The 51018-nt window shown below is 46.5% G+C and overlaps 1 protein-coding gene across 4 annotated transcripts; it reads left to right on the top strand.

The window, feature by feature from the left end:
- On the top strand, positions 9688–45996 carry IL15RA (interleukin 15 receptor subunit alpha). 4 transcript variants are annotated; one of them, XM_018056949.1, is made up of 7 exons: positions 9688–9941; positions 29577–29771; positions 31550–31642; positions 34443–34634; positions 35204–35236; positions 42898–42973; positions 45079–45996. In XM_018056949.1, exons 1-7 carry the CDS (start codon positions 9845–9847, stop codon positions 45257–45259), a joined length of 867 nt encoding a protein of 288 aa, XP_017912438.1. In that variant the 5' UTR covers positions 9688–9844; the 3' UTR covers positions 45260–45996. The 4 variants fall into 4 exon arrangements, with proteins under 4 accessions (XP_017912438.1, XP_017912435.1, XP_017912437.1 ...); XM_018056946.1 differs by having other exon boundaries at positions 9702–9941; positions 42901–42973; XM_018056948.1 differs by lacking the exon at positions 34443–34634 and having other exon boundaries at positions 9702–9941; positions 42901–42973.

Raw genomic sequence — 51018 nt, 5'->3', positions numbered from 1 at the left:
TGACCCAGGTACCGTTAAACTGATACACGGGAGACCAGGGGCCACTGCTGAGGGACAGGGGACGGCAAAGATCCTGGTGGTCTTTCCATGAGGCACACGTGTATCAAACACCTTCAGGGTATGTACTTTTTATATGTCAAAGAACACCAACAAAACTGTTTTAAAAAAACAGCCTAGGGGACTCTGACTGTTTTGGGAGGGGCAGCCGGGACACTAATCCTGTGCCCCTAGAAGTGGGGAAAGCCGGGGAGCTGTCAGAGATGGCCCAAGTGCTGAGCTCCCCTCGGGGCAAACGAGGCCCCAACAGAATCCAAACGTCCCCAGGTGCCTGGTGCACCACAGGCAGGGGCCGCACACTCTCCAGGCCTCAGCGAGGAGGGAGCCTGGGTGCAGGGAGGGAGTTAAGGCTCAGGATGTCAGCAGATCTCCTGCAGGGCACCCCCCCTCCCCATCCCAGAACTGCTGGGACTGGAACAGGAAACCCCTACTCAGCACCTGGAGACACCGGGGCAGAAATCGAAGAGAGACATCCCCCCATCCAAGGAAGAAGGGGATGAAACTCGGACCCAGTTAATAATTGACCTGAGAGCTGACTGAAGTGGATGGAGGGACAGCGTGGAGTGGGTGAGGTGGAATGGAATGTACCTGGCAGGTCAGAGGTTTAGAGTCAGAAATTATTGTCACACATTTCAGAATGGATGGAGCCTCGGTGAAGAGAAATACAGTGTGTTTTTTCTTTCATAATGTCTGTGTTCCTAAAATAATATTTCATTTTGATACTTAAATAAATGATATATGCAAGATGCTAAAAAAGAAATTATTGTCACAACTCTAGAATGCTTCTGCCACCTAGGTCCTGTGAGGGCAGACGTCTGCTCACTTGGTAGGAAATCAGATGGCATCTCTGCTCCCCAAAACTACACCTGCGGGGTTGGCAGGCTTTTCCTTCCCTCTTCTCGCATGGTTCCTCTAGAGATGTCTCAGTCATATTACAGTGACAAACCATGTGCTGGGACCCTTCAGTTCAGTTCAGTCGCTCAGTCGCGTCCGACTCTCTGTGACCCCGTGAATCGCAGCACGCCAGGCCTCCCTGTCCATCACCAACTCCCAGATTTCACTCAGACTCACGTCCATCGAGTCAGTGATGCCATCCAGCCATCTCATTCTCTGTCGTCCCCTTCTCCTCCTGCCCCCAATCCCTCCCAGCATCAGAGTCTTTTCCAATGAGTCAACTCTTAGCATGAGGTGGCCAAAGTACTGGAGTTTCAGCTTCAGCATCATTCCTTCCAAAGAAATCCCAGGGCTGATCTCCTTTAGGATGGACTGGTTGGATCTCCTTGCAGTCCAAGGGACTCTCAAGAGTCTTCTCCAACACCACAGTTCAAAAGCATCAATTCTTCGGCGCTCAGCCTTCTTCACAGTCCAGCTCTGGGATCCTTAGAGACAAGGATATTGGAGAATAAATAAGCTGCAAGTACATTTTTTTTCCTGTTTTTTTTTTTTTTTTTCCTGCCACACTGAATGTCTTGTAGGACCTTAGTTCCCCAACCAGGGATTGAACCTGTGCCCCCTCCAATGGAAGCGTGGAGTTCTAACCACTGGACCACAAGCTAAGTCCTTTCTTTCTGCTCTTTAACCATGTCCCTCCATTCTCTTCTGGTTTGCATAGTACCCGGTGTGAAGTCTTCAGAATGCAGTATCTTCCTTATGGATCATTTCATTATTTCATTCTGGATGACTTTAAGGTTTTCCCTATATCACTGATTTTGAGCAGTTTGACAATGACATGCTATTTGTTTTTATTGGTATTTATCTTGATGGGGTGCTTTTAGCTTCCTATATCTGGAGTTGGTTGTTTTTCATGCACTTTGGAAAATGTCAGCTCTTATCTCTTCTTCCATCTTCCTCTCTTTCATCCTTCGAGGGCTCAGTAACACGCATGTAAGACCATCTTGTACTATCCTGTTGCTCCGGGATGCTGTTTTTCTTGTCCTCCCTTTTCACACCCTATGTTTCAGTGTAGATCATTTCTATTGACCTTTCCTCAAGCTCATTGCTTCTTTCCTCTGCTAATAAGCCTGTTGAGGAATTCTCATATCTCATATCATGGTTTCATTAGTCTGCTAGGGCAGGCCTTATTTCCAAATGCAGTCACCTTGGGGGGTTAGGGCTACAACAGATGAATCAAGGGGGAATTTAGCCCATAAAAATGATGTTCCTTTCCAGAATTTTGATTTAACCATTTTCTAGTGTTCACTTTTCCCACTATGCCCTTTTAATACATTAGTCACAGTTCTTTTTAAAGGGTTTGATAGTTTCCACATCTGCACCACCTCTGTGTCTGGTTCTGTTGACTGTTTTACCTCATGTCATCTTGTTTTTTGGGTGGGGGATAGCTTGCTATTTGGATTGAATGTTAAATTTTCTGTGTACAAGAATAGTAGAGACTGAAGCAAAGAGTATTTACACCCATCAATGGGCATGCGTGTTCGTCTATCAGGCAATTACAGCAGCCCACAATGTATTGCACTTTTCTGTACCTCTTTAAATAATTTTATTGAGGTATAATTTACATACCAAAAAATACGCTCAATCTTAAATTACAATTAAATGACTTTAGTAAATTTACTGAGTCGTTGCACTTCATTTTTATGGTGTTTTTCAGATAATGCATCTTCTTTCACTAACTGAAGGTTTGTGGCTACCCTGCAATCTGTGATTGGTCATAGACATAAGATTTTAAAATGTGTGAACTGAACTCATTTCAATAAAGTAATATTTCTGATTTTTAGCATGGTGGAGGAAGCTGAGTGGTTGAATAAAAAGATTACTATCTATTAGATGTTGCAAAGCCTATAAATGGGTTTTCTTGGGCTTGCATGGTTGTCTTGAGTTTTTTTCTAAAACAATAATCACTGTTTGTAAACCAGGAGTTATCACACAAGGACCTATATGTTGGACACACACAGCTTACAAAGCCTGCAAGAGCTTTCAGCTCGCTTCCTCTCATGCCCCAAACCCTGCTGTCTGGCCATTGTGGGCAGCATTTATTTGGGTTTGAGATTCTGGGGTAAGTCATGAATTTGCATTTTTAAAACCCTAAGGTTCTGTCACTTTCTTCCTTGGTTTTATCCTGAGTTATTCAGGAATGAACCAAAAACAACGGAGAGAGCAGGAGGCTCACAAAGCTGGTCCTCGTCTTCAAGCCTCCTCACTGGGAGATGAGACAAGGGAAGAAGGGACAGGATGAGGGGCAGAGAGGAGGGGCAGGTGTATTTCTGAAGATTAAGGAAGAAGCCTCAGGGCAACTGGCCACGTTGGGCCCTTGGGTGGATGAGGGACAGGAGGGGATTCTCATGGTGTAACTGAAAATGAAACACAAAGGCAGCTCAGCTCGGGGTGGTTTGCTTCACGAGTTCGGCATCTTAGTTGGCTGTAATCTTGCTGTAGGAAGTAATGGTAGAAGTGGAAAGATTGGTCCCAGCTGTTGGGAGTTTACCCAGGGTGGGGTTTCTATTCTCACCATCTGTTCATGGGGCCTCACTGTCCATCTTCTTGGGACTTTGGTGTGATGCGCGGGGAAAAAAAAAAAAAAAACCTTTTGAGAAAAACAACTTTGTCTTTCTGAGTTGCTGCTGAGACATTGTACGCTGTGATAATCCTTCTCACACCCAGAGTCTGGACATCCGGATAAAGACTCAAATGGAGGATATCACTCCAAGTTCCCACTTCAGTATCCTCGGGGCGCCTTTTAAAGTTACCGCTTACAGGGAAGCCTGTGAAAAATTAGTGACCTCCGCCCAAGGACTTCATGAGTAATAGATGCTTGCTCTCCTCCTCTCTACCTCATGCTCACTGCGGCCTGGGATGGGGAATTGTCTTTCCTGGAGTCAGCTGGAGTCAGTTGTGCCCCCTCCTCACTTTTGGGATCTGCAAGTGATGATAAGTCCTTGCCTCCTTTGTGTGGATGCACTGTGACTTTGCCTTCAATCAAGAGGCCCCCATGGGTTTTAATTCCCCAAAGCTGGAGCTGGGATGCTGAGAAGGCTCCTCCCAACCCCACGAGGGTGGCGGGTGCAGCCTCCTTCAGCAGACCACTGCCTGCGTGCTCTCCTTCTGTTACACCCGCTGGGCTCCTCCGGCTGTCTGGCCCCAGCCTCGGCAGATGGCTCGACTTAGTGTCATAAATAATATTTCTCCCAACCCCTTTCCCGCCCCTAACTTGTACTTAACATTTCTAGCTGATGACTTTCTTTACAATCATCTAGGGCGGTTTATAAAGGACAATGCATTACATATTACACATTATATGTCCCATATGTAACACTTACCAAGTGTTATATGTGGGGCACACAAAATGGTTTTATTAATTCATCTGATTTTCACAGCCATCCTAAACTGGAGAGAATGTGGTTCAAAGGCAGTTAAAAGGCAAAAGTTCCAAGACAAATCAAACGAAACTGAACACGCAGATACAGAGAACAGAATAGGGGTTACCAGAGGGGAAGGGGTAGTGGAGGGTAAAATGGATAAAGGGGATCAGCTGTATGGTGATGGAAGGAAAGTAAATTTTTGGTGGTGAGCACTCTGCAGGGTAGACAGAAGTAAAAATAAAACATTTTACAAGTGAAACTTGCTGTAAGTCTTGTCACCTCAATAAAAAGATCCAAAACAATGTTGAGAAAAAAAAAAAAGAAAAGAAACTGCAAAGAGTTGTTAAACACACTCTCCTCTGACATGTTTAAATCTTTAAAATTCAAAGTCCATCACTCCATTTTTCAACTACAAAAGTGATTCGAGTATGGCTATGAGACTACAAATGAATATAATCATGATATCAAGAAATGGACTAGGGGACTTCCCTAGCAATCCAGCGGTTAAGAATCTGACCTCCAGTGCAGGAGGCCTAGGTTCGATCCCTGGTCAAGGAACTAAAATCCCACACTCCAGGGGCAACTAAGCCTGAGCATCGTCGCTAGAGAGGAGCCTGTGGCCCGCAACGAGGATTGTGCAGCGGCCTGATGCAGCCAAAACGAAAATGAAACAAGCAAATAAAAGGGATGGATTGGCCGCTCGGAGATTTCTGCTACTGAAGACTCATCACAGGGAAGAAATTAAGGGGTGATTTTCCCTGAGGGTGAAAAGGCTTTTGTGTTCCAGAATCTGGGCTCTCCCAGGGATGCAGCTTATAGACTTAACATCTGTTTTGATGTTAACTTGTCTGATTAATGGCTGGGTACCAGGGAGGTGGACCCACACAGGACTCTTCTGGATGAGGACCTCAGCTAATGGAGAGCATCTGCTGAGACTGCCCGCGAGGCTGCGCAAAATGGTGTATTGAGGGGAACGGAGGTGGAATCCCCAGAAGGGGTCAGAGAGGCCTGCTGAAACCGGAGGCTGGAGCCGGGGTCTGGACAACAACTATTCAGAAATAACCAAGAAGTCAGAGGTGGCAGGGCCTCCCCTCTAGTTTTCCTGAAAAAACCCATGGGAAGGAAAGAGAGCCATTGCTTTTGGAGGGGTGCGGGGGTGGGGGAGGGGGGAGTCGTATCGGATTTTTGTTGATCTTGGCAAATGGAAGCTTGGGGCCAGATATGAAGACTTACAAAAATAGAAAATGTGGTATTTTTTTATATTCTGAAGCTTGAGAAGCAATTCCTTCCTCTTACAGCCAGCATTCGTCTTTCTGCTCTTAGGCAAGGCTCCCCTGTGCGTGGACTTGTTTGCTCTCAGTTCCTGTATCGCAGTTTGCTCCCTTGGTTTCCTTGGGCTGTCTACTGCTACATGCCTATACACTGATCCCTACAGATTTCCCTCGCCTTAGCTCCTAAGTCAGCATCTCCCAGAGTCAAGGATGCTATCCCTTGGTGGGCAGTGGAATAACCACCCCCAGTCTGGGGACCAGTTGTGCCTGGTCTTTAAATGGCTCCCACATCTGGTAGGAAGGACAGCCTGGTGCTGTCCTTCAAGAATCTGAGTGTGTCCGTGCGACCCAACAATTCTGCTCCTAGGCACACACCCAAGGGGACTGAAGACACAGACTCACCCAAAGGCTTGTACATGAATATTCGCAGCAGCACTGTTCCTAACAGCCAGAAGGTACAAACAGCTCAAATATCCATGTACTGGCTTATGAATAAACAAAATGTGGAATATCTATTTAATGGAATATTATATAGCCAAAAAAATGAATAAAGTACTGACACACCCTACAACACGGATGAACCTTGAAAAAGTTATGCTGAGTGAAAGATACCAGACACAGAAGGACATACCTTATGATTCCTTTTATGCGAAAGATTCAGAACAGGCATATCCATAGGAAAAGAAAGATGCGAGGTTAGCAGGGACTAAGAAGAGGGGGGAACTGGGAGTAACTCCGACAGGCAATGGGTTTCTTCCTGGGATGATGAAGTGTTCTGGAATTCACTATTGGTGATGGTTATACAATGTCATGGAGAAGGCAATGGCAGCCCACTCCAGTACTCTTCCCTGGAAAATCCCATGGATGGAGGAGCCTGGTAGGCTGCAGTCCAGGGGGTCCCTAGGAGTTGGACACAACTGAGCGACTTCACTTTCACTTTTCACTTTCACGCATTGGAGAAGGAAATGGCAACCCACTCCAGTGTTCTTGCCTGAAGAATCCCAGGGACAGGGGAGCTTGTGGGCCACTGTCTATGGGGTCGCACAGAGTCGGACACGACCGACGTGACTTAGCAGCAGCAGCAGCAGCATACAATGTCATGGGCTTCCCAGGTGGCGCTAGTGGTTAAAGAACCCGCCTGCCAGTGCAGGAGATGTAAGAGATGCAGGTTCGATCCCTGGGTGGGGAAGATCCCCTGGAGGAGGGCATGGCAACCCACTCCAGCAGTCTTGCCTGGAGAATCCCATAGATAGAGGAGCCTGGTGGGCTACGTCCACAGGGTCACACAGAGTCAGACACACCTGGAATGTCTTAGCACGCACGCATACAATGTCATGAATAGAAACAAGTGAATTATACACAATAAAGTGGTGAATTTACTGTTATATGAATTACAGTTTACTTTAAAAGTTTAACATTCTTGGGACTTTCCTGGTGGTCCAGTGGCTAAAACTCTGAGCTCCCAATGCAGGGGCCCCAGGTTCAGTCCCTGGTCAGGGAACTATTAATAGATCCCACATGTCACAATAAAGGTCGAAGATCCTGCATACTGCAACTAAGACCTGGTGCAGCCAAATAAATAATTTTTTAACATTAAGATTCTAAAGCAAGAAGGAGGCAGAGGAGGAGAAGGAGGGTGGGGAATAATCCATTAGCCTTGATCTACGGCCTCCTCTTCTGGGTGACCCAATGTGATCCATTACCCTTCTGTCCTGAGGGCCCACTGTCTAGTCCTCCAAAGGAAGGGCTATGGCTGAAGACCCTGCAACCAGAAATCACCTTTCCTATTCCCACAGCCGTGTCCTCAACCCTAGCTGCACTCTGAGTGGCGGCTGATGACCGAGTTCCCCAGCCCTGTAAGGGCCTCTGATTTGAAGGCCCTGGGACAAACTCCTGCATGAGTCACCCTTGAGGTGTGGATACCTCAGGGACCCTGCTGCTCACTCCCTTTGGCCTGAAAAACAGGTCTTGGACTTTGTTCTCAGAAGTAAGGATACCATAGGGCCTTCCCTGCTGATTCAGTGGGTAAGAATCCACCTGCCAACGCAGGGGACACCGGTTCAATCACACGTCCCATGTGAGCCACATGGGAACCACAACTACTGAGCCCTCGATCTGGAGCCTGGGGTCAGAAAATATGAAGCCCCCACAATGAGAAGCCTGCACACTGGAACTAAAGAGACGCCCCCCCTCGCCACCCCTAAAGAAAGCCCATTCAGCAATGAAGACTTGGTGCAGCCAAAAATTGAATAAATAATTAAAACAAATTAAAAAAGAAAACAAACACCCTCTTGTTTAGGTAGAAATGTGTCATCTTAGAAACATATGCTTAAGTCCTAACTCCCAGCGACTCAGCATGTCACCACTTTGGAAACAGGATCTCTAAGAGGTCATCAAGAGAAAACGAGGTCGTTAATGATTAGGGTGCTTCCTAATCCATTACAACTGGTGTCTATAGAAGAGGGAGAAGTTTGGACAGAGACAGGCACAGAGGGAAGGCAAGTTAGTAACTGGGAGTAACTGCAGCGGAACACTGACAAACCCAGGAACTCCAGAAGCTAGAAGAGGTGGGTAGGATGGTCCCCAGCATCTTCCCAGAGAGCTGGGCCCCCGGGGACACCTGGATCTGGGACTCCTGGCCTCCAGAACAGCAGAGAATCACTTTCTGCTGTAATCAAGCACCTAGTTCTTGAAACTTTGTTAAGGCAGCCCTAGCAAACTAACACAGACCCAAAAGCACAGGGTTGTCTGGGTGTGGATGGCGGAGTCTCACACGTTTTAAAAAAGAAACCATCTATTGCTCACTAAAAGTGACAAAGTACTGACACACAGCAACCTGAGTGGATCTCAGGGGAAAAGAGTGGACCTCTAGTGGTTACAAACTGTACGATTCCACTTATATACCACCCTTCAAATGACAAGATCACAGAGATGGAGAGAAACTCGGTGGTGGCCAGGGCTCCATGACAGGGTGCTGGTGACAAGCGCTCTCCGTCTTGACAGTGGGGGACATAGACATCTTCACACATGACAAGACTGCCTAGAACTGAGTACGCACCCTACGCTGAGTCATGGAAAACGGACCAAACCTGAGTAAGGGCTGCGGTTGGCATTCCTGACAGTTTACTGTGTGCCGAGTGAGTTGTTCAGGATGTTAGCTCTTGGAGAATGGAGGGAGGGCCAGGCCAGAGACGCCTGGTCGGCCTCATTTCACTTCTCAAACTGGGGGTTTTCGATTATGCATCGGGAGATTTCTCATAGCGCACGGGCTTCTCAGCACTGTCCAGCTTAACAGGAGATCCCAAGAAAGCAAACTGCCTGCCCAGCAGCAGGATGGTAGGCTAGGCCAATTCCTCTAGCGCGGGAATAAGGCACAGCGGGGAACCGCGGTCGGTCTTCTCTCCCGACGAGCCCCCTTCACATAGCTGAAATGTTCCTGGGGAAGAAAGATGCGGCAAGGCTAAGAAAGCGCCAGTGCCAGGGGTCGGAACGCTGGGTCAGGCGGCTGGGGCTGCGCGCCAGATCTGGGCCTGGACGCACAGGGCAGGTGACCAAGCCAGCCGCGCCGGGCGACAGACCAGTTGTCACCCAGCGTCACAGGCCCGGACCGGCAGGGCGTGGGGCCACTCGTTCGCCGGCAGCCCAAAGTCCAGGCCGTCTAAGTCAGGGCGACAGACGCACACAAGCCAGGGGACGTGACCGAGTGGAGCCGAAGCCAGGTGTGACGCCCACCGGCAGTGTTTACGGAACGAGTCGGTTTCTCCCACTCCCTCTAAGCGGGGACACGCGACGAAATGAACCGCTGGGGACACCAGGGGCTGGAGGGGACAGCAGGGGCTGGAGGGCACAGCCGGCGGGGACTCCGGGCCTCCGCGGGGCACAGCCCGGGTCCTCGTCCCGGCGCGGCCGGCGGCGCTGCGGGAAGCCGGCGGCGGCGCGGGGGTCACGGCGCCGCCGGGGTTTTTTCCAGGGGAGGGGGCGGGGATGCTGAGTCACGGAACTGTCACCGCTTCTCACCTCTCTCCAGCCCTCGGGGGCTAAAGCAAAAGCGAAAGCGAATGCGGCTCGCGGGGCGGCCGGTCCGGAGCTGCAGCCCGCCGCCTCCCCCAGGTCGTGGGCATCTGCGCGCGCCGGCGGCGGGGCGTCCCGGCCGGGGCGAGCCCAGGAGGCGGCCGGCGGGGGCGCGGCCGAAGTCCGGCCATGTCCGGGCCGCTCAGGGGCCGCGGGGCCGGAGCCCTCCCCGCGCTGGGGCTGCTGCTGCTGCTGCTGCTGCTGCTCGGATCGCCGGCCACGCCGGGTAGGGCGCTCGCGGCTAGCGGGCGGACGGGGAGGCGGGCGGCCGGGCGCGGGGTGGCCCCCAGCACGAGGTGCGCCCCGCGCGCCGGGGACACGTGGAGGGACGCGGGGACCACGGGCTGCGGGCCCCGCTCGCCTGGCCACTCAAGGCAGGCAGCGAGTCGCCGGGCTTTTCATTCTACGTTTTCCCCAAATTCCGAGGCAAAGGGAAGAAGCCAGGGTGTGCCGCACGAGCTCCACTTGCGAGCTTTACCGCGATTTCGAGAAATGCGTGAGCCCCGCGAGAAAAGCAGGGAGAGCGTTCAACAGCCGGCAGTCCTCGCGGGGGGTCCCTCCCCTCGACCAAAGCAGCTTATACGGGGGGGCGGCGGTGCGACGGGGTGCGGACCGCGTGCGTCCCAGAGGAGAGGAAACGTCAGGCAGGTTGCACACCTGGGGGGCCCGGCAACAGCTGGGAAGTCTCAGCGTTAGGAAACCCTGAGGGCGCGCGGGGGTGGGGGCCGCAGTCCGGAAGGCGCCCTCCCAGACCAACCGGGAAAAATGAAGTGGAAGGATGGCTGGGTGTGTGTGTGTGTTCAGGAGGAATTTTAGACACGCAGCTGTCAACTCACTGGGCAGACTCAAATGAGTGTCCTGCTGGTGGTGGGTTTTCATCCCAGGAGTTGGACAAGAGGGAGGAGAAAGCAGGGATGTGTCCGCGTTTATCCGCGTTGGCGCGCCTTAATCATTTTGCAGTCACGGAGCTGCGAGGGTCTGATGAAAGCTACAAATCCTGTCCTCTGAAAAACACACGAACGCACAAACTTAACAAAACCTGCGTACAGTTTTGGGGTTAAGGGGCCCCCAAAGGCCATCCATGGACTCTCCAGAGGAGAGTAATCCCGCGATCTGTCTGTGCATATGTGTGTTTAAGGCAACACTCCTCATAACTTACATCCAGTCGGGTCAGTCGGCCCGTCCTCCATTGGAGGATCCATCCACAGCGGCGGCCGGCTAGCCTGCTGAGAATCCCCTAGCTCTTCTGGCTTTCCTGAGGTTTTCTTTTCTTGAGACTATGTTTGGATTTTCCCCCATATCTGAGAATCCGAGTTATGTGGATGATATCCGTTCCTCCCACCTGCCTAGCCAGTGTCCCGCATGACCCAGGGGAGAACAATGCGGGCAAGTCTACTGGACGATGTGAAAGTGAAATGCAGCCTTAGTCAGAACCCAGGAAAACCCAGAGCGGTGTACCTCCCAGGGCAGATCAGGCTGCAGGCAAGCTCCCTGAAGCTCTTCAGCTCCAGCAGCTCTTTGACCTCACAGAGGCACGGCTTCCATCTCTTAGCTCCTGATGGTCCTTAGTTTTTCCTAAACAGCTCTCTTGGGGGGCGGCTGACAGATAATACACAGTGCACATATCAACTGCACAATTTGATAAGTTTAGAGGTAAACGTAAAGTCAGGAAACCATCACCACCATCACGAGAGTAAATATAATCATCACTCTCAGAAGCTTCCGCATGTCCTGTGTTCCTTTCACTTATAATAATTATCCTGAGAATTCTCCAGCTTGTAACTTATATCAAGCAATCCATTCTTCTTTATTACTGAGAACTGTTGTAATGCATGGATGTTGTAGTTTTTTATCCATCCGTTTTGTTGCTGGACGTTTTGGGGGTTGTTTCTGGTTTTGACTATTAGATATAAAACTATTATGAACATTTCCATATAGGTTTCTGTGTGGACAGAGGTTTTCATTTCACTTGGGTAGAGAAAATGGCTGGGAGTGAATGGCTGGATAACGTGACATGTGTATGCTTACTGTTTAAAGTAACAGCCAGTCTGTTTTCTAAAGTAATTGTTCTCATTTACATTCCCATCAGCAGTGGGCAGGAGTTCCACTTCCTCTCCATCCTTGTTGGCACTTGGTATGGCCAGTCTTTTTTGTTAACTTTTAATTTTTTTCCAGTTTTATTGAGGTATATGTAATTGATAAATAATAGTGTGCAAGTTTAAGCTGTACAAAGGGCTTCCCAGATGGCACAGTGATAAACAACCCACCTGCCGATGCCAGAGACACAGGTTTGATCCCTGGGTCAGAAAGATCCCCTGGAGGAGGACATGGCTACCCACTCCAGAATTCTTGCCTGGAGAATCCCATGGACAGAGAGAAGTGGGCTACAGGGCATGAGGTCACAGAATCAGGACAACTGAGCAACTGACCACACACACAAGGTGTACAAAGTGATGATTTGATATGTGTATATGTTGTGAAATGATTAACACATTCATCATCAGCTCACATAGTTACCAGAAGAAAACAATTGTGTGTGTGTGTGTGATCAGTCTTTCTCTTTAATCATTCCCATTCTAGTAGGTGTGTAGTTGTCTTTCATAGTTTTAATTTGCATTTTCCTAATAATTAATGATACTGAGCATCCCTTCTTGTGCTTCTTTGCCATCAATCTGTCTTCTTTTGGTAAAGTGTCTAGTTAAGCATTCTGCCCTTTAAAAAACTGAGTTATTGAATTATTATTGAGTTTTGAGAGTTCTTTATATTTTCTGGGTATAAGTCCTTTATTGGATATATGATTTGCAAAAAAAATTTTTCAGAGTCTGTGACGTCTCTCTTCATTTTCATAACAGTGTTTGATGAAGAGAAGACATTTTTAATTTTGATGAAGTTCAGCTTATTAATTTGTTCTTTTGTATTGTGCTTTTAGTGCCATATCTAAGAAATATTTGCTTAAGTCAAGGTTACAAAGGTTTTCTTCTATGTTTACTTCTAGAAGTTTTATAGTTTAGGTTTTATTGATGTCTGTGATTCATTTTGAATTAATTTTTCATATAATGTGAAATATGGGTTGAAAATTTTGTATTTGTTTGGTCTTCCAAGCAAATGTGCCTATCCACTTTTTCCAGCACCATTTGTTGAGAAGATGATCTCTGCTGAATTGCTCTTACACCTGTATTCAGCATCAGCTGTTTGTATATATTGGTTGCTGTAGACAAAACATCACTACATGAAAATCAATTATATTTCTATACATTAGCAATGAGTAATTGGAAACTGAATTTTTTAAATAACAATATCATTTGCAATAGCATCAGAAAGTTAGGGATAACTCTGACCAAAAAAAAAAAAAAAATTAGAAAGACTGTACACTAAAACCCAGAAAGCACTGCTGAGAGAAGTTAAAGAAGATCTAAACAAATGGAGGTGCGTCATGTTCATGCACTGGACAAGTCAGTACTGCTAAGGTATCAGTTCTCCCCAGATAAAGCTTCCAGCAGGCTTTCTTATACAAAATGATAGGCTGGTTGCAAAATCGAGATGGGAAAAGACCTAGTACAATCAAACAGCTTTGAAAGACAACTCAGCTGGAGGATCAGCACTTCTGAGTTTAAGACTTATAAAGTTGCAGTAATTAGGACAGTGTGCATGCTAAGAGCTTCAGTTGTGTTCGACTCTTTGCGACTCCTTGGAATGAAGCACGCCAGGTTGCTCTGTCCGTGGGATTTTCTAGGCAAGAATACTGGAGTGGACAGCCATGCCCTCCTCCAGGGATCGAACCCAGGTCTGAATTGGCAGGCGGGCTCTTTACCACTAACGCCACCTGGGTAGCCGCCAGGACGTGTTCTACTGGTGTAGAAATGGATGAATAGATGAGAGAACAAAGGGTACCTGATGTTTTTAAGTGAACTGAGAAGGGAAGTGGACACAGATGATTAGATTTGCTACTTGGCAGTGTGATCCTGGTCGGGTACAGAGCAGCTCCTCCCTTACAACTAGCTGGGTAAATGATAGCTTCAGATCTGTTCCCACTAGTTTTCAGTGCTAATAGACAAAGCGAGTTGCTGTCATCTGTTCTGATTCAGGAGGCCTGATCTGGAGGGGAACGCATCATCTTGGCCAGGCAGCTTTTTAAAGACCCTCGTAACCTGTGAGGCTTCAGGTGATTTGCCCAAAGCAGCTGGAGATGATGATGATTTGTTTGAAGATGAATATCCCTGCTCACCAGCTTGGCTTTTGTTATGCAGGGTGCTGGTGTGTCTAAGGGTGGTTATACAACTTATGTCTTTAAACATTTTTTTAATTAATAAGCCATTTTTCAGACATCTGGAGACTTTTGCTAAAACTTTTATCAAACCATTTTTATCTCATTTTTGCTTTGTGCTGCTACTGATGGCAAAAAAAAAGTGATACAAACTTAAATGTACAAAATATGGATTTGTTGAAATCAGCCTGAATGCCCAACAGTGGAGGACTGCATAAATATAATAGGGTTGCTTTCAAACAGTATGCGTTGTATGATTCAGCCTTTACTAAAGATCTAGAGTCGAGAGGCGATAGGCTGTGTGTGTGTGCGTCTGTGTCTGTGTAGTTGTCTGCCTTTTCTCGTCTTTCTGATGTAATTTGCATTGCTTTTGTAATGAAAGGAAAAAATAAAACTACACAAGAAGTAACGCAAAAAAGAGCTAGAATTTTGGAGTTTTTTTCTATTCTAGTTCATCTTTAATTAATTATAACCAATCTTGTTTCGCAGTGTTTTTGTGGCTTTATACATTTTGCAGTTGCTCAAAATCGGGCTCTGTAAAGTCACTGCATATAACTGCACTATATACATATATTTTATAATCCTTTATGACTTCTTTAAATAATTCCTTATTGTTAGAGTTGTTGGTAGGCTTCTGTTACCTGCCAAAGGATGGATATTCAGGCTGTTTCAAAATCTCTGATATTCTAAACAGCATAGAGTAAAATAAGTTGGATGAAAATTAGCTATATAGAACAAATAAGGCAAGGGGAAAGCCCTCAAAGTCTTTTTTAAATGGCAGAAACACTTGAGGATATTCTTTTTCAATAAAATCATCACTCCAGCTAACTTGTATTGGGCTAGATCACTTCTACCAAACTGAGTTTACCCAATAGCACATAACTAAGTAAATACATGTATAAAGTCCCCTAGTACATACTCTTGGAGTCATATCCGTGTTACTTATTAAACATGATTGATGTTATTTGAATGTTGTTACTTGGAAGGATGATTTTCTCCTGCATAGTGGGAAGGTAATTAAGGGCTGGGTCCAGGGGGATATTACTGGAGCTGTATGGTGGAAGAGTTGGACTTCTCTAGTGGCTCAGATGGTAAAGAATCTGCCTGCAATGTGGGAGACCCAGGTTTAATCCTTGGGTCAGGAAGATCCCCTGGAAGAGGATATAGCAACCCAATCCAGCATTCTTGCCTGGGAAATCCCATGGAGAGAGGAGCCTGGTGGGCTACAAGTCCACAGGGTCACAAAGAGTTGGGCATGACTAAAGCGACTTAGCATGCATGCACGTGGTGTAAGGGTTACTCTTGTCAAGAATGTGGAGAATAAACTGTAGGCAAGAGATTCTGGAGGCAGGAAGCTAAGCTGGAGACTTTTGCAATAGTTCCAGTAAGCGATGATGAAACCCTGAACCAAGGCGGTGTTGGTAAGGCGGGGGGTGGGGGGGGCAGATTTCCTCCTGAGTCCTTCGAGTATAGAATGTATTTCATTCTTTCCCTTTTGTTCATCCTTCAGCCTACAGCCACTCAAGTCTCCCAAGCTTTCAGAAGTCATAATTTAAGGCCTTGAATGATGATGAGTCTACCTACCACGCAAAAGGTAGACTGGGAGGCTCAGTTAACGAGCCTGAGAGAGAAGAGAGCTGACGAGTTACAGGCATGACCTGGGTGCAGTGGGTGCTTACACTGAGTGCCAAGAGGGAAATGTGTGCTGGCTTGGCTGGTGCTTCAAGCCAGAATAAGGAGGGAAAGTGGATTACTGAAGACACAGAGAGGCTTCTATGCACTGTCTACATCAGTGTCACAACGAGCACCAGGGCAGAGATCGTATCCTGTACGTCTTGGTATCCCACCACAGTCGGCATGCTATAGGCGTTTCAACAGCAGAATAAGAGGCAGAAAATACTGAAATGGATTCTCACTTTTCTTACAGAAGGGGAGGAGCCTGCTACTCTTGAACTCTGGATTCGAGAGTAGGCCAGGGTTACTTACTCATGATAGAAAAAAGTCTGATTCACAGGTTCTGGGAAGTAGAAAGAGGTGTGGCCCTACATAAATATTTTGGTGACTTCATTTAAACAATCGTTAGGACTTGTTATGTATATTTTTTGCCTACTTAAGAGTTTTGAAAATCCAAGCATCTTACATCTTCTCCCATTTCCATTACTTCATCCATTCCATTCTATAGATTCATAAGCTAAAAACTAACTTCAGAAAACACCCATCACATACTGGGCTTAGCTCCTGTAATAAGAGTACCGGAGAACTGTATTCAGGAGCTTACAGTGTTGTAAACAAGGTGAGATTTGCTTCCCTGACTATCTAGAGAACAGTGTTATGAGAAGAGAAATTATAATTGAAGTTTCAAAAGGTGTGACTAAGGCCTCTGAGATGAAGATTATTGACACAATCAAATGTGCACTTGTGAGAGTCTAGCTTTGTAAAGTGAGTTACTGACCTATATGTGGTTGATTGGCTGCACAGGTGGCTCAGTGGTAAAGAATCTGCCTGCAGTGTGGGAGACACAGTTTCGATCCCTGGGTTGGGAAGATCCCCTGGAGATGGGAATGGCAACCAGTATTCTTGCCTGGGAAATCCCATGGACACAGGAGCCTGGCGGGCTACAGTCCACGGGGTTACAAAGCGTTTGACACAACTGAGAGGCTAAGCATGCACGCATACACACACTGTTGACACTGGAAAGTAGATTTCCTTTTTCAGTAAAATGACAGAGTAGACATTCTGAAAAATTCTGCTGGAAACAAAACACCCAGAAATGATAATAATACATAGAAAACATCTATTAAAATCCATAGCCAATAAAATATGTAATCAGCTGTTTAAAGTAAAAATAATAATAATGTATTGTGGTGTTTATAAGGAGAAGCAAAACATTTGACAGAATAGCAAAAGGCTGGATGGAGAGAAATGAAAGGATATTGTTCAAGGTTCTTATACTACACATGTGAAGTAGTATGATTTCACCTGTGGGTGAGCTGTGATGAGGTAAAGACATATACTACAGATCTGAAAGCAAACATTGCAATAATACAACAAAGCGTTACATTTAGCAAGACAACACAGTAAATGAAATGGAATCATGAAATTTCTATGGGACCACCTGCATAGAAAGTCCCATGGACTCTACAAAAATGCTAATGGAATGAGTTGAGCAAAGTTGCAGAGTATACAATCAGTTTACAAACATCAGTATACAAAATACTAGCAACAATTAAAAACTGAAATAAACCTAATGTCATTTGTGTTGTAAAAATATGAAGTATGTAGGGATACATTGACAAAAGATGTACAAAATCGATACACTGAACACTAGGAAACACTTCGGAGATAAATTACTGGAGACTTAACTACATCAAGAAAGACTGTGTTTATGGGTACTGAGAAGATTCAGTACTATTAAGATGTCAATTCTTCACCAACTTGATCTATAAATTTAATGCAATTCCAATCAAACTTTCAGCAGGCTTTTTTTTTTTTTCCCAGTTAGAAATTGATATACTGATTCGATAACCCAGGAAAGGACCAAAGTCAACTTTGAAAATGATTAACAAAGTCAGAGGATTTACACTACCTGACCTCAGCAATAAAGCTACAATAATCAAGACAGCAAGGTACTGGATGTCTAGATGAACAAATAGACAAATATATCAATGGAACAGAATGTCAAGTCCCTAAATAACCCCACCTATACTTGGTCCTGCCTACAGATCCTATACCAACACCACTGGAGGCCCACTACTGCTGTTGCTGGGAGGGGTGGGGCAGGGGAAGCTTTTACATGTACAAACCCTGTTAAAGATAACGAGGGAGTGGTTGGCTGCCACGAAAGGAAAAGGCAAGACGACTGAAAGCTGCAAGCCTGGCCGCCAGGCACAGCGGGCCTGCCTAAGACTGAGGCTGGACCAGGACAAGAGGCAGCTTCCCCTGACCCCATCCCATCCAGGCAAGCAAACGCCAAGTCACAAGCGCAGCCAGCAACTGCCCAGGGCGGGGTGGGCAGGAGTGTGGAGAGATAACCCCTGCGGTTTAGATAAACAGAAAAGGACTCAAGATGAGGGTGGAGCAGGAACACTGAGAAAAACCCCCCGCCACTCCAGCCCCCACTCGAAGCACTTGTTGCTGAGTCACTACGCGGTGTCTGACTGCAGCCCCATGGATTGTGGCACGCCAGGATCCTCTGCCCTCCGTTATCTCCCAGAGTTCACTCAAATTCAACCTTAGCACAAGAAAAGACTAAAAGAGGGCTTCCCTGGTGGCACAGTGGTAAAGACTTCACCTGTCAATGCAGAGGACACAGGTTCGATCCCTGCGCAGGAACATCCGATATGCCGCAGAGCAAATAAATGTGTGTGCCGCGACTACTCAGCCTGTGCTCTTGAGCCTGGGAGCAGCAGCTGCGGAAACCTGTGTGTGCCCGGAGCCATGCTCTGCAACAAGAGACGCCACTGCAGTGAGAAGCCCGAACACGGCACCTAGAGAGAAGACCCTGCTCACTGCAGCGAAGACCAGCACGGCCCCCGCCCTGCCCCATCCCTACACCCCGCTTAAAAAAAAAAAAACGGGGGGAATTTGAAGCCAGTGCTATTCTGAAGGTAACCACAGCAACAACAAAATCTAAATCCAATTCAACAACAGATTTGACTGACTCAACCTTCCCCACATCATCAGTTTAGCATTAGAAGTGTTCACACTTCGAGAACTGTTTATCTCAGTTCTAATAAATACTGTTTATCTCAGTTCTACAAATATGGTTAAGAATTCAATCAAAAATTGAGACATACAAAAAAATATATCTCAACATGCTGTATATCTGTGTGTCGCAACAACAGAAAAGTCCCACTATGAAGTGAAAGCGAAGTTGCTCAGTCGTGTCCAACTCTTTGGGACCCCATGGACTGTAGCCTACCAGGTTCCTCTGCCCATGGGATTTTCCAGGCAAGACTACTGGAGTGGGTTGCCATTTCCTCCTCCAGGGGATCTTCCCGACCCAGGGATCAAAAGCCATTTCCTCCTCCAGGGGATCTTCCCGACCCAGGGATCAAAAGCAATAAACAAAACTCACCAATGACCCAGAAATTGAAACTATCAGACTGGAAGTTAAAGGAACTGTTGGGTTGGCCAAAAAGTTCCTTCAGTTTTTTAAGTAAAAATAAAAGACACATTTTTTATTTGCACCAAGAACTTTCTTTTCTTTTCTTTTTTTTTTTACCAAGAACTTTATTCAACAATGTATTCACTGTTTTGTTCCACTACCTTCTGCCATTTTTTTCAGGCAACTTCATAATTCCATCTTCCCAAAACATTGTATCTTTTTGAGCAAACAACTGTTCCAAGTGCCTTATACAGTCTTCCAGGGAATTGAAAGTTTTCCATTAATTTGTAAAGACTGAAATAAATGGATATCTAAAGGTGCAGTGTCTGGTGTCTATGGCAGATGAATCAGAACTTTCCAGTCAAACTGCAAGAGTTTTTGCCTGGGTATCAAAGAAACACGTGATCTGGCGTTATCCTGATGTATATGCGTTTTCTGTTGACTATTTCTGGACGCTTTTTCGTTGAGTGCTGCTTTACACGCGATCTGGCGTTATCCTGATGTATATGCGTTTTCTGTTGACTATTTCTGGATGCTTTTTCGTTGAGTGCTGCTTTCAGTTGGTCTAATTGGAAGCAGTATTTGTTGGAATTAATCGTTTGGTTTTCCAGAAGGAGTTCATAATAGAGGACTCCCTTCCAATCCCACCATATACACAACATCACCTTCTTTGGATGAAGATCGGCCTTTGGTATGGTTGTTGGTGGTTCACTTCACCTGGCCCCACTATCTTTTCCATTCTGCATTATTGTAAAGTGTCCGCTTTTCATCACCTGTCACAATTTGTTTTAAAAATGGAAGATATTACATTTAAGTGGAGAGTCGCATGTAGAAATACAGTTGAGAAGGTTTGTGTGTGTGTGTGTGTGTTTTGTTTTTTGTTTTTTTTTGGTTAACTTTGCGGAACCCAAACATCAAAGCGATGAATATAAGCAACCTGGTACACAGGATCTTCAGCCCTTGGTTTGGATACTTTGAGTATGTCGGCAATCGCCTGCATGATATAACAGTTTATTGATTGTTCTCAATTAATGTCTCAATCTGACTGCTATCAACTTCAACTGGTCTACTTAACCATGGAGTGTCATCCGGTGAGAAATCTCCAGCCTGAAACTTTGCAAACCACCTTTCACGTGTTCGATTAGTCACAGCATGGTCTCCATACGCGGCACAGATATTTTTCTGCATTGCAGTTGTTTTTCCCTTTCCTGAAATAATAATGCACAATATGCCACAAATGTTGCTTTTTTCTTCCATCTTCAATATTTAAAATGGCTACTTACAAATTCACCAATTTTGATAAGCTTTTAAAAATGTATGCTGATATGATAGTTGTCGCAATACAATCTAACAAAATTGTTTCCAGTGAAGTCAGGAGCCTTTTGGCGGCTCAATATCATTAACATGTTAAAGGCTCAGGTGAAAAAGATAGACGGCGTTCATGAGTAAAGGGGAGATTTCAGCTGAGAAATGGAAGTCGTGAGAAAGTCTCAAATGGTAATGTTAGAAAAATTTTAAAAACAATAGAGATGAAGCTAGCCTTTGACAAGCTTATCAGAGCACTTGACACAGCCAAGAGAAGAATCAGTAAACTTGAAGATAGGTCAGTACAAATTACTCTAACAGCAGGACAAAGAGCAAGCATGAGAGGGAAAACAGAGACACAGAACAGAATATCCAAGAGCTGTGGTACAGTAGGAAGTGGTTTAATATATGTGGAATCAGAGCTCCAGAAACAAAAGAGAATGGAGCAGAAGAAATATTTGAAGAGATACTAGTTGAGAATTTCTCCAAATTTATAAAAGATATTCAATTACAGATCCAGGAAGCTGAGAGAACACCAAGCAGGAAAAATGCCACTCCCTTGAAATAATCTCATGCCAGACACATCATATTCAGACTGCTGAAAAATAAGGAGAGAGAGAAAATCATGATCCAAAGAATAAAGATACATTATATACAGAGGAACAAAGATAAGAAAGTAGGGTCTTAAAGAGATATTTGTGCACCTATGATCATAGCAGCATTACTCACAGCAAGTAAATCGTAGAAGCAACACAAGTGTCCATCAGCAGATGAATGACAATCAAAATGTGGTCTATCCATACAGTGCAATATTTAGCCTTAAAAAGGAAGGTTTTGAAATATGCTACAATAATGATTATGCTAAATGAAACAGTATGTTAGTCACTCAGTCATGTTCACTCTTTGTGACACCGTGGACTGCAGCCCACCAGGCTCCTTTGTCCATGGAATTCTCCAGGCAAGAATACTGGAGTGGGTTGCCATGCCCTCCTCCAAGGGATCTTCCCCACCTAGGGATCAAACCCGGGTCTCCTGCACTGTAGGCAGATTCTTTACCATCTGAGCCGCCAGGGAAGCGCTTTAAGTGAAATAAGCTGGTCACAAAAAGACAGGTACAGCTTTGAGCACGTTGCCTTTGCAATTCTGAGGAAATGGACTGGTCCTGAGAATCACTGTGTGCTTGGTGTTTAGGGGTGAGGCGGGAGTTCTGAGTCTCCCCCTTTCTAAGGTTTCAGAACAACCTCTGGCAGAGAGGCTCAGCACTCGACTCAGACATTACAGCCTCTCCCAAGGCCAAGACAACGATGGTGTCAGCTCCAGAGACCAGACTTGGCGTAAGGAAGGAAACCAGCTAAATACACTCTTGCCAACTAAATCCCGTCTTTGCCAAGCCCTCTCCCATCTGCTGTATTCTCTGGGGTTAACTCCTCTGTGACTGGAGAGACTGTCCAGCCATCAGTAATGTACCCTAGAGGTCCAAAGGTCCAAGGTCCACTCAGGCTCCCACAGAAGGAAGGAACACTTTATCATAGAACAGAGTCTAGTGTTTTTATGAGACTGTCCATGCTGGTCATGGTCAAATGCTTCCAGGGTTGAGTTTTATGATCATTCCTCGCCACTCAACTGACCCGTCTACTTCTGAATACTTCCCCAGCTCTGTTCACGTATAGCAAAGCCCCACAGGTACAGATTTAGGATTTTGGTAGCAAAAATCTGAGATTTAATTTAAGATTTTGTGGTGTGGTACTGTCAAGCTAGACACACACACACCCACAGAACATTTTTGAGCTGGAGGTGGGGGAGATTTAGATTCAATGAAAAAATATTATAAATTCAGAAGAGCACACCAGGAAGAACCGTAAAAGACATCCTCACTGATAGAACCAAGACCATGACCTGAAAAACTAAGAGCAAGCAGTTTTCATGCTGAAAAGTAACTTGCTGGGGTGCCGAGGCTCTTCTACACCTGTAAATAGCAGAGGGCATGGTCCCTGGGCCAGCAGCATCGTCATCACCTGGAGCTTGTTAGGGTGGGAGTGAGGAAGTGAGATGCTTGGCTCCTGCCCGGGACCTGCTGACTCAGGAGTTCCAAGAAGAGGGCGCAGTACCCTGTGTTGTCACAGGCCCTCCAGACGGTTCTGGTGCACATCTGAGAAGCGCTGACAAGGAGGGTAGAAGAGGAAGGTAAAGGCAGTAAAGAGCAGAGCTGACGAGGCAGAGCAAGGCCTCCAGCGTGGCCCTGATGGAGACGAACACTCACTCCCATCAGGGACAACGTAGAACTCTTGGCTGCAGCCTGCGAGCTGCAACTAAGAGATCCCACATGCTGCAGCTAAGGCCCAGAGCAGGGCTTCCCTGGTGGCTCAGTGGCAAAGAGTCTGCCTGCCGGTGCCCGAGGCTTGCTTTCGACTCCTGACCCGGGAAGATCCCGTGTGCTGCAGGGCAACTGAGCCTGTGCACCGCAACTGTTGAGCTTGTGCTCTGGAGCCGCAACTATTGAAGCTCTCGCACCCTACAGCAGCAAGAGAGGCTGCCAGCACCGCACCTAGAGTAGCCCCCGATCACCACTAGAGAAGAGCCCACACAGCAACAAAGACCCAGCACAGCCAAAAATAAAGAAATAGCATAAGCAAAATTTTAAAAAGACCCGAGCAGCGAAATAAACATAATAAAAAAAGAAAGAAAGGCGACCAAGTGTAGAAAGAGTGGAAGCACCACTACCGGCCCCGGGAAATGAGGAAGACACTCCAAAAGGTGTGAGGAGAGGTAATGAGGGGCAGTCAGCGCCAGGAACGTCACAATGAGGGAAACAACCAAAGATTTTCCTGACCAAAATGCAACCGTGCTCTGAGCTGCAGAGGGCTCCTAGAGTTTCCTTCTAGAGGAAATCTCAAGGAAAGGGCCCCAGGCACCACTCAGCTAGTGTTTATTTGGATGCTTACTTATTTTTTACTTTTATTTATTCCGATACAACCTCAAACTCACCAGGAAGTTGTAAAGACAGTACAAAGGCCATCTGAATACCTTTTACCCATCTTTGCCAACTGTTTACCTTTTGCCCCATTTTATTTTTTTCAGATTTACGTATGTGCTTTGTCGGGTCTTGGCTGCGTCATGCGAGACTGTGGCGCACAGACTCTCTAGTTGTGGCACATGGACTTAGATGCTCCGCGGCATGTGGGATCTTAGTTCCCCAACCAGGGATCAAACCCGTGTCCCCTGCACTGCAAAGCAGATTCCTGACCACTGGACCACCATTTCATTTACTGTTTCCCCCTCTCTCTAAATATACGTACATTTGCATATTTACATTACATGTACACCTTCTGAAGCATCTGAACTGTTTGCCACATTATGCTTGAAATAGTTAGGCCTAAGTATTTCAATGTGTATTTCCTGGGAACACATTTTATTACATACCTTCCTAAAACACAACACTCTTACCAGATCACAGTATGACTATTAAAATTAGGACATTTAATCTCGGCATAATAATATTATCTAATACAGGGTCCATTTTTTCAAATTTCGTCAGTTGTCCCATTAATGTCCTTTTAGCTGTCTTCTTCCTAATTCTGGATCTAATCTAGGACCACGTGTAACATTTAGTTATTGTATCTCTTTAGCCTTTTTCAGTCTGGAACATTCTGTATGTTTCCTCATGGTTAGATTCAGGTTATGGATTTGGGGGAGGGAGACCACAGATGTGATCCTGTGTCCTTGGCAGTGAATCAGGAGGCATCTGACAGCTGTATATCCCCATGTTGGTGATATTACTTCTTTTTATTTAATATTTAATTTATTTATTTGACCACACCGAGTCTTAGCTGCAGCATGCAGGATGTAGTTACCTGACCAGGGATCGAACCTAGGCCCCCTGCACTGGGGATAGTGTCATAGCCACTAGACCACCAGAGGGAAGTCCCTGTGATGTTATGTCTGATCACTTGGTTCAGGTGGTAGCTGTCAGCTTTCTTCAAGGTGGTTACCATTTTCCCCGTTGTAACCAGTAACCAACTGTGGGAGATACTCTGAGACTGGATCGGTCAGGACTGTGGTCCTAAGGGTCTAGGAGCAGCAGAACCACCTTGTGCTGCTGTGGGAGCCAGTTACTGTCTAGGTGAGCTGTCCTTTCTGCATCTGAAGCCGGAGCCTCCAGGTCATGGTCTGGTGGGAAGATGGATGTAAACCAGGGGGAAGCAAGAGCCCCGTGGGAGCCAAGAGGCAGAGCTGGAACCCATATGGGTCCTTCATCTTCCCTCTGAGACTCCTCATCCTGGAGCTGGACACACCTGACCCAAAGGCGGGAGAAGCTGCAGCAAAGGGTCACAGGGCTGGAGGAGCTGCTCGGCCGCCCATGGGGGCTGCAGATGAGTGACAGCGGGAGCAGCAAGGGTAGCCGTCTCCCAAGTGCAAAGGAACAGGAGCGCTCCTTCCGTCCTGCCAGGGCGCTCACACACATCTTTATCGTGTCACAGGTTAACTGTGCATCTAAGGTGAAGTCAGGCCACCGTGGAGAAGACTGCCTATTTACTGAAGCCTGCCCAAAACTTAGAATTATTACATATGCCGTAAACTTAGGTACTTATACATGCAATAAACTGTCGCACCCACATAGCAGGCAGCTCTGCAGAATGACACACTAGCGTGGTGACCTTACACTGTGGCAGTGATTCTCATGGCTCTTCTCGTGATACAGTTGCCATGGCCTCAACCTTTTCAATCCCCTCGAGTGACAGGGAAAATGTTTTACTTCAGAGTGCCACAAACACTCAAAGTTGAAATCCATTGCCCTAAATGGAGGAAAGGATTTCCAGATTTAGAAGACGTAGGACAGTTTGCTGACACACCATCTCAAATCTGAAGACAACATAGAAAACAGTGAAGACAAAAAAAAAAAAAAAGGTGACCAAGGAAAGATCAATAGATTCAAAGCATGATTCGAAATTGGAATCCGTGGATGAAGCTGAACTTGAGGACTACAAGACGAATAAGATTGTTTGGGAAGGGATTCAGGTGAGCAAGATGCAACCCAGGCATCAGATGGAGAGAGTGGAGGAGGAAGGGAGTACACCTAAACAGCCAGATCGCTTCTCCCATGATCTCTGTTCACACAAGTTAATAGGGAAAAAGATTTTTTTTAGAAAACTGGTACATTAAAATAATGATTATCTTAGGATCTCATTGAAAAGGGAATGAAAATGCTGTGTCTACTATAGAATCACTGTAAGTGAAGAGAGCATTGTCAGCATCAGGATGGAGTGATAAAGCTGGATATGATAGTTTTAAAAATGTAATATTAGGGATCTCTCTTGTGGTCCAGTGGCTAAGGCTTCATGCTCCTTGATTGGGGAACTAGATGCTATATGTGGCAACTGAGACCCAGTGCACCCTAAATAAGTAAATAAATATTTTAAAAATCTAATATTAGATGTTGATGGGGTTTTAAAAGAAGAGTCAGGGTTGGATTAAGACTGAAAATCAGACAATCTATTTTCCCTTCTGAGACTAGGAAGACCAAAGTAAAGCCTGGAGTGACTGACCCACTGGACTCAGGTGTGCTCAGGTGTGTTCAGGTATGAGGATGCTGACACCTCGGCAATACACCCTGAAGCGGGAGGGGAGGGTCTGACAGCTGACCCAGGGGTGTCTGGCCTGTCTGCAGACTGCGGAGCACTTGGCAGTAACTGTTCCAATCACACTCTGAATGCGGAGCTGGCTCCCTCTGATCTGAGGTCTGAAGAGGCCCTCCTAGCCAGGATGTGGCAGAAGGGGTTCAGGAGGTGGTGACCCTGAGAGGTGAGTGCGTGTCCCACTGATTCCGGCAGTGATTCTCTGACATCTGCACCTGGGTTAGCAGCTGGGGAGTATGGCAACCCAGAGGGCACTTTCTGGAGAAGATGGGCAAGCCCTGGGCAGAGGGTCAGGCAGGAAAGCAGAAAGCTAGGGCTCCACGCAGAGGCTGCATGGTGTTAAAGTGAAAGCAATGAACACGCTCCGCGTGGCTCAGTTCCCCTTTGTCCTGTCATTTCTGACTTCCTGCGGTGGGGTATTTTTAAATCCCATCCCCCACTTTTTTATTATGAAGTATTTCATATATTTAAAACAGTATATACTATATATACATGACTGATATTCTGCCGGTTCTCATCATTGGTGTAGCTTTTGATCTGTGGCCGGTGGTCACCCTACGGGTCCTAGTTAATGCCAGCAGCTATTTTGATTGTTTGCTGACTGAATCAGGCCACTGTCTGGTTGCTAGCTATTTGATTGTTACCCCAGCATATAAAACCACCTGTGTACACATCAGCAGAAGAAACAGCATTACAAAATATTTCAAAAGCATTTTTAATGGGTAAAGCATTTGCATCATTAAAAATTCAGAAAGCATGAAAAGGCAGCAGTCTTATCCCTCAGCTGCCTCACCTCCAGTGTGAATAGTTTCTTGTGTATACTTTTGGAGATTTTATGTATAAACAAAAAACTGGATATATGTATTGCTTCATTTCTCACTGAGAGTAGTGTGTAATACACAGCGCTCTGTCCTTTTTCTTCCAAACCTAACAGATTATCCTGGAAATCTCTCCACTTCAGTGCATAAATAACTTTTTCTTTTTTTTTTTTTCTTAATCTCTATTGTAAAGAGTTGGGTAGGACTTCATGGTACAGTGGTGCTATAATCTCTGTTGTGATTTATTTATTCTCCTACTGACGACATACAGGGTAATTTACTGGCTATTTTAATGGATAACGTTGTACACACTCACTTCATAAATACAGCAGTAAGGCAAATCCTAGAGGTGGAACTGCTGAGTTCAAGGGTATATGTATACTTGTTGTAACGTTTCACAGGAATGCAGATATAGCTGTAAAATATAGCCCTGGGAGCAGAACTGCAGGGTCCAAATGCGTGGGTGTTTAGATTGCAAGTATGTCTCACTTGGGGCTGTATGAGCAACATGCAAGTAACCATGTAGCAACCAACTTTTGGCTCTATTCCAACTTGGGAGCTGAAAGCGCTGTCTTAGGTAGTTTTATTTTACATTTCCTTCATTATGACTGAGGTTGAGTATTTTTAAAATGTATTTAAGAGCATGTGTATTTCCTTTCTGTCAAGTTCCAGTTTATACTCTTTTCCTATTTTTCCTTGGGATCGGCAGGCTTTTGATTGACTTTCAGGAGCTCTTGACATGAGAGAAGTTAACCCTACATGATAGAAAATGCAGTTGTTTTTCAGTCTGGTCATTTGTCTTCTGACTCACATTGAGTTTTGCCATGTGGGGCAGTTTTTCTCTTTATGTGGGGCAGTATCTCTTTTGTCAACCTCAGCTACTCCAAGGAATGCACTAGAGTTCTGTGCTGACTTATTCAGCTGGCCTTAGTAACAAGGGCAGTGGTTTGTTTCAAGGCCACACAGCCTGGGGCAGGCTTTTCCTGAAAGGGGCCAGGAAGTAAAGAATTTAGATCTCTGTTGCAAAAATTCAGTCTGGCTGTTGCAGAGTGAAAGCATGTATCTTCATAAACAAATGAGCAAGGCTGTGTGCCAATAAAACTTTATTGGCAAAAGTAGATGGCAGGCTGGATTTGGCCCTTGGGCCCTAGTTTGGACCCCTGGCACAGGGCAGTTAGGGCGCCTTCCTCCTCCAGTATGTGAATCCAACTGGCCCTACATTCAGTCTTCCCCTCAGAGTCCCTCCCCGGCAGAAAGATTACTTCACTCACTTCTCCTGCCAGAGTGCTAACCCTCATGATGCTCCAGCTGCTCAGCAGAGACTTACTCATTTCCCAACCTGGAACCCGGAAGTCAGCTCCCAGGCAGCTGTGGGCATCCAGGCACCCAACCAAAGAGACACTTGGCACAGACACACCCTTCAGTAACTGAGAAGGGGGCCTTCAGGATGATGGCAAATGCTATTGAGGATTTTCCCTCCGTGGGACTTTCTCTCCAGCACAGCCCACTCTCAGCTGCCTCAGTCGCCCCACTAATGTGAGGCTTGCCCTCAGAAACTAGTTCTCCCATCTCTTCCATGCACAAGAAAACCTAATAATGTACTGAACTGATAGGGGAAAGAGCATTAAGAAGTCATACAGTTGTTTCAGTTGGCTACAGGAAAATCTTGCTTTGAAACTTTAGCTGCAATAGACTCTTCCTGGCTTTGGATGGGACTCAGTCTTAAAGGAGGCTGCTTTGGAGGAAAGGTGGTAACCTGGCTGGGTCTGAGGACCCTTGTGAGGGAGGGCTTTCCTGAGGAAGTGGCATTGAACTAACCTAGGAAGGGTGGGATGGGGGGAGGCAGGGGGGGCATGGTGAAGGCATAGGGGGTGGTGATGGGCCAAAGGCCAGTGTGGCCAGAGGCAAGAGTAGCTGGAGAGACAGACGGGGCCAGCAGAGCCTTCCTCAAGGCTCCGTGTCTTAAATCCAGCTGTGGATGGAACCCACTGTAGAGGAAAAGGACACAGAACTCTGGGACTCGGGTGACTGTAGGGGTGAGGGAGGGCTTTCCTAAGAAAGTGATATTAAACTCAGGGAAGACGGCAGTGGGCAACCAGGAGAGAGTGAAGTCATCAAATATGCATTTATAAAGATGCTGCTGGGGACTCCCTGGTGGTCCAGCGGTTAAGACTCCACATTCCCAATGTGGGGGCCCTGAGCTCCATCCTTGGTGGGGGAACTAGATCCCATATACTGCAGCTAAAGATCTCACATGCCACAACTAAAGATCCTGAATACCACAACTAAGGGCCCGGCACAGCCAAAGAAATAAATACATAAACTATTTAAAATATGAAGATGATGCCAGCTGCCTTGTGGAAATGGAAGGTTTGTTAAAGGTAGCAACCTGGAGCCTGTTGCTGTTGTTCAGGCAAAAGATGCAGGGTAGGAGAGAGACAGAGGTGGATATGTTTGAAAGATATGGAGGCTGGAGACATGGGGTTGGAGGACAGGGAGGGGGTCTCCGCTGATGCCCCCCAGGCTCTAGTGATGCTCAGTGGCTGGCTCTTAAAGAAAGATCCTGGACCACTTCTAGATGGTGGGCGCCTTTACTCGACATCTTCCACATGCTTGAATCTGGGGGGTGGATCCCCAGGGTCCCTAGGGTTTAAAGTTACTGACTTCCACCCAAGCATCCCACAGAGCAAGCTGCAATCTGCTGACATCTTCCCTCTCATCTACACTTCTGTAGGCATCACCTGCCCGACTCCCACATCCGTGGAGCATGCAGACATCCAGGTCAAGAATTACAGCATCAACTCCAGGGAGCGGTATGTTTGTAATTCTGGCTTCAAGCGTAAAGCTGGGACCTCCAGCTTGACCCAGTGTGTGTTTAACGAGACCGCGAAAGTTGCCCACTGGACCACTCCCAACCTCAAGTGCATCAGTAAGTGGCTGTCCCAGTACTGTCCCTCCGCCCCTTTCGCCATGGCCACGCAGAGAGCAGACGGCAGTATGGGCAGCTGATGAGGGAGCCTACCCGTCTGGGTTGAGGACTGAGGCTAAATAAACCAATGGGCCTCTAAACAGCTCAAAGAGGGGGAACTACGTGGGCTGTGGGGGTCACACAGTTCTGGATTCAAATCCTGGCTCTGCCACATAACCACCCATGAGACCTTGGGCAAGGGCTTCAATGTCTTTGATTTCTTGGTTCCTCATCAAGAAAATGGGCCTGATTCATCAGGTCCTTTCAACATTGTGGGTTGTGGGAGGAGTAAGCAAACTCTGGTAAATATTAACTATTATTACCATCAGTGCTTTAGATCACAGAAGCAAGAACTGGGCTACAGACAGAGGTGTTTGCTCATAGCACCCTGCTCCCTGGAGGGCTGCCTGATTCCTCCCCAGGAGACAGCCCACAGGGAAATCACTGCCCTTCCTCCCCTGTTGATACCTGCCCTGAGAGAAGTGGGAAGACCCACGGAGCAGAGACCTCCTGGCCCAGACATTGTCTGGGATCCAGCCAGAGCTCCAGACCAAGAATGAGGAGAGATCTATGGAATTTCCCCACCTTAAAAAAAAAAAATCCACAGCTGGATCCCGTGCCAAGAGAAGTCAAAGAATCTTAGAGTGGAAGCCAGCAGGGTTATTTTCAGGAAGACTAAGCCCTGTACTCTAGAGAAGGAAAGAGCAGCCCATAGTCTTCCAAGAGAAGGATGCGTTAAATAGTTACCGCACACATGGTGTGTGTCCAGGTGAGATATGTTCTCAAGTAACATTTGTGGACATTCTCAGCTCCTTTCCGGGGAAAGCAGACAAACGGGGTTGTTCAAGAGCAGATTCATGGCTGGGGGACTCCTTGAAAAGCCAGTCTTTCTATTGAATCTGTAGTGTTGAGTTCACCCTGTGCCCCTACCCTGCCACCGCGTGGCCACCGTGCAGGGCTCAGAGGCCAGGCAGGCCTTCTGCTTGTAACAGAGGCATTGCTGGGCTGGGAGCAGAGTGCCCACCGCATGGACCATTGGGCCCATGGGAATGGGCTGGGTGAGGCCAGGTCTGAGCAGTAACTTTGGGGAGAGTACGGCTGTCTTCCTCGGTCTAGCCCGGGGACCCATTGGAACCCATTTTGTCCAGGGGCAAAAATCAGGGCTTCCTACTGTAGAGAAAGTGGGCATTTCCTCAATGTTCCAATTCCTCCGGGTGAATGAATCAAGGATGTTGAACTGAACAGGATGGGTTCTAGGGTGGGGCGGGGGGAATGAAGGATGGGGGTAAGCCTAGAATCATAGATGTTTAGAACCAAAGACTAGGGGAACCTTTAGGTCTTAGCCCCGAAAGCCCCACCTTTTACTACTCACCACTCCCTCCATGATTTCCCCAACAACTTGTGCCCAGAACAATCAATTGAGTAATCATTTGTTTTCTCATGCAAAAGCCAGCGTTAAAAAACTGAGTTGAGGTCATTGCTACCATTCTAGCCAAAGATAAGACACTTGCCTCTGAACTCGTGCAGGTCTGCGCTGGGAGCTGCGGACGAACAGCTGTTTATCTCCTGTGTGTCTGGCCAGACCTGGGCGGCCAGATGTGTCCACTTTAAATTATAAACGTATTATTTATTTAAAGTATACATTTATTATTATTATTCTTTTATCTACATCCAGTTCTGAAGCCACCCCAGGTTCCACCCTTGGGATCATAAATGCTGTGTGGTTATCCTCTCTCTAGGAGACCCCTCCCTGAGTCACCAAAGGCCACCCTCCACAGCAGCGCCGACAGGGTTGACCCCAGAGCCAGAGAGCCCCACCCCCTCCGGAAAAGGTAGGAATGCCGCAGACTCTTTCAGGATTCCCATCCTCGGCTGCCCTCAGGTCCACGGAGAGCCTGCAGATCCGTGAACCACTGCCAGGGTTCCACCGCAAACACCCCTTATTCACGTCAAGGATAAGAACTGACATTAACTTCATTTTCTCTTTTAAGCCAAAGTTGCCGGACAACCAGGCTTCACGGGTGCGCACTTCATAATGGTTTAAAATCCACTCTTACTAGGCCAGATCACACTTCGTGGTAGATGCGTAGCTTTGAGAATAGGGGGGGTGGGGGCTGAGGTTCTGCCCACCTTGCATATCAGCCTTCTTAGGCCTCATGGGCACTGGCAGAAAACCCAACCCTCCTGGATCAGAGACAGAGGACTCTCTTGCCTGGCACTGCAGGCAGCAGGCCACTGGCAGGTCTCATCAAGTCCCTCACCCACACGTGCCTTAAGTAGGCCTAAGCAGGTGCCCGTGTGGGTGGCGGACATCCCTGGAGAGGAGGGAGCCTGAGCAGGAACCTGATGTTTTACTGTTGGTGTGAACACATCTGCCCTGTGCTCTGGGGGGAGATACTGTCTCCACCTGCCAAGGCCATCTAAGCATCCTTGAAAAGATGGCACCTCCACTGGCAAGACGTGCAGAACTGGGAGAGACCCAAGCACACCATCTCCCAAGAACCCTACCTGTGATTGTTTTGGTACACACGCTTGCACAAAGCTGCCAGGGTTCTGCATTTTGACCAAGTCTTAGGCAAACTCTACCCTAGTTTCCTCTGCACTGTTAAGAAAATCTGAGCTCTTGGATGCAAAATATCCTGGGAAGACTTGCCCTGTGTCTTCTGACACCCTCTCTTGACTCCTGATTCTCTGTGGCCCATTACCCAGTGTGAGGTTTTTCTTTATTTATTTTGGCTGTGCTGGGTATTTGTTGATGCTTAGGCTGTGGCGAGCAAGGGTTGAGTTGCAGTGCATGGGTTTCTCGTTGCTGTGGCTTCTCTTGCTGTGGAAGCACAGGCTCTAGGCGCCTAGGCTTCAGAAGTTGCAGCTCGTGGATCAGGAGTTGTGGCTCGAGGGCTCTAGTGCGCTGGCTCACTATTTGTGGCATCTAGGTTTAGTTGCCCTGCAGCATGTGGGAGCTTCCTGGGCCGGGGATCAAACCTGCGTCTCCTGCGTCGGCAGGTGGCTGCCTTACCACTGAGCCATCAGGCAAGCCCCAGTGCCGGGCTTCTCCTGGCCCCGTCCCCTCCTTTCCCTCCAGTCACAGCCATCCCACAGTGGCTGACAGCGCTTCTCGGGCTGCCTCCCTGGAGAGCCAGTTCTTAACTGAGGATGCTTACTGAGACCTCCTGGAACTCTGGGTGGTCTGGGGAGCACCTGGTTACTGGAGCTCCAGAAGCTCCTCAGGGGGCCAGGGCTGAGAACCATCGCTGAAGGGAAGGTGGAGGGGTGGAGCAAGGGTTTCCTTCCAGTTACTGAGCCGATGACAAACAGGAAGAAGAGGCTGGGGTGCCCACAACCCCTTTGACCTGAGTCACACCTGGCTCAAGGGGCCTCTCTCAGCCTGGCCTTCATGCTCCAAGCACTTGGCAGATTGCAGCCATGCAGGGAAATCTCAGGTGTGACTGTAACCTCCAGGGCGGGTGCTGTGACCAGGGGCACCTCACGGGCCTGCTCCGGGTCAGGGGCAGCATGGTGTGCAGAGCACCTAGGTCCTACGAGGTGCTGACAGAGGGTGAAAGGGCACGCTGACTCCTCCGCGCACGTGGCTGGGAGAGCATGGGGCAGAGGCCCTACCAGGGGGCCGGGTAGCCCGGGATGTGCCCTCACAGCTTCGCCTCCAGGGCTGGGCTCATCAGGACTGTATTCTCACCCTGGAAGACCCACTCACCATGGAAACAGAGCAGCAGGCTTGTGCCACTGCAGCCTACAGGTTGTGGCAGCTGCTGGCCACTGTGGGACGGGAGATCACGGACCTCAGCGCAAGGCGCGCGGCTCAGCCTCCTCCCAGAGATGGGCGCCGAGCCAGGACGCATCCCTCAGGTCCACTCTCGAAAGGTCAGGTGGGCTGAATCCCAGGTTCCCCTTATTTCAAAAGTTTTGTGCAAGTATGTAAAAAGTAAACTAAAATTAGCATCCTGGTGTCTTTGGCAAGTACAGTTCCACTTTTCTTAACTAATTTTATTCATTCCCTTCTTGGGTGCACTGGTTCTTCATTGCTGTGTGAGGGCTCTATCTAGCTGTGGTGGGCGGGGGCTGCTCTCTAGCTGCAGGCTCAGGCTTCTCACTGCCGTGGCTTCTCTTGTTGCAGAGCACGGGCTCAGCAGTTGAGGCCGGTGGGCTCCGGAGCACGGGCTAAGCGGTTGTGGTGCATTGGCTTCGTTGCTCCACAGCATGAGGGGTCTTTCCAGACCAGGGATCGAACCCCCTGTTGGCTGCATTGGCAGGTGTATACTTATCCAATGGATAACCAGGGAAATCTCCAATTTCACTTGTTTGTCTGAGCTGGGTCTCCTGGTAACCACTTCTCCAGTGCCTGATTCTACTCAAATCTTTGAGATTGTTAGCTTATGTGGCCCATGATAAATAGTCATAAATCCACTAGTGTCCGCAAAAGCCTCTTGGCCATTCAGAACCGACGAAGATGTTACCCACTCAAGGGATCTTCCCCTGGAGCTGTGGAGGAGTTTGCCAGGAGAGGGCTGGCCGGGGTGGGCTCACGGGAGAAGGTGTTGGTCCACTCTCTTCTGAAGCTGAGAAAAGACACTGTTCTCAATGTTTTCATTGTCCATGTCTTGCACTCCCCTGCAGAGCCAGATCTTACTTCCAAGTCAGACACCAAAGTGGCCACAAGGCCAACTACTGGACCAGGCTCCAGGCTGCCGTCCACAGCTCCTCCTGTGGGAACCACAGGGGTAGTCAGTAAGGAGACCACCTACGTCCCAGCTCAGACAGCAGCCAAGGCTCCGGAACACACACACCCGGCCTTGCAGGACACGCCCGGTTAGTGCTGGCTTTGCCTGCTGGAGGAGAGCGCAGCTCCCAGGGGCTGTTTCTGAGACGCGGGTGCAGATCCAGAGCAGGCCGATCACATCACACCATCCAATCCACAATCAGGGTGACTGCGTGACCCTCTGCCTCCTGCTCTCTGCCACAGCCTTCTCGCTCCAGCCTCTGTTCTATGCTCCACCCTGCTTCAGAGGGAAGGGAACTGTCTCTGCCCACACTAAAAGTTGCATGGCAGAGCCTTTGCTGCAAATCTGATTAAGATCTGCCTCCTCCTGACATGAGAGGACAGAGGACGCTTTCTGCCATCTGGAATCACGGTGGAGGGATAGGGGCACGCTCTCTGGGTAATCTGCATGTTCTGTAAATGCGCCTCTGATTCCTAAGCATGGCTCAGCATGGAAACAAGTGATCCTGGTTCTGTGCTAAAGTGAGTCTGATTTTGCTGGTTGTGAATTTCTCAGGGCTTTAAGATGAGAGCCAAACTGTCCCGGAGTTCTCCTGCTTAGAGAAATTAGTGCCTTCAGGACCATGGCAATAACTGAGCTGTAATCTCTTCCCTGCAGGTGCATATCAGCACAATCCCAGCGTTGTGACCGGTGAGTATTTTCCTTGGTCTTTTGTAGTTATGTTTTATCTGCATCAAGTGGTGGTGTCTGTTCAGGGGACCTCAGTGCCAGGGTGCTGGACGGTCCTGACTTACTCCTGCTGTTCCAGTGTGGTCACCAACAGCTGCCCCTTTCACTCTCAGAAGTGTCTCTGTGTAGATGAGTTACTTGACTGCGCTATTTACAGTGTGTGCAGAATTCTAGGTTGGCTATTTATCTTAATGTTGGTAGGTTCTCACTGTCAGGCGATTGGTACAGAAGCCAGGGTCAGTGCACCACAGGCCACCCTCGTGCAGCTGTTCAGGCCTACTAAGTGGGGGCTAGACTGTCATTCAGGACCCACTGGAAAACCAGTTAACATCATTAAATGATGTTCTGCCATCAGCCGCACTTATCTTTCACAGGGAGTTAGCACTATACACTCAAGAGCAAGAAGTTCGCGTTCTTGGTATAAAAGGCATCTTTACAGAAGACATGACTTTAAGGCTGGGAGAGAAAGTCCCAGAGAGTATAAGGAGGAAAAAGGAAAAGTGCTTGCAAGAATGGAAGACGAAGAGGAAGGGAAGAGAGAGAGGAAAAAGGAGAGGGGAGGAAACAAAAGCAGGGAGAAATGCAAGGAAACAGAAGCAGGGAGAAAGGCAAGGAAACAAGCAGGGAGGAATGCAAGAAATGCAAGGGAACAGAAGCAGGGAGGAATGCAGGCTTTCAGTGAGGAAAGAAAACTATAATTTCAATGCAGGCAAAAATTAATTTCTAATTTCTATTCACAAGTTTCCTGGCTAGAGAATGATTCAAGTTTTTGTAGTTATATTTTATCTGCATCAAGTGTGTTCTAGGTAAAAACCAACTGGCTTTGGTCATTTTTGCATTTAGTTGATTAGAATGGTTTTAAGAACGATTGAAACATATGCCAATGCAAGATATTTTTAAAAGGCTCTCTGGAGAGTGTTTTCATGGAAAAACTGTGGTGTTTAATGACAACGACGTTGAAACAAAAGTATGTTTATCATTTAAGAGGTGGCCAGTAAGTAAGAGAGATGACCAAATTTTTCTCCTTGTGTCACATATTACATTAATTTTTCTACAGATTTTTACATTTTTTTAGTCATTTTCTTGAACTGTTAATATTTGCCCAGGGCTTAACAATTAAAAGTTATAAAAGGCTGTAAGGTAAAAATCCCGTCTCTGACTGAAAGTCCCCTTGCAGGCAGGCAGGAACTCCTGCTACTAGATTTCAGGATATCCTTCAGAGAGACTCAATCTGTAAATAGCATGTAGAAGATACACGATACAGTTAGGTATATTATTTTCACTATTCTGCACCTTGTCTTTACCTAATGGTATGTCTTGGAAATTTTTTCACATCAATAGATGAAAAAACCACCTCATTCTTTCCAACAGCTCAGGATGTTCTATTATATGGATTTGCCACCATGTATCTAGCCAAAACCCCTACTGGGCCTTGGAGTTCCTTACATTCTCGGGCTATGTACCAAAGGAGGACTCATTGGAAAAGCTTGTATCGCTTCACACATGTGCAAGTTTGGTGGCGGTGCTGGTTTAGTCACTAAGTCATGTCTGACTCTTGTGACTCCATGGACAATAGCGTGCCAGGCTCCTCTGTCCAGGAGATTTCCCAGGAGAGAATGCTGGTGTGGGTTGCCATCCCCTTCTCCACGGGATCTTCCCGACCCAGGGACTGAACCTCCCAGTCTCTTGCATCTCCTGCAGGGGCAGGTGGATTCTTCACCACTGAGCTGGCTGGGAAGCCCTTGTGCAAGTATATCCAAAAGAAAAAAACCTACAAAATTTGAGGGCCAATTTTTTCCCAATGTGGATTTCCAAATTATTTTATTATGAGATCTAATCTGTATTTCTTTCCAGTTCATGACTTTCACTGGAATAAAATATCAAAAATTCTCTCCCTTATTCTAAAATGCCAGATAATACACATTAACTGAATACCTACAGTAGGCAAAGATAGCTCTGCTCAAGGAACTGTGGAAATACAGAGATTAAAAAAAACACTTTAAATCTTTTATGTGGCATGAATAAGATTTCTTTCTTCCAGACTGCTTAATGTAAACACTAACTATAAGGCAGGCCTAGTCAGCAAAGACATGAAAATGAGATCCATTTAATTTTCATCGGCTAAGAAGGTAGGAATGAAAACTAAACCCCTGCTAGGTGTCTAGAAACACTTAGTGATGAACAGTTTCTCCAAAGTATGCCTGTCACACACAATCCCAGCCACCTGGGACCTAGGAGTGTGTCCCGCCAGGTACAAGAGGTGCTCATGACACCTTGAGTATTGGTAGGCGCTCCTGTTTCTGCAAGAATAAGCCACTGATTGATCATCTTTGGAAGATGATATAAATAATGTTTTACCATAGCAGTTGCTCAGTAGATATTAATGTAATGTTTTAATCAGTCCACTGGTATTACCAGTATAGTTCATAAAAAATGAATTATATAAATGATTATCACAACTTTTATGTGTTTAAAGATTTTTTTTTTGATGTGGACCATTTCTACAGTCTTTATTGAATGTGTTACAATATTGCTTCTGTTTTATGGTTTTGGCCCTGAGGGATGTGGGGTCTTAGCTCCCCGACCAGTGATTGAACCTGCGCACCTTGTATTGGAAGGGGAAGTCTTAACCCCTGGACTGCCAGGGAAGTCCCTTTCACAACTTTTAAAAGTGGCTCTTTTAGTGCAACAGAATGGTAAATAGCAAATGTTCCATAAGTGAGTGAGCAAATACTCATTGGAGTTTGAGGGCACTAACATTTTAATACATGTTGAGGGAAATGGTCCTCATTTCACTGTCTTCTATATCTATGCACTCACTTGGCAGCCTTGTTTTGTAATCAGTAACCTTATTTGATTATTCCAGTGTCTGTCTCTGCTCCTTACCTAGGCTATTTTTGAAGATTCCAGGTTGTGAAATAAAAGGATAGAATGTCAGCTATGATGGCGTTTACACTGCCATGTCCATTTAGTGCACCCGAGGGGAAGGGTTCATTTTTCAGACTGTATATACCTCCATCTTTCAGAGCAGAAGTACACCTGCTGCAGTTTACATGCTCAGCCTTTAAAGGGACTACCTCTATATCATATCATTCGTCTGTTCAAATGATACAAATTGAGCTCCTATCTTGTGCCAGATGTGGTCCTAAGCTGCAACAACATGCAGATTTCTCATTAAAAAGCAAATGGCACTTTACATGTCCTTCAGCTGCAGTTCAGTCGTTCAGTTGTGTCCAGCTCTTTGTGTCCAGTCCCATGGACTGCAGCATGCCAAGCTTCCCTATCCTTCACTATCTCCCAGAGATTGCTCAAAGTCATGTCCATTGAGTCAGTGATGCCCATGTCCATTGAGTCAGTGATGCCACCCAACCATCTCATCCTCTGTCATCCCCTTCTCCTCCCACCTTCAATCCTTCCCAGCATCAGGGTCTTTTCCAATGAGTCGACTCTTCTCATCAGGTGGCCAAAGTACTGGAGCTTCAGCTTCAGCATCAATTCTTCCAGTGAATATTCAGGGTTGATTTCCTTTAGGGTTGACTGGTTGGATCTCCTTGCAGTCCAGGGGACTCTCAAGAGTCTTCTCCAACACCACAGTTCAAAAGCATCAATTCTTCAGCACTCAGCTTTCTTTGTGGCCCAATTCTCACATCCATACATGACTACTGGAAAAACCATAGCTTTGACTAGATGGACCTTTGTCGGCAAAGTGATGGCTCTGCTTTTCAATATGCTGTCTAGGTTGGTCACAGCTTTTCTTCCAAGGAGCAGTGCTTTTTAATTGCATAGCTGCAGTCACCATCCGCAATAATTTTCAGGCCCAAGAAAATATCTGTTTCCATTGTTTCCCCATCTATTTGCCATGAAGTGATGGGACCAGATGCCAAGATCTTAGTTTTTTGAATGTTGAATTTTAAGCCAGATTCTTCACTCTCCTCTTTCACTTTCATCAAGAGGCTCTTTAGTTCCTCTTCACTTTCTGCCATAAGGGTGGTGCCATCTGCATATCTGAGGTTATTGATATTTCTCCCAGCAATCTTGATTCCAGCTTGTGCTTCATCCAGTCCAGCATTTCACATGATGTACTCTGCATATAAGTTAAATAAGCAGGGTGACAATATACAGCCTTGACATACTCCTTTACCTATTTGGAACCAGTCTGTTGTTCCATGTCTGGTTCTAACTGTTGCTTCTTGACCTGCATACAGATTTCTCAGGAGGCAGGTCAGGTGGTCTGGTATTCCCATCTCTTTAAGAATTTTTCAGTTTGTTGTGATCCACACGGTCAAAGGCTTTGGCGTAGTCAATAAAGCAGATGTTGTTCTGGAATTCTCTTGCTTTTTCTATGATCCAACGGATGTTGGCAATTTGATCTCTGGTTCCTCTGCCTTTTCTAAATCCAGCTTGTACATCTGGAAGTTCTCGATTTAGGCACTGTTGAAGCCTAGCTTGCAGGATTTTGAGCATTACCTTGCTAGCATGTGAAATGAGTACAATTGTGCTGTAGTTTGAACATTCTTTGGCATTGCCCTTCCTTGGGATTGGAATGAAAACTGACCTTTTCCAGTTCTTTAGCCTGCAGAAGGTTAATGGTTTAATTCCATCAATTAAGTATTTATCGATTACCCACTCTGAACCCAGCACTTCCTATGTGCTCAGTACAGGAAGACACAAAAGAGAGACCATTGTCAGGGACTCAGGTGTTGACATTCTTGTTTCATAACTGCCTCCAGCAAATGCAGGCACACAGCATGTCAGATACCCTACTGTCTGACTGAGCTAGTTTGCAGGTACTGCCAAGAAATGACAATTCCCTGGATATGCACAGAGAACATTTTTTAAAAACTGAAATATAGTTGATTTACAACAATATGTTAGTTTCAGGTGTGCAGCATTTTTGTAGATTACACTCCAATCATGTTAGTACAAGATAATTGTCTGTAAGTCCTGCCGTACAGTGTATCTTTATTGCTCATCGATTTTATGTATGGTGGCTTTTATCTGCTAATCCCCTATCTCTAATTTGCCCCTCTCTTCCCTCTTTCTTTCGGTAACCACAAGTTTGTTTTCTCTGTGTCTGTTCCTGTTTTACATATACATTCATTTGTATTATTTGTTAGATTCCACATATAAGTGATATCGTACAGTATTTCTCTTTCTCTGACCTATTTCACTAAGCATAATATACTCTAGGCCCATCCACACTGCTGCAAATGATAGAATTTCATTCTTTTGTATGGCTGAGCAATGTTACATTGTACATAAATACCACCTCTTTATCCATGCATCTGTTCACGGACATTTGGGGTGTTTCCATGTCTTGACTTGGAAAATAGCGCTGCTATGAACACTGGGGTACACATATCTTTTCAAATTAGTATTATCTGTCAACTTGTTGATGGTGGCCATTCTGACTGGCATGAGGTGGTACCTCACTGTGGTTACAGAGGACTCCTTCACCCACACTGAACATGGTCCACTGGCCACCTCAGCCATCTTCTCCACTGCAGACCCAATATCACTGTAGGCTGAAGGCAAGGCAGGGGCTGCTGCCTTCTGGCCTCCTGTGCAATAATCCAGCTTCTCCTTCCTCTCTCAAGCTAATCCTCCTTCCTTCTCTGTCTCATCAAATCTCTTTTCCTTTTTCTCCAACCCACGCAGCCTGCTAGGAAACACAAAAGGGTGGAAAACATGACAGCCGATGCATTAATGGATTGTTTTGGTGATTCTGGTTTCAATCTCTTTACTAAATTTGGTGATTCTTGTTTCAATTTCTTTACTACATTTGCCTGGAAATAACTAGGGAAGGAATCAAGTGTCTGAGTTCCAGGGGCTGAATTCAAGTTGCTTTGTCATAGCATTGGCTCAGGACCCCTCTTTGCCCTTGAGCCTGAGTCTGCAGCTTCTATTCTCAGTTAGGAACAGGAAGCAGCATTGTGAAAGTGGAACTAGAATTAACATCAGCTCTCCTTTTCCAATAAATCTCTCCGTGAACAGTAAATGCATGCCAACCTGATTAGTCAATGTGAAGGAATCGTTTACTGGAGGGTACAACATCTCTGCTAAGAAATTTGTCTTTTAGTCATGATGATGATTAATGTTTAATCTAGAAGCTCAGAACAACGTTCACTAATTTCTCATGTTTTCTCTTACTTCTTTTGGAATAGCTTTTCTAAGTTTTATTTACTTAGGTAAATAAAAGTAGTCTTGTTTTTGTAACTTTAGTGTCTCTTCTGATTAGAGCGTCATTGCAAAAAGATCCGGGGGTGGGGGGAATGCAAACTTTTTAAAAAAGAAAATAAAGTTATCTACAAGCCCAAAGAATTACTTAGTACTTGGCATATATTCTTCAAGCCTATTTTGTGTATATGGACACATACATGGCTTACTGGAAATTCTTTTATTCATTTTTATCTCAACCAGCTTTTTCACTTAAGACTTTGTAGACATCTTTCTGTGTTAACAAATGTAGATTTCAAAGTTTTGAAAAGCTGAATACTACTCCATTGTATGGGTATGCCACATTTCATTTAACTGTTTACTGATAAGAGATTTAGATTAACATTTTAAAAATTATTTTAAACAATGCTTTAGTGACTACTCCTGTGTATGCATTTCCCATTTTCTTAGAATACATTTCTAGAAGTGAAATTAGAGTCAAAAGGAATGAAGCTTCTCTGAAGCTTCCGTTACACATTGCCCGTTTCCTCTCCTATCCTGCAGAAATGTGGGTATGTTCCCTCCTCTTATCTCTAGCTGTTTTTGATGACAGTTAGAGTAGTTTAAGGCCAAGTCCTTGCACACATGGTTGTGGCTGGCTGTCTAGGCGCAGGTCTGAAAAGCTCAAGGCTCCAGGTGATCAATATGCCTCCTGAGCCACAGTGAGACTCCTGGGTCTGCAGCTGCTCAGCTGTCACCTTAAATCATTTAAAGCTTATTTTTGGCTGCGATGGGTCTTTATTACCGTGTGGACCTTTCTCTGGTTGCAGTGCTCAGTCTTCTCGTTGCAGTGGCTTTCTTCCTCGTGGAGTGCGGGCTCTAGGGCGTGCATGGGCCTCAGCCGTTGTGGCTCCTGGGCTCTAGAGCACAGGCTCAGTAGTTGGGGTACTTGGGCCCAGGTGCTCCGCAGCAAGTGGGATGTTCCCAGACCAAGGATCGAACCCATGTCTCCGGCATTGGCAAGTGAATTCTTTACCACTGAGTCACCAGGGAAGCCCCAGATTGTCATCTTAGACGCAGGGCACGTTGGTGATTTTTGCAGGGAGATTTCACAATATTAAGGCAAACTGGCCAAATCTGCTGGGAGCTTCTGACTGATACAAGTGTTTTAAAAATAGTACTGTTTCACCTGCTCCTGGGCCCAGCCCTCTTGCTTCCACATGAAGGTCCCACCCTCCCTAACAACTCCCAAACAACCACTGTGGCTGTGTTGGCAGGAAAGGAGGTCCTCTCTGCCCTGATGTAGAACAGTCAGAACAGCGTGGATCTTAGGATCTGTTAGTAACTGTGAGCTGGTTGGGAAGGCATCTGGATCTGTCTGCAGAAGCGTAAACTGTACAGAATTTTCAGGCTCAGGAACGCTGGGACTTTGAGCAGGGTGCCGACTCATTCTGCTCTCTTTCCAGCAGCTGTCTCCATACCTGTCGCTGTTGTCTTTGCAGTGTGCCTGGTGTTTCTTCTGGTACGTTGCCTGATGTCAAGGTGAGTAGCACAGGAGACCCACGCTGGACAAGATGCTTCCTCCCCCAAGAGCAGGGTTGCATCTGATGACCTAGGTCTGCCCTTGCCAAGGAAGACCCTTTCCTGGCTGGAGATGTGGGTGATCCCACCCACTCTGTGCTGAGCAAAAGGAGCGTCCAGGCCAAGTGGTCACTGAATCAGGCCGTTCCCTTCACTGTCCAAAGGCAGCCTGCAGGTCACTGGTCAGAATCCAGGCAGCCAGAAATCAATGGACGGCATGGGGCCAATTCACCAAAAGCCAATTCAGAAGGAAAGAATGTGCCAAGTAACTGATTTGATGGACGTGCGGTTTGTATGATATAGTTACGGATTGTTCCTCTTGAATGTACTTGTTAAAGATGGACACACGTCCCCATAAATAGGCTCATACGTGTTGGCCTTGGGATTTCTAATACTAGAAATTCTATATTTCAGCAAGACTGTTTCTGCCACTTGCTGACATTTCAGCTTTTATTTTTCTAATCTTTAGGCATTTTTACTATTTCTTTATAAAAGCCTCAAATAGCATATTAGCCTTGACTCTGTACTTCCATCAGCTGGTAGCCAGTATTTTACCATTCCATAGTGATATGGCTGTTCCAGACATTTCAGGTGTGTTGAAACTAAACTTTTAATTACTAGTCACAAAAATTTCTTCCTAAATATTATATCAATAAAAGATTATATCACTCATCAAGCCTAACTTTGACAAAATGAATATTCCATGAAATGGCACTGCAAAGCCAAAATATAAAAGCTATCAAAATATTCACACACATCTTCAAAAGCTATTAATATCACCCTAACCAAAAAGAAATGCCATAAACATCATAGTCTAGAAATCAAGAAAAGAAAGCTGATATTTTACTTAAAAATTCATAAAAAAATCTCCTTAAATGCTAAAATATTTGCGAAATAGAAAATTACTTTTAAAAGGATTTTAAGAATATCATTACAGTTAAATAATTTCTACATAAAATGTATTTAGAATTATTCTTAGGGGATAGAATATATTCATTGATGATATTAAAAAAGAATAAATACACGATATTTTTAAAGAAGACATTAAAAATATATTCTTACAAAGAATTTGTAAATTTGATAAATATGACCAATAAATATGCTCCTAAAAGGAGTACATCAATACTCACTGACTGTACTTATGGTAACAGTCATGAATGTATCTTTAAGAACTGGTAAACATGATAAACACTGCTGCTTGGCCGTGTGGTGAGCTGATTCTTTCCATAAGCTGATTAATTTACAAATGGGTTATTAGGTAGATTAGCGATTCAACAAATTAGGTTTTAGAAAATTGGTTTTGTAAACTGGCCTAGAGTTCTGATTTATAGTTTAGGCCTCACTCCAAGGCGCTCAGGTGTTGACTCTACAGTGTCCTGAAAATTACTTCTTCTCAGGAGGCAGACTGTGTAACCTACAGGTCCGCATACTCAGGACCTAAAACACACATCCAGTGACAGGTGGGGAGGCATGGGATTAAGGTTCTCTGCATCCCCTACTCCTGGCTTCTCAAGAACTGATTAATATATTTGTTTATTTAACACTTACTAAATAAATGTCCGGGCTTCCCTGGTGGCTCAGATGGTAACGTCTCTGTGTACAATGTGGGAGACCTGGGTTCAGTCCCTGGGTTGGGAAGATCCCCTGGAGAAGGAAATGGCAACCCACTCCAGTACCCTTGCCTGGAAAATCCAATGGACAGTGGAGTCCCATGGACATGGGGCTACAGCCATGGGGTCGCAGAGCGTCGGACGTGACTGAGTGAGCTTTATAACCTTTACATCACTTTTATCAGGACTGTCGATGCTGGCTTGGCTAGGCTCCTGGTCACTCACTCCTCCCATGGCACCTGGCACTGGAACCACTGCCTTTTGGCAGGGGGCTGGCAAGGCGGGGGGAGCTGCCCCCACAGTGCTGGTAAAACTTGGTGGACAAAGGGGTGAAATGCAAAATAAGATCTAAAGGCCACCTGTGAGTGGAGGCAGTCCGGGTGCTCTCCGTCAGAGTGTCCGAAAGGAACTGTTTGTTGACACAATCTCTCCTCTGTCAATTGTCCTGTTTTCCAGGCGAGCCCACCAGACACCCAGTGTTGAGATGGAGAGCATGGAGAGTGTGCCGATGACCACAGGGGCAGATGCCAGAGGGGAGGACACGGAAACCCACCTGTATGGCCTAGGAGGCTCCGGGGACGCCGAGGCCAGCAGCCACGGTGAAGGCCCAGCTCTTCCCCAGCCAGAGAGGACCTAGGGAAGACTTGGGGCGCTGGCCCCAGGGGAAAGACCCCCAGGATGAGGAAATATCTGGCCGTCATTTTACCGACGGCCCAGCTCAAGCATCGCCCTTACCAGTGGGTTCTCTGGGCTCAGGACAGATGCCCGCTGTCTGCCTGCCTTGCCTGTCTGCCCTTGGCATAAGGCCCAGTTCCCAAAGTCCCAGCCGTCAACAGTTACCCAGGAGGGAGTGAAGGCGTCAGGGCTTCCAATCAGGGCTTTTATTTCATCATGACATTTATTCAGGACAGCTTGTCCACTCGATTCAATCCCATTCCTCAGCCTGACCTGCAGGTTACAGAGAAGAAACATACCTGAGGCTCCAAGTGAACTACAAGACTTCTCCTGGATTGGGAGGTGTTAACAAGGATGACACCAGCATTTCAGCTTGTAAAACCTTCTCTCGGCCAGGTGCTCTGCATGCATGGAAAGGGAGCAGAGAGAGACTATGCCTAGTCGATCCTCTAGATTTAAGGATTCAGAAAGAAGAAAACTTAACTTGGTGATGTTTTTCTATAGATGTGCATTTATATTTATATCCTTGTCTTTTATATCTACATATTATAAGATTCGTATTTTGAAACTGTTCCTTGTACAAACAATATAAAATGTCTATTTTCAATTAAAAAAAAAAAAGATTGTACTGAAAGAATCACTGACGAGAAATGTACCACAAAGAAAAAAAGGAGATCAGGAATGCAGAGTCCCACATGACTGAGGTCAGCTTTTCTCTCTGAAAGGAAAAGTCTTGCCTGCAGCCGAGTCAGACTGTGGCTTTGGAGAGTTTCCGGCAGTGTGTGCACGTGAGAAGCACGTGCCTGTCTGCTGCACACGCTGTCCCTGGGTTGCTTTCTTTCCCTCTTTGATGTTTATGTTTGTTTATAAGATCATGGGCCTTGTCCCAGCTCTTCATTTTAGAGATGGGAAAGCCGACACCTAGAGAAGTGACTTGCCCATTTACTCATGCAGAGTCTCAGAGTTGGGGTGGGGGCAGGTACAGGGGCGGGACTGTAAACCAGGTGTCAGCCACCCCATCACAAGGCCAGTGTAGCCGGGAGGGGAGGTGGACTGGAGGCAGAGCAACCAGTTCACCTGCTGCTGGGCTCTCAGAGTTCTCCTGTGACTCAGGTCATGAATTTAGATGCTTCAGCAGCACTGGTGCACTGGGATGACCCTGAGAGATGGGATGGGGAGAGAGGTGGGAGGTGGGTTTCAGGATGGGGAACACATGTACACCCAAGGCTGATTCAGGTCAATGTATGGCAAAAACCACTACAATATTGTAAAGTAATTAGCCTCCAATTAAAATAAATTGATTAATTTTAAAAAAAGAGTGAAGGAAGAAAGGGTAGGAATTCTAAATAGTTGGTGTTGGGGATTTCAGAGAGGTACCATATTCACTGTCTCTTTCAACGAGCAGGAAACACTGCTAACACTCGCTGAGCCTTATGTACACTTGGTTATCCAGTTATCCTTACATACACTAGTTACCTACACTTTTTTGCTTCTCTCTACAGCTGTTTGTCCCTAAGTTTCTGGAGTTTATTAATAACTGGATCCAGTTTGTTCTTCACAAGAATTCAAGTGTATGACCCTTGTTATTTTTAAAACTTATTTAACAGGAACAACATCAACAAAAAGGCACATGTTCAGTGGAGCCAGGGATTTGAAAGGTTTCTATGGGATGGAAGAGGGCTGGGTCACAGGGCTAGCTCATGGATTTATGGTTCAATTTCACATCATCTTGGGGAGAGTGAGTGATGTGATGCTGTGGAATCACCTTGCTCAGGTCCAGCACGAAGTCTGCTGTCCAACAAGTACCAACCAAGTTCAAGCTGGGTGAATTATATGTCAAAAATTAGATCTAGACATAGCAGCAAGCAGGGCTGGGTGGAGTCGAGGTCTAAAAGGACCAAGAGGGCTTGGGTAGGGACAGATCAGTCAATCACTCAATCAGGGCTTTTTTTTTTTTTTCCAGTCCAAGGGATAAAATGACTTCTTTTACCAGGTGGTACAGTCCTTCGAGGGGAAGGTTTAAACAACCTCTGATGCCAAAACATACCAAGGCCCCAGAATGCATCCATCAAGCAGTGAACATCTTGGAAAGAACTATGTGTTCATCTTTGAATTCTCTCAGAGACTGATGCATTGCCCTCAAGGTCATTAACAGATGCTAGATCAACAAACTAAAAGATTCCATTGGAGAAGGAAATGGCAACCCACTCCAGTATTCCTGCCTAGGAAATCCCATGGACAGAGGAGCCTGGCGGGCTACAGTCCATGGGGTCACAAAGAGTCGGACACAACTGAATGAATGATCACACAGTGTATCTCAGGCTAAGACCCTATGGGTGCCTATGATTTCTGTAGCTCATTTAAAATCATCCCTTTAATAAATTCTCAAAGTCTATAATTCTTCACAATCTATATAAAAGAAAAAATAGATTAATTAAAATATTCCTAATCAAAATAAGGTAAAATGTTCTGAGAGCTGGTTCTCAGGCAGAGTTAAAAGGAGGTAGCCTGGGGACACTCAGCACCCACCTTCCCGTCCTTCTCCAACACCTCCAAGCATCTCAAGTTCTACATGTCCCCCATTTCTATATGCAGATAGTGGCTGATCCCAGAGGGCTGGCCTGGGAGGACACAAGGTGCCTAGAAATGAGGCGTCATCATGGAGACCATAACAACCTACCTGGAAGGGCAAATGAGTGGCACGTGGGGCCTCTGGTGCACTTTTTCTGTTGCATCAGGACTCCTTCCCACTCCCTCACACCTGTGCCCACCTGCAGGCCAACTGTGAGTTCTCCAAAACCACCACTTCCCATCCGACCCGGAAGCCTCGACTCAGCCAACTGGGGAGGGTCCTGCGGGTGGACCTGATGTGATGTCGCTTCCTTCGACCTGTCACCACGCGTCGGGCCTCCCCAGCAGCAGCTCTAGACCACTACTGCTTGCTGCCCTTGGGGGCTGACTGGGCTCAGCCAGGCAGGTCTGCTCTGTACATCGTTAACTTGTCTGTGTTCCATTAGTTGCTGGGCTGAGCTAGGAGGTCTGAGAAGACCTCCCTTGTCTGGGGCCCTAGCACTCCCTTGCATGAACGCACCATTAGCTAGCTGGGGCTTCTTCACAGATGGTGGCCTCGGGACAGCCAGACCACTTCCAGGTGAAAGAAGAAACTGCCAGGCCCCTTAAGGGTGGGGATTGCCACATCTTATGGGCACATCTGTTTCATTTCATTGGTCAAAGCAAGTCACTGGGCCACCCAGCCTCTCGGAGATGTGGTGGGCTGACAAAAGAGGAGGGAAGGAATCAGGGGAACCGTCTTGGCAGATTCTACCTTGGTACTGCCCAGGGCCAGCATCTGTCTTTCCATCCTTGGTACTCTGTAAATGCCAAGGAGTGTTGGATGGATGAGTGAGGAGAATGATAGGGGTCAGGACCTTCCAGGCACTAGGAAGAGTCCATCTTTTTATTTTTAGTGGAGAAAGCACACAGGACTCAAAAGGGTCTGTGAGCTCTACAGATGATTCTGTCAGCTGGCTATGAACCTACATAATTCATATTTTTCCCTGCTCTCATTTCCTGTCCTACACAAAATTTGTCACAAAGAAAACTGCCCATCATCTTTTTCACTTTGACTTGATCAGTAAGTAAGAATTTCCTCTTGATAAACTCTCTTCTAGATGTTAGGAAGTAAGAGAACAGGGACCAAAAGAGCATATTTAAGGGTGGTTACATGTTTCCAACTGACCAAATCTGCTTCAATTCTGGCCTCAGAATTTCAAGAACGTAGCTGGGAATCTTGGGTTTACTTGTTGGTTTTCCCATAAGTCTTGAAGGCAAAGAAACCAGCTCAATTCAAATCAAAGCATCCCCAACACCTCACACTGTCAGCAACAAATCAGGAACTCAACATGTGACATTTTCACAGAATTTATAAACATACAGTGCTACAAGCATGAAGGAGTTGTGGTTCACACTTTTCTCCCCTAGGGTCCCATCCATGAACCCACCCATTCTACGTCTCTGGTCCTGAGTAACCTGGGATGTGACGCTCTGTCTTCTCCAATTTGTCGTTGTTGCTCAGTGGCTCTCGTGTCCAATTCTTTGCGAAACCATGGGCTGCAGCATGCCAGGCTTCCCTGTCCTTCACTATCTCCCAGTTTGCTCAAACTCATGTCCATTTAGTCGGTGATGCCATCCAACCATCTCATCCTCTGTTGCCCCTCCTCCTGCCCTCAATCTTTCCCAGCATCAGGGTCTTTTCCAATGAGTCAGCTCTTCTCATCAGGTGGTCAAAGTATTGGAGCTTCAGCAACAGTCCTTCCAATGAATAATCAGGGTTGATTTCCTTTAGGATGGACTAGTTTGATCTCCTTGCAGTCCAAGGGACTCTCAAGAGTCTTCTCCAACACCACAGTTTGAAAGCATCAATTCTTCAGGGCTCAGCCTTCTTTATGGTTTGACTTTCACATCTGCACGTGACTACTGGAAAAAGTTTTGATTAAACGCACCACTGTTGGCAAAGTGACCTGCAGTGATGATGTTGGAGACCTCCCGCCCACACGCAGAGAGGCTGATATCCCCTTCTCTGGCTCCCACCAGGGTGCAGACCCAGACCCACGTGAGGCCCATCGGATGCCCTCACCCGGTGAGAAGCACCGAGTATGGCATGAGCAAACACAGCAGAACTGACGGAGCAGCGCCCGGCAATGCTTCGGAAGCACCACGTGGTGGTCACGCTGCCGTCGTCTTAGCTCTCCCGGCTGCCTTGGTTCGGTTCCTCCCAGCCTTCCTAACCCAATCCTCCAAATTCCTGTGATCCTCCGAGCCCCGAATATTCTTCCAGCGCATCTTCTTTCGTTATTACAGACTCAGTTTCCATTGCTTGTCACCGAAGCAGTCCCACCAGAATGATTTGGTAGTAGAAGAAAGTGTTGCTAATCACAGACAAGTAGGGAAGGAGGAGCAACTTTGACTGGTGATCTGCCTTACAGCTGACAGAACAGGATAAGCTCTGCTAACAGCCTGAGACGGAGCAGGAGTGGCTTGGAAGGGCACACTCACCAACTGTGCAGCTTTGTGGTTCTACAACCCCCTCCCCCACTCCAGGGGTCGCTGTGACCCTAGCTGGCTCCAGGAGGATTGCTCAGTGACTATTATATAAACAAACTGAAACAAAAGCAGCCTAGAAGAGAGGAGGTTGTGCAGGGACTGGTTGCAATCAGCAGAATCTTTGGGTCCTGCTCAAGTCCCAGGCACTACCCAGGGGGCCCTTTCTCATGAATTCCATCACCATGAACTCGGTTATCTGTACAGGACTGTTTCTTCACATATCTGGGCAGAGAGCCGAAGGTACTCATTACAAAACATGCATGGACTCTTCAGTCTGAGAAAACTGAGATCAGGCGGGCGCCAGAGTTGCTCTAACTCCAGGAGGTCCAGCGCCCCCTGGGCTACATGTGGCTGCAGTGTCTCTGGTCTGTTCCCAGAACCCTTAGAAGCTGCTCAGCTTGGGGGCTTCCCAGGGGAGAGCTTAGAAGGAATTCTAGCTGCTACCCTGAGTTCTAATTATGGCAGCTATATTTATTGTGAATAGAATTTGGTTTGAAGAATGCCATGGCTGAGAACATCTGAAAGCCTTCTGTGCTTTGTTTCTGACAGATCTGGGTTTTCGGAAGAACTCTAGTTCCAACCGTTGACGTGCTGGTGGTGGAGACACCATGGGTTTGG

Source organism: Capra hircus, chromosome 13, assembly GCF_001704415.2.
Source record: "Capra hircus breed San Clemente chromosome 13, ASM170441v1, whole genome shotgun sequence".
NCBI classification, from domain to species: Eukaryota; Metazoa; Chordata; class Mammalia; order Artiodactyla; family Bovidae; genus Capra; species Capra hircus.
Note: the sequence above shows the minus strand (reverse complement) of the source record. Positions and strands in the feature narration are given on the sequence as shown.

Coding starts and splice junctions, on each gene's coding strand:
- IL15RA (XM_018056949.1), top strand. CDS start 9,845: ATGTCCGGGCCGCTCAGGGGCCGCGGGGCCGGAGCCCTCCCCGCGCTG. Junction 9,942..29,576: donor CGGATCGCCGGCCACGCCGG/GTAGGGCGCTCG, acceptor ACACTTCTGTAG/GCATCACCTGCCCGACTCCC. Junction 29,772..31,549: donor TCCCAACCTCAAGTGCATCA/GTAAGTGGCTGT, acceptor TCCTCTCTCTAG/GAGACCCCTCCCTGAGTCAC.